Here is a 72,089-nt window from a genome sequence, read left to right as displayed (position 1 = left end):
GTCCTTGTCTGCTAAACAAACAAGAATAGGACGTGTTCTATTGTTTTGTGGACTTGCGGACGTACGGATGCGGAATGCACACGTGTGCATGAGCCCTAAGGGTATATTCGTCACATGACCGACCGACAGACAAGTCGAGCACCGAGTGATCAGCATGGTGCTCAAGGCAGACCTAGGAGCAGGGAGCCTCCCAGCTAGCAAAAGCCGCCCTGGGAACGAGGCCGAACACAGATCCTCGCTCCCGAAGCTAAGCAGCAGGTCTGCGGCTGATGGGAGACCGAGTGCTCCTTCAGCGCTCCGTTACAACACCCAAGCATTCTGCTAGCATTTCCTGCTGCTCTATGACATTGTCTGCCTACGTTTAAGTCTTCTGAAAAAATGACCCCTAAATCCCTTTCCTCAGATACTGAGGTTAGGACTGTATCACTGATTTTATATTCTACTCTTGGGTTTTTACACCCCAGGGCATTATCTTGCACTTATCAACATTACATTTTAGTTGCCAGATTTTTGACCATTCCTCTAGTTTTCCTAAATCCTTTTCCATTTGGTGTATCCCTCCAGGAACATCAACCCTGTTACAAATCTTTGTGTCATCAGCAAAAAGACACACCTTACCATTGAGACCTTCTGCAATTTCGCTAATAAAGATTTTAAACAATATGGGTCCCAGAACAGATCCCTGAGGTACCCCACTGGTAACAAGACCATGGTCTGAATATACTCCATTGACTACAACCCTCTGCTGACTGTCCCTCAGCCACTGCCTAATCCATTCAATAATATGGGAGTCCAAGTACAAAGACTGCAATTTATTGATAAGCCTTCTATGTGGGACAGTATCAAAAGCCTTACTAATGTCTAGATAAACGATGTCTACTGCACCTCCTCCATCTATTATTTTAGTCACCCAATCACTAAAAATCTATAAGATTAGTTTGACATGATCTCCCTGAAGTAAACCCATGCTGTTTTTCATCTTTCAATCTATGGGATTTGAGATGTTCCACAATCCTGTCCTTAAGTATGGTTTCCATTAATTTCCCCACTATTGATATCAGGCTTACTGGCCTATAGTTGCCCGATTCCTCCCTACTACCTTTTTTGTGAATGAGCACAACATTTGCTAATTTCCAATCTTCTAGGACGACTACTGTTACCTGTGATTGGTTAAATAAATCTGGTTTTGCTAGTTCACCGCTAAGCTCTTTTAATAGCTTTGGGTGTATCTCATCAGGCCCCTGTGACTTATTTGTATTAATTTTAGACAGCTGACTTAGAAACTCTTCCTCTGTAAAGACACATGCATCAAAAGATTTATTAGTCTTCCTTCCTAACTGAGGTCCTTAATGTTCCTTAGTAAAAACTGAACAGAAGTATTCATTGAGGCAGTTCAGCTAGTTTTCTATCTTCTTCTATATACTTTCCTTCTTTTGTTTTTAATTTGGTAATTCCTTGTTTTAGTTTCATTTTTTTCATTTATGTATCTGAAGAATGTCTTATCGCCTTTTTTTCACTAACTGAGCTAATTTCTCTTCTGCCTGTGCTTTAGAAGCTCTTATAACTTGTTTGGCCTCTCTCTGCCTAATCTTATAAATTTGCCTGTCATCCTCGTTTTTTTTTTTTTATAATTACTAAATGTTATCTTTTTGTTTTTAATGATTTTGGCCACTTCTGCTGAGTACCACAGTGGTCTCTTCCTTATTTTGCTTTTACTGACAAGCCTAATGCAATTATCTGTTGCCTTTAATAGTGCCATTTAAGTAGTCCCACTTCTCCTGGACTCCATTGAAACTGTTCCAATCTGATAGGGACTCGTATACCACTATACTAATTTTAGAAAAGTCAGTTTTTCTAAAATCTAAAACTTTTGTTTTTGTGTGGTGTTCTCCTGGCAGAAATAGCTATTTTGGTTTTCCAGTTTACATCAGGAAGATTAAAGTCTCCCATAATTATAACTTCCCCTTTCAATGTCATTTTAGCTATTTCCTCAACTAGTAGATAATCTAATTCTTTGACTTGGCTAGGTGGTCTATATATCACACCTACACGAGTTACCTTATGATTATCAAGCTGCAAGATAACCGAAACTGACTCTAAATTGGTCTCGCTAACTTGTAATAAATTAGATTTTATGCTATCTTTCACATACAGGGCCACTCCTCCCCCTTTCTTGCCTTCTCTGTCTTTCCTATATAGAGAGAACCCTGGTATTGTTATATCCCAGTCATTACTCCCATTGAACCATGTCTCAGTAACAGCCAGTAAATCTATATTCTCAGATGCCATTATAGACTCAAGTTCATTGATCTTATTCCCTAAACTGCGAGCATTTGTAGACAAGACCCTGAGCTTCTCATTTCTTAACCTATGTGCTACTGGCATCTTCTGGCATTGTTCCAGGGGGGCAGTCGGACTGCTGGATTATCACCCTTTTGCCCCCTTTCCTAGTTTAAATGCTCCTTAGTAAATACTTTGAACTGTTCACTGAGGACATTCGTTCCCTTGAACGAAAGATGCAAACCATCTTTCTTATACAGTTCTTTTCCATCCCAACGAGAGCTAACATGAGACACAAAGCCAAACCCTTGGTTCAGACACCATTCACCAAGCCATACATTAAATTCCTTAATGTGCATCTTCCTGTCATGCTGAAGGTTATGCATGGGTAAATTTGCAGAGAATGAAACAGTTGATGCAATCTCCCGTATATCATTTCCAAATGTGTGAAAAGCTTCCTTCACCTTTGAAACCTCATTGCAAGCCAGATTATTTGTCCCAAGATGGACAATAACAACTACCTCCCTTTCCTGCTTTGCTTGCCTAACAATATTAAGGATACGTTGTCTATCCCTGCTAGCGGTAGCACCAGGGAGACATCTCTCAACACCATTTTCCTCAAACCTCACACCTCTTATGATAGAATCGCCCACCAACAGCTGCTTACTATCAGTCATCACCTTATCCTTTTTGTCTTTGGCTGCAGTTTTGCATACTTTAGGCATGGGAGATGCTTGTTCCTCACCCACTATGCCTGAGTCATCCTCCATGTTGCTCTTGCACTCTGAAAGTGCTGCAAATGAATTATGGAGAGCCACAGAGTGTGGGAAATGTCTTCTATCAACAACTCTCAGTCTACCAGAACCTGCAGTAACCCATCTTCCATTTCTAGGGGGCATCTGTGGCAGTGGCATTGCAACATTCCCAGCCTGAGTTTGTTTAACAGTTAATTTACAAATCTCAGATTTCAAAAATGCTATTTTCCTGCTGCATTATGGAGAGCTGTCTACAGATCAGACAGCATCCAAACCTCCGAAGAGTGGAACCTGAAATAAAAGCACTGCAATTCCTGCACAGAACCAGGTCTGCCATTTTAAAGGGGAAAGATTTTAAACAAACAAATCTTACTTTTTTAGATTGTTTCCACCTCCAGATTACCTCCTGAGTATCCCCTATGCACTTATAAATGCAGCACTTGAGAATGCAGCAAGCTATAATTAGGCAAGCTAATACTATGTGGCTATATATACACACACTCCCACAAAAGCTCCTCCCCCAAAAACAAATTTGACACCTTAATCACCTATGCTCATTTGCAATCAAACAATAGTGAGAACCTGTCTAACAAATTCCTTACCTGTTTTGAAGCACAGTGTCTGAGTATCCACCAGAAACACAGCTGAAGTTCTGCTACAGTGGAAAAGCTCTAAGTTAGTCTAAGTTAGTCTCCTGAATATTTTAGATGCACTCATAAAATGCAGCACTTTGAGAATGCAGCAAGCATTGACCATTATACATGTAATGAACTTTATGTTGACCAATTGTTGCACTTGCACTTTATTATATGCCTATAAACCATGCACTACCAGTCCTATTTATTTTTAATCATGTTTTTATTTATTGTGCTATGTCAATCATGTGAACAATAAATTTGTTGATAATAAATTATTTGATTATTGTTTGATATATAGTGGCTCCATATATTTTTTTGTTGGTTGTGTGTTCTATAACATATATGGGTTGAGTACCGTTTCATGGGAAATATTTTTTGGGTTGCTGTATCACAGACCGCTCTGGAGCAGCCATAATACCTGCATATCTATCACCATTAAGGAGTTAGAACTGCCATTTAGCAGGTTCCGGTTCAGTGCCACACAAAGGTTTTTTCAGGCGATTTAAGGGGATTTGCATTTTTTGGTGTGTTTTTTTGCTTGCATTTTATGCCACCTTTGTTAGGCAAAAAAACACAATTTCCATCACCATTGGAAATATTAAACACAGCTCAGACAATTTTTGCCGTGCCATTTTTTCACTGGAAGACCTGAAGGTGAGCTTCACGGGGCCAGAGTGCTTCTGTCACCTTCAGTCAGTCAAGTGATGTTCTTACCAGCTCGATTGACTGACCGGGGGTGAGAGAGGCCGATGTCAGTCAGTTTGTGCCTACAGCATTGTGCTGCCTGAGTGTGGAGCCACTGAAAAAGAGGACACCCCAGTGTCTATCCAGGCCCTGTGCCGGACGTAGAACAGGGAGCCAGGAAACCGCACTGTCTGGCCAAAAGCCAAACGTCTGGCCACCCTAACCTCTTGGCTTTATCAGCTTGACCACTCTAATTGTGAAGAACCCTTTCCTGCATTAATATCTAAATTACCTTTCCTCCACATGAAATTAATGTCCCCAGTCCTTTGTAAAGTCCATGGAATGACTAATACCTGTGCCAGTTTTTTGTCTTGACTACACATGTATTTATACATGTAAATAAGATCATCTCAAAGGTCCCTTTATTCCAAGCTGAGGAAACTAATTCTTCAAGCTTCTCATTATACAGAGACCTTCCATCCCATTTAATAAGCTGGTCGCCCATATATAAACCCTTTCTAGCTCTGCTGTAGTCTTTATAGCATATGAAGCCAAAAACTGAATCCCATATTGAAGATGTGGCCTTTTATCAATTTAGTTTTTATATAAATGCTGGCTCTTGCTGTATTACTGTATATCTAGATGAAGAACATCTAATGATAGCTTTTGGAATTACATACATGAATTACATAAGATTATTGACCTGTTAAAGCAGACCTAAGCTTGTTCTGATGAGTAAAAATGCGGAAGGTGAAGCCACATGGTTTCTGCAGCCATGTGCATCAGCTACTGACATCATGTCAAAATGAAAATGATGTATGAACTGCACCACATTTGTTTCTTTTCTTCAAATTTTAACTAAACCACAGAAGTGATGTGGTGATTTGTGACAGTTTTGGACGTTCACAGCATACTATATTGCTTTTCTTGAAAACTTATTGACAAATGTTTTAAGCTTTCATTATATGCTCCATTAAGTCTTTCTTGTTGATTGGCATTTTGTTTGCTGGTAAAAAAGAGTACAGGAGTGGATCATAATTAGGAGTGGATCATAAAAGGGGATAAAGTATAAAGGACAGATATGACTTCTCCTCTTTTTCAAATTCACTATTGATTTTGGCTTCCAAATCTGCGTCAGGAAACCTGACAGTGCGGCCATATCCAAGGGTTCGGCTACACAGCTATCTTGGCTTGACAGCTGTCACACCCAATGGTCACAGTGGGATCGCAGTATAACGATGATGGCATAGAAATGAATGGGGCAACCGCGCATTGGATTTTTTGCGATTTTGAGATCGCAGCACATGTGCGATTCATGCTGCAACCTCATTCATCTCTACGCCAGCACCTTTACACTGTGATCCTACTGTGATTATTGGGTGCAACAACTGTCGTGCGATCACATTGCTTTTTTTATGGTACATGTGTTTTTTTATGGCTTTTTTGATTGTTGCAGATTCCATCAAATTTGTGGGACCAATAGCACAGCCTGCTGCACTATTTTGTCCAATAGGAAACCCAATAGGCACTATTCTAGTCAATGAGATCCGACTGGCACTGTTTGTCTCAGTTATGGTCCGTCATAATGGAGCAGAACAACAGACATCATTAGCACTGATCTGAACGGGCCCCAAACCAGAATCCCCCTATATTAGCTTTCTGAATGACCACAGGCACTAACTGCAAACAGTGAAACCAATCTATAAAATAGGCATTTTAATAAAACTTTTACCAGTCAGTGACACCAGTAGTGAGAGCCACCAATAGGCTCATAGAGACATAGAGCTAAAAATTCTCCACATTGGACAAGATGGTTAAACAATAGCTAAAGGGTCCAAAAATCACAGTAAATTCTATATCTTTCTATTTGTAAAATAAGTGAATTAATATAAGTGGAAGGTTAAATAAGCTACTAGTTGCATGTAATAATTATATATTATGAGTGATTAATTTACAAGAACCCTTTACTTGCTGCCATTACTGGCATTCTTTTCTTCACTAATGAATGTAAGGGCTCAGGCACATGCCCATATAATGGCTCTGTAATATGGCTCCGATATGCCATGTGCTTTCCATATGGTATTTCATAAGGAGACATACTGAGGTTATTTTTTCTCTTAGATTACATACAAATCCAACAGAAAAAATTGTGCCATTCTCCATTGAATTCCGTATGTACTGAGATATGTTCCCCTGGAAACACTGCTGTAGGGGAGGATATCTCTGTGGACACAGATTCCAGGGAATCCTACAGTATATGGCAGTGTGGATCTATAAAAAAGCAGCCAAACAGGCTCCGTGCCCGTGTGCATGAGCCCTTATGGTCTTTACTTTTAGGCCTCATGCACACAAACACGTGTGTCGGACGTTCCGTGCAATGGGGAGCGCAATTTGCGGTCCTCAATGCACGGGAACCATCCGTGCGGTTGCTGAAGATGGATGCAGACCCATTCCACTTGAATGGGTCCATGATTCATGAACATGTTTTTTTGGGGTATGCAAAGGCATGGAGTGAAACCATGGTTATGTGCCTCCACTCTGCACCGCTCCTTCTGGATTGTGGACCCATTCAAATCAATGGGTTCACATCCGTGATACAGTGTGCACACTAACAGTCCTATGCATGGCTTTGTGCATGAGGCCTAAGTATTAAGCCATTCATTTTTGCAAAAGTGCTTTCTGATGAATGTGCCAATACAACCTTCATGCTTTCAGTTACTTTTTGGTCACTTGTTGGTTTGCACATTCATAAATATGTTATATGTTACGGATTCAACCCCACAGCATGGCCAGGCCATGCCCACTTGCGGCAACCAATGCCCACACGAGTTTGGCCCAAACTGGAGCAGCCATTGTTTGCCTCATGCTGCAAGCTGTACGTGGGGTCGTACCCAAATTCGATCGACTAGCATTATATGTAAATGCCTATCAATGTGAAATAAGAAGTATTTTAGTGGTACCTGCAGTAGAAAAGACAGGGCTAGTCCTGTATTAATATGCTCTTGTGTTGGTCTGCTAAATATTGCATCATGGGCTCGTTCGTCATGCTCATTAACATTAGTAAATAATACATTATATTTACGAACACTGTCAATCAACCCATTTGTATGGCAGGAGAAAGGATTAATTAGCTGCCGCCGGCTAACAGTATGGTAGCCGTTACAGCAATCACTGCTTAACCAGATAATTTCTGGAGCTCAGGAACAGAGAGTGGGTTGTGTTCTTCAATTAACTCACATCAAATGGTCTGAACCAAATGCATTTGCTAATGATGATTATTGGGATAAGAGAACATCTGCTCTAATTAGCTGACAATGCCGGTTCCAGGCTGCGAGATCGGTCTTTAGGATCACCATGTAGCACTAATTAAAATGAAACACTTGCTAGAAGCATTCTTGAAGAGTGAGCACAATTATCACGTGCATCACAATACCATTTTATGTCTTTTTTATTTATTGAAAATCCTTTTACTTTCTCCTCTTTATCTCTCTCTCTCTCTCTCTCTCTAGATATATATATATATCTACATATATACTCATACACATACACTGAGCCTAAAATATAAATAGCCTTGCACTAAATATATGCTTATCAGTCTATAAAGGCCCAGAATTTGTCAGATCTTTACTTCAATATTTTATGATCTTGTGTCACCACTTAGATTCTGTATGTAGTTCACCGCAGGGTCCTCAATATAATTAGAGACATATGGGGGATTTATCAAGCTTCTGTGCAAGTTTTCTTGGTGTAAAGTTACTTTTTTGGCATAAGTCACAGACTGTTTTTTTGCAACAAAATGTGTGACACCCTTGTCACCTTTTCAAAAAGTGGAGGGGCATGGGTGGGAGGAGGCAGGCCATGAGCAGGACCTCCATTGCCCAACTCCAGCATGTGGCTGGAGTAAATTTTAGTTGGGCGATCCAACATGTGCCACAATTAAGAGGTGTGCGTCTCTTAATAATTGTGATACTTTTCATGCCAACGCAGGACAACTTACGGTAAGACCGGCGTACACAAGACTGGTCTTGATAAATCTCCCCCACAGAGTCTCAATACCACAGCCGTGTTCACGGTCTGAAATTTCTCCACTTGGTTCCTTTGGTTTCTCTGAATTAAATCAAGTAAAACGCACCAAAAACTCAGTAAGCGTCGACTTTATATTTCTTTATCCAAAATACTTTATAGTATAGCATTATAATGCATACATAATTGAATACTGTATCGTTAAGTATGGACTTTATTATCATATGTGCTTTTGACTATGAGTCATTTATGTATGCACTATAATGCTAAGTATTTTGGATAAAGAAATATAAAGAAGGAGCTTAGTGTATTATTATTATTTTTTACTTGAAGTCTGAACTGGAGTCAAGTTGGGATATCAAAGATTTTGTACCGTTGTGGTCCTGCAGTCCAACTAAGTATTGTTCTCCGATTTAAAAACCAGAAGAGCTTACCTAAGGCTTTATTCACATTAGGATTGGAGGCAATTAGAGGAAAGCAGGGAATTCTCCAATCCATTCCATCTCATTTTTGACACAAAATGATTAATGGTCTCAAACTGGCTATACATATTTCCATACATAAATCCTTAGGTCAGACCTGTTACATTTTGAGGTCTGGTATACTTGTAGCTGCAGCAACCAGACTCCTATCATTGGTAACCAAACTCATATCCCCAAAGCCCCTATGAGTCTGACATTGGCCTTTGTTTTTTTTTTTTATTGTATGGCCAAAGACACAAAACATGAATAAATCCCCTTAAATAATATAGATGCTAAAGTTTAAGCTACATCGGTCTTAGTGTAAATTAGGTTTAATACATATTATCAATTGTCTAAAATGCTAATGAAATTAATAAATAATTGTATTTTGGCATTTGGTTATCTCTACGTGTATGTTAGTGCTTGACCACTGCTCTGCTCATGGCTGGGCGGCAGCTTGCTGTATCAGAAACCTACTCCCCTCCATTAGGGTTCACATAAAGGGTGTATTGTGTAGGAGGAAGCCAAGAGAAAATGTTATTCTCCACAACCGCACTACCTTATTATCAGAATCACCCTGGGTGTGTAAAATAAGTGATTCTACTAAATTTGCCTTGCCTTTAAGTCTGAGAGAACCACCCTTCTGTTTTTTTTTAGTATTATTGAAGTTGGAAATGAATTTCTAGGGCTGAGGGTCATATGGACTGCTCATTGAATTACTTGATATCATTTTGTATTGGCTGGTTTGGAGGATACATTGAAATTGTATAAAATCTAATATTTTAATGAGTGAAAGAAGACTGGAAAATAAATTAAGACAGTTAAAAAATGCCATCTTTTTTCTGGTATTTTCTATATTAGATGCTCATAATTTCAAGTGTAGATAGTATTTCCAATGTTTAAATGTGAGATTGCGGTTGTGAATAGTTCTTTGGGAACATCTTCCATTGCATCCTTTACCTACTGTTGTTTTTATCATGTTTGTTTTGTGGACTCTCTCACCATTAGATCTGGTGCAGAGCTGTCTTCTTCTATAGCAGTAGCTGTAAGGTCTTTGGTTGCCTAATATCTGACCTCATATGTAATTTTATACGACACTTGTCTCAGTCTAGCATTTATTCTACCATGCAAAAAGCTCCAGATAACACACATGTTTTTTTTAGGGCACCTATGTTTTTATCTGTGGTATTTGGTAGGGCATTTTTTGTGTGTTTACCTACCAGTAAACATTTATGCGTGCATAATATGCCACCAAAAATCTGCGTACTACACGGTCAGGTTTTTGCATGCAATTTTAGAAGCCAAAATCAGGAGTTGATCATAACAGAAGAGACAATATAAATGACATATATGACTTCTGCGCTTTTGAAATCACTTCTGATTTTGGCTGCCACAACGACATTTTTTAATTAAAAACTGCACAGACTTTCAGGCATGCTGCTTTTTTTTAAATCTACCGCATTCCTTTATGTTGAGGCTCCCCCCCCCCCCCCAAAAAAAAAATGAGGGTATAAATGACTTCATATAGCATGTCGTCTGTGCTCTTTTTACTGTATTAACTCCAGTATCTGTACTGTAACCTTTGAGTACTAATGTATTATTATACTAGTGAATGCTGCTGGTAAATAATGTGATAATGAGGCGATTTGAAGACTTCTCCACTCCAGTATTATCATCTTGGGAGCTTAATATCAAGTGTTTAAGCAGTTGGATGAGATGAGAATTGCATTCTAAGCACGTAACTTGTAACTGTGCACAAATTCAAATTTGCTTAGAGAATTCCCAATTCACATTAAGTACCTGGAAGAAGACTCTGCTGCCTCATTTCATCATTGCAACCAACAGGATTTTATTATTTATGTAACCTTGAAGATCCGTGGGCTGATGCCTTGCCTTAGGAATCATAGATCACAGTAATGAGAGCTATGAAACACATAGATTGCTGTATACTTCTTTTTTATGTCCTTCATTGCTTGTCTAGGTGTTTGTAGATGATTCCAGTAAGGACAATAGAAGCTGTAATGGAAGAAAGAAGAGGATTATTTCATGCGAGCCTCACTAAGAACCTCTTTTGACTGAAAGTTTATATAGTTTTCACGACTTTAAAATGTTCTTCTGTACGGTTCTCCAAGATTTTAGCACAGGAACTGCTAAACTTAGGCTACATTTTAAAGGAGTCTTTAAAACCATGGCTGTGGAGTAATTCAGCATAGACATGCTGGAAAAAATCTCCTGATTAGAGATGAAAGAATCAATTCATAAGAATTGATTTGTCTCATCAGGCATAGTTCTGCACATCTGATGGGATGCTCCTGAGACAGAGGATGTCCCCCCTGCCGCTTGATTCACAGGAGCAGAGACTGTTCATGCTACACTTCCAGGTAGTAATGCATGCACAGTTGCTGCTCCAGTAATGGAAGCAGAGCCTCTGCGCTTGTGCTGAAGCAGCGGCACAGGCATGAGATTGTGAGTTTCGGCAATCATGTAACAAATACAGAACTTTGCTTAATGAGACAAAACCTTCAAAATAAATCTGCTTATCTCTGCTCCTGATGCCATGCCTATTGATTGACCTGGGTCAACAAATACTAAAAGGGTGTCCTACGTGATTTCAAAGTGGAATTGTAAACTTAATAGAAAAGCAGCATATTACAGATCCATACTCCTAGAAACCAAAATGGCAGAACAACATTGTTTGCGCTTTTTGGTGGGAGGAGTGGCGTGGAGAAGCTCAGCTCAAAGAGAAACAATGTTCCAATTTTAGTCTGTCATAGCCTTGTATAGAGTTTCAGTGCAAGTCTATGGGAATGATTAAACCATTTTTTTCCAGACATAAGCAAGTCTTTATAAATAACAGAGCTAAACCAGACAGTCAAAAGGTTAGTGTGTCTGTTTTTTCACTCCGAAACTTTGCATAGGTAGAAAGTCTTAAAGTCTCTCAGTATTAGCTGGAGGTGCATTAACCCTTTCCACAGTGTAGTGTGGCTAAAGTGTAATAACAATGCAAATAAACAGGACATATTACAAGAAACATATAAATGTAGGACTGCCAGAGATAGCTAAGTGATGTACTTGGATATCTCTAGTAGTCTCCTAGAGACTGAATGGAGCAGCAGCTTGAATTAATATGGGGGATGCATGACCCTTATACTTTATACCATAGATAGAGGATATGTTTTCATTTTTGTACATCCCCTTTAGGCCTACTTGCTATAGGTTTCCTGTGGAGTTTACTAGTGGGAGAAAACAAATTATTGATATATAAAAGCAATGCCATTTCTATAAAAACTTTGATGTAAACAAACTTGAATAAACTTGTATAAGAAAAGAATAAATAATTGCAGTCGATTCTGTATTATAAAAGTGCCAAATATAGATATGTTTCATTAAAACCAACTGACATGAAGCTAACATAAATACAGTATAGACCAGAATGGCACCCATACATGCTATTGGTCTGCTGTGGCTGACATTGGTATAGGGGCACTGTGACATGTTAGGATTAAATTGCCACAGCACTCTTCCAGCAGTACTGTACCTGGTGCATATTGCTGTAAAATAAAACCTTGGCTGCTACAGAGCCACTTTTTCTAAATGAAACAAACATTTCATGTCATTTAATGATTGACAGACAAGGTCTTCTACCCCTATATTTCCAAAGAGGTTATGCAACAGCTGTAGAGTGTATTATACAGTACAGTTCTCTAATTGCTGTAGAACATGCAATACCCATCTCACTCACTTTTTGAAGACAGAGAGGTTCTTGTATCAATGATCAATCAACAGGGCTGCCATCAGAAATTTTGGGGCCCCTTACACAACTCAAGGCCTGCCCCCCTCTCCTACCCTGCCCCATTTAGAATCTGTCCTGACTCCGCCTCCCAGCCCCCCTCCACCCCAAGGACCCACCCCCAATTTCATTATTTTATTACAACTACAGGTAACGAGTGACGTCATAGTGCAGCGGACGTACCTCCCGGCAGCCACTGTTGTTTTAAAGTGGCAGCGGCCGCCGGACCGAGAGGTATGGCCGGGTGCTGCATGAAAGTGTATGATGTCAGTGTGTGTGAGTGTGACTGATCGATTGACTGCACTGAGTACAAATTGCAATCAGTCAGTCAGGTCAGTAGCGACTCTAGGAACAATATATAGGGGGGGGCACATAAGATACCAACAGTCAAAAAGGTGGGGGGCACTAATAATTTTCACCACTTAATCATAATACTGAAAAAAAACTAAATAAGTATACAAACCGGATTCCCAAAAAGTTGGGACACTATACAAATTGTGAATAAAAACTGAATGCAATGATGTGGAGGTGCCAACTTCTAATATTTTATTCAGAATAGAACATAAATCACGGAACAAAAGTTTAAACTGAGAAAATGTACCATTTTAAGGGAAAAATATGTTGAATCAGAATTTCATGGTGTCAACAAATCCCCAAAAAGTTGGGACAAGGCCATTTTCACCACTGTGTGGCATCTCCCCTTCTTCTTACAACACTCAACAGACGTCTGGGGACCGAGGAGACCAGTTTCTCAAGTTTAGAAATAGGAATGCTCTCCCATTCTTGTCTAATACAGGCCTCTAACTGTTCAATCGTCTTGGGCCTTCTTTGTTGCACCTTCCTCTTTATGATGCGCCAAATGTTCTCTATAGGTGAAAGATCTGGACTGCAGACTGGCCATTTCAGTACCCGGATCCTTCTCCTACGCAGCCATGATGTTGTGATTGATGCAGAATGTGGTCTGGCATTATCTTGTTGAAAAATGCAGGGTCTTCCCTGAAAGAGATGACGTCTGGATGGGAGCATATGTTGAACCTGAATATATTTTTCTGCATTGATGGTGCCTTTCCAGACATGGAAGCTGCCCATGCCACATGCACTCATGCAACCCCATACCATCAGAGATGCAGGCTTCTGAACTGAGCGTTGATAACAACTTGGGTTGTCCTTGTCCTCTTTGGTCCGGATGACATGGCGTCCCAGATTTCCAAAAAGAACTTCGAATCGTGACTCGTCTTACCACCGAACAGTCTTCCATTTTGCCACACTCCATTTTAAATGATCCCTGGCCCAGTGAAAACGCCTGAGCTTGTGGATCTTGCTTAGAAATGGCTTCTTCTTTGCACTGTAGAGTTTCAGCTGGCAACGGCGGATGGCACGGTGGATTGTGTTCACTGACTATGGTTTCTGGAAGTATTCCTGAGCCCATTCTGTGATCTCCTTTACAGTAGCATTCCTGTTTATGGTGCAATGTCGTTTAAGGGCCCGGAGATCACGGGCATCCAGTATGGTTTTACGGCCTTGACCCTTACGCACAGAGATTGTTCCAGATTCTCTGAATCTTCGGATGTTATGACTAAGAACACTGCTGTTCGAAACGCGTAAATCTACTGGGAGTAAGTGGGAACCAGTGCCACTGTTTGCTGTATTTACTTGGAATATTTTGGTGAATAAAGACCGGGATTATTGAAACGTCTACGTCTGGTGCAGGAGCTTCTTTTCTGTTTATGTGGATCTACATCAGGACTGGCTTGGGTCCGCCCCGTGCATCGTCACACAGGATGCTATAGGTGAGCTGGCTGTAACTTCTTTTATCTGTGAATGACACACTGTTATGGGGAATCTGTGGATGACACACTGTTATGGGGAATATGTGGATGACACACTGTTTTGGGGAATCTGTGGATGAATAAACTGTTATGGGGAATCTGTGGATGACACACTGTTATGGGGGGTCTGTGGATGACACACTGTTATAGGGGATCTGTGTATGGATGACACACTGTTATGGGGGATCTGTGGATGACACACTGTTATGGGGGATCTGTGGATGACACACTGTTATGGGGGATCTGTGAATGACACACTTTTATGGGGGATCTGTGGATGACACACTTTTATGGGGAATCTGTGGATGACACACTTTTATGGGGGATCTGTGGATGACACACTGTTATGGGGGATCTGTGGATGACACACTTTTATGGGGGATCTGTGGATGACACACTTTTATGGGGGATCTGTGGATGGCATACTTTTATGTGGGTTAGTAGAACTACAGGTAACAGCACTCTGCTAGTCAATTGCACAAAGATATAAGCAAACACTGAAAGAATAAATACTTGGTGGTCATACTTACTGCAAATGCAGCTAGAAGCTCTTTGCGAATATAATTGATCAAAAATATTTCGGGCCCATCTACCAAATCAACAAGGTAGCTTATAATCAGATGGGTCCTACTCTAACATGCCTCCCCTGGGTTTACAGCCTACAATCTGGGCAAAGTAGTACCTAGCTGTATCCTACGCATGCCTCTCCCCTGCTTTGAGCCTGCAGTATGGGCTGAGTAGAATACAGCTGTACAAGCTATCTAATTAAAAGCACATGGTAAATGGGCTGGTGGTGCACGGTTCAATCTCACCACCAGGGGGAGCCACCCCCCTAGTGGCAGTGACAATGGGGAAAAAATAAACGAACCAGCACCTCCATAATAAACACTTTTATGGGGGATCTGTGGATGACACACTTTTATGGGGGATCTGTGGATGACCCACTGTTATGGGGGGATCTGTGGATGACACACTGTTATGGGGGATCTGTGGATGACACACTGTCATGGGGAATCTGTGGATGACACACTTTTATGGGGGATCTGTGGATGACACACTTTTATGGGGGATCTGTGGATGACACACTTTTATGGGGGATCTGTGGATGACACACTTTTATGGGAGATCTGTGGATGACACACTTTTATGGGGATCTGTGGATGACACATTTTTATGGGGGATCTGTGGATGACACATTTTTATGGGGGATCTCTGGATGACACACTTTTATGGGAGATCTGTGGATAACACTTTTATGGGGGATCTGTGGATGACACTTTTATGGGGGATCTGTGGATGACACTTTTATGGGGGATTTGTGGATGACACTTTTATGGGGGATCTGCGGATGACACTCAACCACTCTCAAACCAAACTGGTCAAACTTATTAAATGTATCCCAAACACAATATGCACAATAATAACACTCCCTCCAACACTTAATTAACCCCTTCATGGCCTAAATTGTTTTTTAAAAGCAGAACACAAAGCTAAATGGGGCTGGGTTGGCTGGCAAGGAAGGGGTTAATAACAATAAGTGATGGAGGATCATGGCCCTGTGGGATAATCCAGAAAGCAGCTTTGCATTTTACCCCCGAGCAAAGACCACACAACATAGAGCTGCCGAGCCAAGTGGACAACATTGGGATCAATATTAAAATAAATAATTTGGAGCCTTTGAAATAGCTCAGCTCAGTATGCGGCATGTATGTTGTGTGGTCTTTGCTCGGGGGTAAAATGCAAAGCTGTTTTCTGGATTATCCCACAGGCCCCATGATCCTCCATCACTTATTGAGTAGAGTTATTGTTTTTATTAACCCCTCCCTTGCCAGCCCACCCAGCCAGCCCCTTATGGAAACAAGTAACCTAATGGACCTTAATGAATCATTGGGGTCTGTCCAAGTGGTCCAACATCTGTGTGATGGAGCATGGAGTGGAGGCTGGAGCATGGAGCCAGGCCCGGCACTGACAACCTTCTGGGCTGGCTAAGTGGGGCAAGGGCACTGTCTAGGGCAGCTGGGCAGGCTTCCACAATTCTTTCCAGTCCCAGAACAGAAGTTCCCGCCGCTGCGCCTGGCTGCAAGCCTGCAAACCAGAATTGACTGTCTGGCGGTGGCAGGCGGCGGCCTGCTAATCTGATTCTGAAGGCGGAGTCACGGCGTGAGGCAGCAGGCATCGGCAGCGTCTGACGTCACCTGCGCAGCTGCGTTCCTCTGCGCAGCGTCTCAGAGAGTCAGAGCCAGGTATCTTATACCAGGTACAGTGGCGGAAATAATTATTTGACCCCTCACTGATTTTGTAAGTTTGTCCAATGACAAAGAAATGAAAAGTCTCAGAACAGTATCATTTCAATGGTAGGTTTGTTGTAACAGTGGCAGATAGCACATCAAAAGGAAAATCGAAAAAATAACTTTAAATAAAAGATAGCAACTGATTTGCATTTCATTGAGTGAAATAAGTATTTGAACCCCTACCAACCATTAAGAGTTCTGGCTCCCACAGAGTGGTTAGACACTTCTACTCAATCAGTCACCCTCATTAAGGACACCTGTCTTAACTAGTCACCTGTATAAAAGACACCTGTCCACAGAATCAATCAATCAAGCAGACTCCAAACTCTCCAACATGGGAAAGACCAAAGAGCTGTCCAAGGATGTCAGAGACAAAATTGTAGACCTGCACAAGGCTGGAATGGGCTACAAAACCATTAGCAAGAAGCTGGGAGAGAAGGTGACAACTGTTGGTGCGATTGTTCGAAAATGGAAGGAGCACAAAATGACCATCAATCGACCTCGCTCTGGGGCTCCACGCAAGATCTCACCTCGTGGGGTGTCAATGGTTCTGAGAAAGGTGAAAAAGCATCCTAGAACTACACGGGAGGAGTTAGTTAATGACCTCAAATTAGCAGGGACCACAGTCACCAAGAAAACCATTGGAAACACATTACACCGCAATGGATTAAAATCCTGCAGGGCTCGCAAGGTCCCCCTGCTCAGGAAGGCACATGTGCAGGCCCGTCTGAAGTTTGCCAATGAACACCTGAATGATTCAGAGAGTGACTGGGAGAAGGTGCTGTGGTCTGATGAGACCAAAATAGAGCTCTTTGGCATTAACTCAACTCGCTGTGTTTGGAGGAAGAAAAATGCTGCCTATGACCCCCAAAACACCGTCCCCACCGTCAAGCATGGGGGTGGAAACATTTTGCTTTGGGGGTGTTTTTCTGCTAAGGGCACAGGACAACTTATTCGCATAAACGGGAAAATGGACGGAGCCATGTATCGCGAAATCCTGAGCGACAACCTCCTTCCCTCTGCCAGGAAACTGAAAATGGGTCGTGGATGGGTGTTCCAGCACGACAATGACCCAAAACATACAGCAAAGGCAACAAAGGAGTGGCTCAAGAAGAAGCACATTAAGGTCATGGAGTGGCCTAGTCAGTCTCCGGACCTTAATCCAATCGAAAACCTATGGAGGGAGCTCAAGCTCAGAGTTGCACAGAGACAGCCTCGAAACCTTAGGGATTTAGAGATGATCTGCAAAGAGGAGTGGACCAACATTCCTCCTAAAATGTGCGCAAACTTGGTCATCAATTACAAGAAACGTTTGACCTCTGTGCTTGCAAACAAGGGTTTTTCCACCAAGTATTAAGTCTTTTTTTGTTAGAGGGTTCAAATACTTAATTCACTCAATGAAATGCAAATCAGTTGCTATCTTTTATTTAAAGTTATTTTTTCGATTTTCCTTTTGATGTGCTATCTGCCACTGTTACAATAAACCTACCATTGAAATGATACTGTTCTGAGACTTTTCATTTCTTTGTCATTGGACAAACTTACAAAATCAGTGAGGGGTCAAATAATTATTTCCGCCACTGTATGTGGGAATCGGGGAGGGGGGTCCGGCAAGGAATAATCAATTGCCCCCCTCTAGCGACGTAATAAAGTTCAAGAAGTCACTGACAAATAGGGGGGGGGGATTTAAATTGGAACTGGCCGGGCCCCCCGGGGTCCAGGCCCCTTACTGTGGTATCGGCTGTACCCCCTTGATGGCGGCCCTGTCAATCAACATTGGCAAAAAACACATCATGCCCATCGGCTGTATTAAGACCCACAATCAAGTTCCCAAAAAGTCCAAACCATACAGTACAATATAAAAATGCTTTGTGTATAGATTATTTGTTATGTAAAGAATGATGCCTGTACGTTGCTGAATAATTTGGGTCTCTCTGGATGTATTCATCCATTTCTCTTCACGATAAGCAGAACTGAGGCATATTTTCCAGTGATTACATAAGAATGAATGGAGGATGATTCCTTTGTGCAATCTAAGATGCAATTGCTGTACTATTCTGGTTATAATTTCTTTCCATTTTAAGAATTGCATATTAAATATTTAAGCATTCAGTTGTGCTTCTATAAAATGCAGGCGCTTCATGTTTGAAACGTTCTGGGTTTTTGGAAAGCTCACAAATAATGACTGTAAAGAGTTTTCAAACTCATAATGCAGATTGTGTTGTATAATCCATGTCACTCACAATCGGAAATCAAAGAAAAGTTATTGAGGGAAGGTATTAGAGAAAGTTGTTTTTTATTTTATTTTTTATTTTTATTTATATTTTGTAAATATACTTTGTGATACCTGGTGGTTATTTTATGTAACACACACAATACTGTACATCACAGCACCTATCATCTGGGGTATATGCCCCAAACTATTGGTCCTCTTCCTTGATCCCTGAGGGACCATCACATGCAGCTGTAACCGTGTCCTGAGGATGCAGATAAAGTTGAATACTATCCTGTGGCATCCAGTCTAATAAGCCACTGAAGAAGATGGGACGGCACTGCGGTTTGCATGTGGTGCACGAGTCATCAAGCTGCTTGTACAGAGTCCACTGCATATCATTTGAGCTGCTCCACTGGTACATAAGGGGGTGGCACCAAGGGAAAATTGGCATTGTGTAGGGCACTATTACTGTGGGGTACAAAAGGGGCATTTGAGGGCACAAAAGAGACACTATTATTTTCTGTAGGGAAATAATGGTGTATTATTACCGCACAAATTTGGCGGAGGGGGGGGGGGGTTAAGGGAGGTACTGTACAAAGAGGAAATGATTACTGTTTGGGGGGCATAAAGGAGGTAACTATTACTCTGTGGCAGAATGGTGGAGGATACTGTTACTATATCTTTGTGGTGGGCACAAACGTGGAATAATTACTATGTGGTGGCACAAACGGGGACAGCTATGATTTTGTGTGAGCATAATGGGGATCTTACAAACCCAGTGACATCTTCTTTGATTGTAGACATGATTGTAGATCTTTCCTCATCTTCTCTATCCAGCCCAAACCTTTATGATAACTTCTGATGACAGCAGAGTTTGCTGCTGAGATATCTTTGACTCCTCACTTCTGCAGCCCTCTAGTCTCCACAGCAACAAAAATAAATTCAGACCCAGAATAAATATAGACCCATTAATACAACCCCCCCCCCCCAGACAAATAAGATCTCCGGACCCGTACACTATTACAGTTCTCAGACCAGAGCCCACTAAACAAATAAAGAGCTCAGTACAGACACTCCAAATAAATCTGGCCCCAAACTAGACCCTGAATAAATTCACACTCCATATTGTGCACATAATACCACATAGAACAATGTATCTCCTCAGCAGTGCAAAACAAATACCACAATGCAGCACAATGAGTCATTGCTTCCTTTTTGAAACATCAACTCGCAACCAATAATATAATCCCCCAATCATGGAGGTCAGGGCCTGAATAGACAAGACATTACATGTGATTCACTGGACATAACTGCACTGTATTCTTGTTTCACTAAGTAGAATTGGTATCTGATGATTATATGGTGAATGCATAATGTAGAGTTAAAATACCAGACACAGAACTGAAAAAAGTTGCACACGACCGTATGTGTTTTGCGGTCAGCAAATTGAGTATTCACAAAAAACAAAAAAGGGATGACATCCGTATGCCTTCCATTTTTTTTTTTGCGGATCCATTGTAACAATGCCTAAAATGGACAAGAATAGGACATGTTCTTTTTTTTTTGCGGGGCTACGGAACGGGCATACTGAGGCGGACAGCACACGATGTGCTGTCCGCATTTTTTGCGGACTCATTGAAATGAATGAGTCGGCATCCTATCTGCAAAAAAAAACTGAAACGGAAACAAACAACGTTCGTGTGCATGTAGCCTTATAAATATGTTGTCATTATCTCTGTCTCTTGGATTATTTCACAAATATACCCATTGACAAAAAAGAACTCACCAAGAAGGGGTTGTTGAAATCAAATGAACTTAATATATGTGAATGTAATGATGTTATATGTGAGTACAATATTAGAGCGAAAGTATAAGTTTATTGAGGAAATCAATTACAATAAAGGAGGCTCTACTATCCTGTTGGGTGGCCTCTAGCCTGGATACAACATGAGATACATTGGGCATGGAGGTATACAGGTTCTGTATGGTATCCTGCAGCACATGTACTCACAGATGTTGCAGCTGGGCCTGTAGATCCTGCACACTTGTAGGTTCAAACTAAAACTTTCCTAGGTAAAACGTAACTTTTACCTAAGCCAAATAAAAAAAAAATCATGGCGTCCTCCGGCAACGTGTTTTGCGCATACAGCACTTTATCATAACCCAAAAGAGGACACACAGAGGATAACATTTAAAACCATGACCAGTCAATGATGAAGTACAAGTGAAAATAGCGTAAGCAAGGGACGCCCAGCCTCATCACCTCCATGTTTAATTACACCGGTGTATTGTGATGAAAAACCTTGATATGTGAAAATACAAAGTATTTTATGGTGGGGATCTGTAAGGCTATATAGATCCCCACCATAAATTCATTCCTTGCTTGCGCTCTTTCACTTGTACTGGTGGCAGAAGGTGGGTCACCCTGTTACAGCTCCAGGGTATATCAGTCAAGAAATCCGGCATAGTCTGTTTTGCATTATCCAATTGAAGTCAATGTGTGGAAATAAAGCCACAACAAAAAGTAAAGAACAGAGAGAGTGTGTATAAATAATCATATAACATATGCTCCAATCCGTGAAGCAATCTAGTACCAAGTTCTAGTAATGGTATGACCTTCCTGTTTCCACTGGTACACACAGGGCTGGTGCAAGGATTTTTGCCAACACAAGCGAAGCTACATTTTGGTGCCTGCCCCTCACAGCTCACCTGGCCCTGGTCCCGTCTGCAGAAGCTGGCTTCTCCTCTGTGTGGTCCTGGTATCTTCTCTCTGCTTCAGACAATCACTGGTTTGAGGACTGTATTTTTCGCAATATAACAAAATAATACCAAAGGCAGGTGCACTCTGCAGTCTTACTAAACCCTCAAACTGATTTTAAAATTGAGAGATTAGTCAACATGTCCTACGGTGTAGGACATGTCTGAGCCCGGGCACCACGCCAAGGTTTCTCAAGTAGCCCGGGACCTAACACTCTCCTACCTAAGCCGCATGGGCAATACCAGGAGCCAGTGGGCAAAGTACAGGAGCATGAGGCCGACTCACAAACAACTCACCAGTTACCTGTAACCATGCTTGCAATGGGAGGAGGGAGGAGTCCGCGAGTCCCACTCAAGACTGGCTGATATGGCCCAGCCCTCCGCCCTCCCCCAGGGTGCGCCCTAAGGCAGCTGCTTGGTCTGCCTTATGGTAGCACCGGCCCTCGGTACACAGTAGTTCCTAGAGAAAAGATCAGCAACCTTCGCCACTTCAACTGCTGTGAAACTACAACTCCCAGCTTGCACACTTACTTGGCCGTTCTTGTAACTCCCAAGTAACTTTTGTAACTGTTTGAGAACCAGTGCTCTAAAGCCATGTTCATAAATAGCGGAAAAAGCATCAAAAATATGCTTTGTGGCTGTTCGGCTAGGTCCACACTACGGATAGTTACACTAGTATTATAGATTATATTATATTATAGATACATATAGATTACACTAGTATTCACACTTATATACATCTGCATAACAGTCAAATGTCCAGAAGTATGTGACATATTTATAGTTTTTATGGACAAATGTATTATAATGCATCCATGATGGATACATGTGTTTTCTTTTTTGACCAATAAAATTCAATGACAGAAAAACTCCAATCTATGGGTATCCATTTAAAAAAAGCTATTGTGAGGCAGTAACATGCCTCATGGTTGTTAGGGGAGATATATGGCAGGATTTGCTGTGTCTTCCCCCAGAATCACCAGGTCTGAAGAAAGACCAGGTGCAGTAATCACCTGGGGATAAAGGAATCCTCAGAGTGAGAGTGGGTGGGGACTTGCACACAGAAGGCTGGAGTGGCTCTGTGTGGTCTGAGCCGGGAGGGCTGAGAGACCCCTATCCCCAAGGAGACATTGTTGTGGGAGCAGCCTGGAGGCTGCTGGAAGTTGGGCTGGGAAAGCCGCATCTCATCACGGGTGTGAACTGTGTTACGCTTTAGGTGAGTCAGGGAAACCTATGTGTTTAGATAGGGCCCTGACGGGCAAGGTATTTTATTTTGGCTTTGTGTGTTTTTCTTTATGCCGTGTGCCACAATAAAGCACAGTTTGGCCCCTAAATCCTGGTGTCTGTGAAGAAACGTGTGTTTGCAACCCCTGGAAAAGAGCTAATCCCCTACACTATCAACTGACATTTGTATTCAACTGTATATCTGGATTCATCAAAAAGTATACAGTGGTACCCATTTTGCTTGTAGTATAAATGAAAAATAAATTCAAAAACCTGTACATTAACTGTATGCCCAAAACTGAACATAGAGTGTATTCTGAATTGTTCCTACAACAATTTTTTTTATATTAATAATGCATATGTATGGAAGTGGGCCTATCGTAAGATTTGTCTCCTCTCCAGCCACGCCCATGCTGCTGACCGCAAATTGCAGTCTAGAATGTACGGGCACCGACCGTGTGCCCTCTATCTGTAGAAACTGACCCATTCACTTGAATGGTGTCTGCGATCCACATCTGACGGTCTGCACCGCAAAAAAGTAGTGCGTGCATGGACACAAACCTCCGTAGTGCTTCTGTGGGCTTCTGATCCGTGCCTCCGTTTCACACAGTATCATCGGGATTGCGGACCCATTCAAGTGAATAGGTCCGCATATGTGATATTGTGCGCCAACGGCCTGTGCCTGTATATTGCGGACACGCAATACAGGCACGGCCAGGCAACGGCTGTGTGCATGAGACCTTCTTCTGTATATGGCCTGGACCTTTATCCAGTTTCTTTCAGCTAGACCTCACTTGCCGCTACCCCAGTATTGTATCTGTAATTGTGCCTTCTCTGCTGCCATAAATGCTCTTTAAAATTATTTTCTGGGGTTCATATATAAATGACCTATCCTCAGGGTAGGTCATCAAGATCTGATTAGTGGAGGTCAGACTCCCAGCACCCTTGCCAATCAGCTATTTGTAGAGGCCATTGCCTGTTTTGAGCCATTTATTCTGTCTACTGCTTCTTTGTAAAATCTCTGAGTTCCTCCATAATGTTCAACTCATTAACTATTCTGCTCTATCAGAAATGTTAGCACTGTCCTGTTCCTGTAAGGTCTGGGGCCATGGCCGTATTATTCATTGTGTTGGCATTTTGTGTATAAGGGACATGCACTGTGGTTAAGGCAGCGTAGATGCACCACTTAATTTACCCTTTTTTTCCACTTGCAGAATGAAGTCTTTAGTAATACAACAGCCACAAACCTGTGTCTCAAATGACACATTTAACACATTAATTTAGTTTTTGGTGAATTTTTTTGTAGCCAAAGCTAAAAGTTGATCCAAAAGGGAAGAAGTATATGAAGGAAGGATTTAGGATTTTTTTTGTGTCTGTTCCATTTCTTTTGCAGCCCATATGTGGAACCATTCACTGCAGCAGGGCCGCAAAAAAATCTGTGCCGTATGTCCGCATGGCCGTTACGCAGAAAAATAGAGCATGTCCTGTTATTGTCCTAATTATGGACAAGGATAGGACTGTTCTATTAGGTGCTGGCCCTTCCGTTCTGCAAAATGTGGAATGCACACGGCCGGTATCTGTGTTTTGTGGATCTGCAATTTGTGAACGACAAAACATCCAACGGTCATGTACATGATCAAGCCCTTATGTGTATTTTCTTGCAACTGTGAATCCATCCTAAACGAAAAAAGATGGCTTCAAAATGTTTTCTATATTCTGCTAACGGCAACTGTGAGTCAGCTGCAGGGAATTACATCTTAGTTATATATCCACTCTCTTGTAAAGGAAATTAATGAATCCAGTCTGCAATCTAAATCCATTATTATAATAATCTTTATTTATATAGTGCCGACATATTCCACATCAATTTACTATTCAGAGGGTTCATGTACAAACAGAGCCATCAAGAAAGATAGAAGAGCCTGACGGCTGCATTCAGGATATATTGGAGAGGGGAGAGTTTAGTGACGGGAAGACCAATTAACAGTGAGCTACAGTAATCAAGACAAGAATGGATCAGGGCAACAGGTGTAGGTGGCATGAGCAGGCAAGAGATTGACTATAGGGGGTTAAAGAAGTTCTCCTGACTAGTGATGAGCGGGAGGTGGCATATTAGATTTCGTGATATTTCGCGAATATTCAAATGAATATTCGTGTTATATTCGTCAAAATCGAATATTCGTAATTATTCCAATTATCACGATTAATATGCGATTTAATTAATCGCGTATTGCTATTTTTCTTTTGATAGAATAAGGCAATGTTCCTATGACTAATTGACTATGGCTAGGCTAATATGTGTATTTTACGAATATTCTTAATATTGCTCTAACTTCGTCTTTTAGAATATTTGTAATATTGCTCTAACTTAATCTTTTAGAATATTACGAAATCGAATATTCTAAAAGACGAAGTTAGAGCAATATTAAGAATATACCTAAAAATTTGAAATCGCAATTCGATTATTATAACTTGAATTAATCGAATTGCGATTTCAACGTAATTCTCAAATCCGACAGTACATTCTAGTATATGGAGACGTTCCCATGGTGATGGGGACGCTCCATGAGCACGGAAGTCGGCAGAAGCGGCAACGGGCACTGACTGGAGCAGCCAGGAAGCCAGGAAGCCAGGAATCCAAAGGACAGGTAAGAACAACTTTAGGGAAGTGGGAAAGAAAAAAATATAACAATAAAAAAAAAACTAATATTCAATTTCGCGAATATATAGTACTATATTCTAAATATTCGTGAAATCTCGAACTTACGATATTCGAGAAAAATTTTTGCAATTCGAATATTCGCGCTCAACACTACTCCTGACCTGTTAAAAAGGTACTGTACATGAAATAAACTGTAATGAAGGTATTTTTCTTACCAGAGACTGTATATCTGAGTTTTAATCTCCATTCTGATCCTCAGCTGTGACCTCAAATCTGACTCTCCACAGCATCTTATGTGTGGATAGGAAGCCAGTTTCTCTATGTATTCCTATGGGAGCCTCAATGTCAGTCTTTTAGGAATGAATAGAGCGTTAACTGACTTCCTGACTGTGTCAGCTTAAGAGGCAGAGTGTTGGTCACATGACACAGCTGAGGATCAGAAGGGAGGTTATAACACACAAATACAGACACTGGTAAGATTACCTTCATTACAGTTTACATCATGTATCTTTCTAACAGGTCAGAGAATAAAAATTGTTGTGGGAGTTATTCTTTACGTAAAGTGTGGAACATGACACCGAGATAGTCGGCATGCTGCGTTATGGTAGTGAAACACACTAGGATGGAAATATCAGGTTAGTAGATGGAGAAAATGCAAGTAGTTCAGTTTTTAAAAGATTCAGTTTCAGGTAGAGAGAGACAATGATTAATGATGAGCGAACGTTTGATAACTTCGATTCAGCTGCTTTGGCAAATTTCGCAAAGAAATTAGCTTCGGGATGAATTAGTTTGTCATTAAGCACATTTCTTTGTAAGTAGTGGGCACAATGATGGGGAACGGCGATTGCACCATCTCCCATCATTGAACCCCGCAGATGCCGCTTTTATCACTGATCGCGGCATCTGATGTAAAAATGGAGGCCTTTCAGGGGTTAAAAATAAATAATACTCTCCTCGTCCATTTGCGCGTCGCCACAACCATCTTGATTATTGTGCGCTAAATCTCGCGTGGTGCATGATGAAGTGATCACGCTGGCTGGTGTGGTGACGTCATACATCACTGCACATGAGATTTTTGCACAGGATCTTCAATCAGGATGGCCACAGCAGTCTCTTCATGCTCAAAACAGATCAGGTAAGTATGTATTTATTTTATTGTTTTTAAGCCATTTCAGGGGAAAACGATTCATTACCACAAAGCATGAGAAAGTTTGGCTTAGCAGCCAACCTGAAATTCGTATCAAAGTCCACTTTGGGTACTTCAATTCGCTCAATCCTAACAATGATGTTAGATGGCAGCAAACAGACTGTTACTGGTGTTTTGGAGTAATGCAGGGGTGATGTGATGAAGTGTATGGCTGGGTGTCATCAGCATAGAGATGGTACTGAAAACCAAATCTACTGATAGTCTGTCCGATAGGGGCTGTGTAGAGAGAAAAGAGAAGAGAACCTAGGACTGAATCTTAAGGAAACCTAACAGCAAGAGGAGAAGAAGCAGAGCCAGCAATTGACACATTGAAAGCGGCCAGAGATATGGGACGAAAACCAGGATAGATCAGTGTCTTTATAACCAATAGATTGGAGAATGCCAAGTAGGAGTTCATGCTCTACAATGTCAAATGTGGCAGAAATCCAGGAGACTGATTAGAGAATAGTTACCATTTTATTTGGTTGTCAGCAGGTCATTTGTCTCTCTGGTAAGGCAGTTTATAGGGTGTGGAAACCAGATTATTAGGGGTCAAGGAGAGATTTAGCAGAGAGGTAGCGAATGAGCTGAGAGTAGACCAGGCTTTCCAGAAGTTTAGAAATAAATGGGAGAATAGAGACAGGTCTGTAGTTATATGTGTAGGACGGGCCAAGAGATAGCTATTTCAGTAACAGGGGTTTGACAGAATGAGAGAGGAGGAAAAGAAACCAAAAGGTAGAGTGAGTTTGAACATTTTAGTTAGGTGAGTAGTGACAGCTGGTGAGAGAGAGACTGGAGGAGGTATGAGGAAAATGGGTCAGTAGTGCAAGTAGTAGCAGAACAACAAAAAGGACAGGGGCACTGACTAAGGCACGCCGAAACACGCGTTGGGGTAGTGCCATCCTGGGCTGTTTCACTCCTGGTCTTTTTTGGTGAGTCTCTGCTGTAACTTCATTTTCTTGGGTCTCTCTGACGTGGATGTCCATACTCCGCCAGACTTTCTCCATTTTGGCATGTCTTCTATTAGTGACCCTTGTACATTTCTTTGGTCCATATACTTTGTTTCATGCCTATGTATGTATCATTGCAGCTGATGTTATACCCACCCTTCATCACCATCATTTTGCTATTACACCTGGTTTAGGGTTGGTCATTGTACCATACATCCCCTGTTAACCAGCATATAATCATGTAATTTTTTGACCGCTGTGTTTCCCCAGCGTGGCGCCGTTCTTTTCCTTCCCTGTTCCCTCCCCTCCTTTTTCCTGGCATCATTTTCATGTAATTTTATAATATGTCTTGTTCTATTTTAATAAAATTCAATATTTATTAATTGGCACCTTGAGCTCCATTTCCTTTTTTGTTGTTCTGCTATTGTACTCGGGAGCTTGTGCCGAGTTATCTCTCAGGGGTGACCTTGTGTGATTAAATTGGGTGGGCACTGTCCCCTCCCCTTTCCCGTTGGTACCCCCAGGGTCTTCTTTCTTTTCTTCAGTGCAAGTAGTAGGTTGAGAAGAAGAGAGGAGCCTTGAGAATTCAGTTATGGGTGTGTGCACTTTAGAACAAAGGAGGGAGTAAAAGGCGTCAAAGAGTTTTTTGGGATTATTGGATAGTGAAGAGATGAGAGAGGTGAAATAATTCTGTTTGTTGAAGTGGAGGGAAGAGTTATAGGTCTTTTGCATATAGGTATAATGGAGGAAATCTTCTAGTGTATGAGATTTTCTCCATAGGTGTTTAGCACTTCTGGGGCATCAGTAACGAAAGTGAGTTAGAGGTGTGAGCTAGGGTTGCATTCTTGTGTGTTGGGTGGGTGCTAGGGTGTGCTACTTCATCAAGGATGGTTCTGAGGGTATTATTGTAGTGTTTTGCAGAAAGATCAGGATGGTAAAGGAAAGAGATTAATACATAAGAAAATAGCATAAGAAAATAGCATGTTGTAACTGTGTTTGTTGGAGGATGTGAGATACTGTATGTTTCAATATATTATTCATATTTTAATGTGTGAGCTTTGGATCTGATGCTGTATATTCTGTAATCTAACCATATCCTTTCTGTGTATTTACAGATGCATCATATGAAACAAAATGAAACAGAGAATTCATTTGGTCTTTGATGGTGAAACTACTGCATACAATTGTTAATCTTTGTGTGAATTATCATTTTGATTAGCTAAAACAGATCTGTCCCTGGATTTATCTGTTTTATTGTAAATACTGGCACATTTACTATTATAACCTACCACAAAATGGAAGATGGCTACAAAAATAGCTCTAATTTTTATCAAGGAGCACGGGATATAGCACGAGAAGTGAAAAGACAAACAAGTAACCAAGCCATGGATTATTACCAAAATAATACATACGGGGGTTATTCATCCAATGATGGTTATTATACTAGTGGAGATCCTGGCAATCAGGATGACGATGCTCAGAGTGATGCCACAGAAGGACATGATGAAGATGATGAGATATATGAAGGAGAATATCAGGGTATACCACACCCTGATGATATCAGGGCTCAACATAAGGACACAGCCATGACAGATGAATTTAGAGACCATGCCGATATCATGGCAGAGAGGAAGGAGGATGAGGAGCAGTTGGCCTACCAGTATGAGAATATCATTCAGGAATGTGGCCATGGACGCTTCCAGTGGACTCTTTTCTTTGTTTTAGGGCTTGCCTTGATGGCTGATGGAGTAGAAGTCTTTGTTGTAGGATTTGTGCTCCCCAGTGCAGAAAAAGACATGTGTTTATCACGGTCGAACAAAGGCATGCTGGGTAAGTACTGCAGCTCCAAATCTTTTCTGTGGGTGGAATATCGCAGGTAATTCAGCACATTTCAGTCTGTTCACTTTTTAAAGTCAAATGGGTATTCCCATGTTATAAAGTGATGGCATATCATATACTGATCTTTATGGCTCACACTATACTTAGAATGAAGGGAACACAATACTGGTTTAAAGCCACGTCCTATTCTACCTCATACCTGTTATCCGCCACCTGGCTGTGAAGGGAACCGAATAGGGCTACGCCACATTTCCCTGAATAGCAGATTGCTGGGGTGACATTGTGCAGAGGAAAACCAGGGGGGTGCAGTGCTAAAGAAATGCTGCATCACATTGATTCTCTGGATCAGTGGGTGTGCTAGAGATTGGACCTCAATGATCATAAAGTGATGGCATAGCCTAGTGATGTTTTTCCATTAACATAGGAATACCCCTTAATATACTGTACAAAGAATAACTCTTAAATCTTAAATATACAGTATGTAAACCTAAAACTTTGGAGTTACTGTAGTTGCGCTAGATTGGTTCTTCCCATTAACAACCTTTATTAGAGGATAGCTGATATATATATGATCTCCTGTGGAGAGGTTTATAGCTGGGATCTTCACCAATTAGAAAGACCCTTATGTTAATGGAGTGGTAATGTGCGTGATGACCTTCATCAGTTCCATAAAAGTGAATGGACCAATGATCGCACATGTGCACCACTGCTCCATTCACAGAAGAAATTTGAGGAACCCACATTGAGTGAAACTGGGGTTTAAAATGAATGCCCACCTTTTTAAGTATTTCAGTTTCAGGTCCAACTGTTCTGATTTAGTTGTTAAACTATCTTTGGCAGAAAAATGGAGTTTTTATATAAAGAGCTCCGAATCTATATATACAATGTTTAAATCAAAATTTTCTGTTGGAAAAACCCACAGCAGAATCCACAGCAAAAATTAGCGGCTAAGGCTACTTTCACACTAGCGTTCGATCGGATCCGTTCTGAACGGATCCGATCATATTAATGCAGACGGAGGCTCCGTTCAGTACGGATCCGTCTGCATTAATAACTTAGAAAAAATTCGAAGTGTGAAAGTAGCCTGAGCGGATCCGTTCAGACTTTCAATGTAAAGTCAATGGGGGACGGATCCGCTTGAAGATTGAGCCATATGGTGACATCTTCAAGCGGATCCGTTCCCATTGACTTACATTGTAAGTCTGAACGGATCCGCTCGCCTCCGCAAGCAGCGTTCAGCTGTCCGCCTGTCCGTGCGGAGGCGAGCGGAGCGGAGGCTGAACGCCGCCAGACTGATGCAGTCTGAGCGGATCCGCTCCATTCAGACTGCATCAGGGCTGGACGGAGGCGTTCGGGTCAGCTCGTGAGCCCCTTCAAACGGAGCTCACGAACGGACCTATGAACGCTAGTGTGAAAGTAGCCTAACCCTTGGATTTTTGTTGTGGATTTGTAGTTGAATGTACTGCAAATTCACAAGCAAAAAACTTCAATTCCATACAAAAAACTACTTTCATGTAAATGGCAAAGTGTATTCTAATAGAAAACAAAAGGGGCCCAGAGTTCATGCTGAATGGAACTCCACTAAAATATAAAATCAATAATTGTCCACTACAACTCATTAGTCAGGAAGTAGGGAAAATCCGACAAATGGCAGTTTGCCCACCGTCATAAGAATTAAGTAATTACCACCTTGCTGATAAGTGAACATTGGTGCTTGTAATGTGATGGGGGAGGAAATACTGGCATGTAGATCAGTAGTCTTATATATTGTGTTAATGAATGATACACAATGATCAAAGTCTGACTTTAGATAAGTCATGAAGCAGCAATGGGTCTAGGACCCTTGGGTGACAGTAAAAGTGGGCTTTCTGTCCAACCTACTCTCAGTTTGCAAAGCCTGTCTTCCCAGATCAAACTGGTCCCATACGCTTAGTGGACCATGGACTTTGCCCTTTTTGCCAAGATAAATGCTTGTCTTGGTGTAAAGTGTTAAAAACACATTGTACATCCCTGTACACAAAAAAATAAAAAATAAGATTGCTAATGAACTTTCACTAATGCAGTACAATTGCCAACTTTTTACCCATAGAAGATGATAGTACATTATATAGGCCATGGAATGAACACTTATACAATATGCTTGCCATTTAATCTAGTATAGATCTGAAAAAGTAAGCCCTTATGTAAGATTGCTTTGTAAATTGCAAGATACCAGATAATAACATTGCCATCTGTCATGTCTGGCCTTGGAAAAAACTGTATCTGAATGAAGCTAGGGACCTCAAGGCCTTTTAATCATTTTATTGAACAGCTGAAAAAATAAATACATCGATAAAACCTTACACAAGATTGAAAACCTTGAAGGTCCTGCTAAGAAAAAAATATTTTCTCACTTTAAAATTTTTCATAAATGTGCATGGATTTCCAACTATGAGGAGATATTACGAACAGAGACGCTCAGATCTGGTGAAATGTTATTTTCATTGCCATTCAAAAAATAATATTTCATAAGGTGACAGTATTATAAGTTAAAGGGGTTGTCTGGGATTTTGATATTGGTGGCCTGTTCTCAGGATAGTTCATTGATATCTAATCCGTGAAGGTCTGACTTCTGACCCACCTGCCGATCAGCGTGAGCAGAGCTTCGGTACCAAGCACCAAGCAATATACAGTGCTATGCTTGGTAAACTGTGAAGAGGTTGCAGCCCTCACCAGAACATTGCGTCCTGCTGGCCTCTTCAACAAGCTGATTGGCGCAGCTGCCGAGAGACGAACCCCCACTGATTAGATATTGATGACCTATACAGAGGAATAGGCCGTCAATAGCAAAATCCAAAACAACCTTCTTAAAATAATAGTGCACATTTTAAAGATTTTCATCAGTTTTCATCTGGCTATGGAGCTTTTTGCTATGAAATCCAAGACTTAGCTGACCTGTCTAACTTTTAACGACAATAACCACCTTTATAAACATTCTTTTAATTGCTGTAATGCATATTCTTGCTTATATATCTCCTACTATTGTGTACTTAACCATAGTGCCTCTATACAGACCTATGTGTCTACATGGTTACAGACTTAAAACAAATCCTGTGTAGTCTGATCCTGCAGTTATAATGCCTTCCATCTGTCTCCTACTCCTCGTTAACCAACATGGCTGGTGAATACTTTCCTGTTTGCAAGGCATAAATTATGTCCAAAACATTGGATAGCTATGACTACTAATATTTTGATCCCTCGTTATAAAAGTACAATGAAGTATATTTTATCAGGGTTCTAACACCAGGTTGTTCACTGCTGCAAGCTATTAGAAGCATTTTGTGATCATAAGACTGGTGGACAACATAAGGCTTTTTCAGGATGAGGCTCCTATGCTCTTCCCAGTACATAAATTCTTCGCTGCATCAGTCACTACTAGAAGAAAATAAGCCCGCCAGTAAATGCACTACGAGCACTACCAGCAACCAATTTGTATTAATAACATCATAGCAGCATAGTTTCAGCTAGCTGTCCCAACAAGTAGCAATGTCCACATAGCAATGCTGGAACCAAAGGTCAGAGTCCACCTGGACTGAACCCTGGCCCTGTGATTCATTGGCTTTTTGGGTCAACATACTGGAGCAGTGGTCTGAACTGACATGTCTCACTGAAAATGTATTTTCTTAGAGTATCCCATAGTTTGATAGATGCAGTCCCATATAACTAACAATAATAATAATAATAATAATAATAATAATAATAATAATAATAATAATGTAGGTAATCTGTCTACCAGTGGCTTTATATGTAAGCTCTTTTCCAGAACTCTGTCTGAACCAACTGACCAGCACTCTGACTTGCCAAAATGTGCAGTGTCTTAGTGTGATTTGGAAGTCAGGTTCTCTATGCATTCCTGACTAAGTTCAAACATCTTAGGACTGGAACAAATCTCATAACTCCCCAATAAAGCCACCAGTAAGTAGATTACCTGCACTACTATTTAATCATGTACATTCTAACGGAACAAAAGATAACACATTTTGTTGGAGTGCTTCTTCCAAGTGGGGAGAATTGGGTAAGACACCAATGAATACAGATATGTATTGACTGCAGAAAGACTTCCCCAATTCACACTGACATCCACCAGAGATGGGCTCAAATGGGAACATAATGTAAAGAAGGACTAAGTAAAGTACTATGTATATTAATAGTAACCAGGATGATACTTGATACTAAGATAACATTTTATTTAACTTTTGATTCAATTGTTATATTATTTATTTTCAGTAGCTATTTCGGAGTGAAGGTGTATTATCTGTTCTCATAATTACACACATACACTATGTATTCAGTATTATGTACATATTCATAAATTATGTATAAAGAGTTATCCTTCTTTATATTTTCCCTTGACATGTGTCCTTCCTTTCCTTCCTCTTGGCTCAATATATCATATGAGGAGTGCTCTAAGACCAGCTTTGAAAAATGGAGGTTGTGAATATAAGTACAAATTTTTTTCCAAACCCTATCATCTTTTTGTCTCAGGATATATTCAGCCAAGAGGAAATGTAAGGATGGACATTTGGACACTGTACTTTCACATTTGATTTCATTTAATAGAGAATGGTGTAAATAGCTAATTTCTAAATCACTTCATTTAAAAAATATGCTTGCAATCCACCTGAAAAAAGCTGTAAAGTCATGTCCACTAGGGGGTCTCACTTAATCTAATTTAATGTCCACTGCCTGTTGACTGTCAAGATCAGTTCCTGGTAACAGAGACTGAAAAGATGGCTGAGAGGAAGTCGAGGCGTGTCAGAGTTAGCTGAGCTCATGAGCCTGATGGAAGCACTGTCTATACACTGTTTCTGAAGAGCAAAATGTGTCTGTAAATCTGATATCTCCCTCCTTATCATCTTTCTGAGTTCCCTAAAAGAAAACAAACATAGTAGGAAGTAAGTGAAGTGAGGTCACTGCACACAGTACTGGCAGATTCAACAAAAGAGAGACAACCACTGCTTCTGAGAGAAATTCATCTAGCTATGCAACTGAAACAGAGAATAATAAGGCTGATCAAGGATTTAGGGGACCCCAAAAAACATCAGTTCTTTCACAGTTATGATTGTACAAAGAAGCCATTATGAAACTTTTTTTTTTTGTAGCTCCCCCGACATGTTTCACCACTGCTGTGGCGTCTTCAGGGGCAATGGAGCTACTATCAACCTTGGACCTGTGGATATTGAAGCTTGATAGTAGCTCCATTGCCCCTGAAGACGCCACAGCAGTGGTGAAACATGTCGGGGGAGCTACAATTTAGGTTTTAAGCAAGTGCGGCTTGAACTCTGTGTCCGTGTCTTGGTGCGCTGCAGGCACTAAGCACGTCGACACAAACGGCAAGGGGTAGCTAATCCTAGCCCATTACCAGAAAGGAAGGATAGATTAAAGGTATCAGAGAAGCACACTCCCAGACTCTGATATATGGCTGATAGAGAGTAGAGATCTCGTCATATCAATAGACAAAAAACCAGAGCATGAAAATAGAGGAGTATCTGACCCCTAAGGATAGGAAAATAGAAAAATAACGGAAAAGTGACTGCAAATATAAGCAGCAACATTCAAAAGTAATCGTGTACCCCAGCGCCGCAGAGCACAAACGCACTTTATTTTTAAGACACTTCTTTTTCTCCTTTTGCCTTCCCGTATATTTTAAATTAAGAAGTAAACGTTACGTTTTAAATTAGACCTGAAACGGGAATCCATTAGCCGCTGGCTACCTGAACCTTAATGGTCAGCATCTTGCATCAGCATTTGTAAGTCAAAAAGAGGATTGTGTCAAACACATGGAAGAGGTGCAAATCTTTAATTTATACATTTTCTCTGTAGGTTCCACTCCTGTTTATGACTTACAAATACTGATGCAAAATCTGATTAAAAAACTACCTCTGAAAGGGTCCATTCACACGACGAAATTGGCTGGTGGAATTTTGAGAGCCAAAATTCCCCCAGTAGCCGAGTGGTGTCTGCCTCCCATCGTTTTCAGTGGAGTTTATGGGTTGGCAGTTTAAAGCAGCAACCACACCAAGAAGGGATATGTGCTTTCTTGGTGTAGTGTGCGGACAGTCATGGCTAATAATCCTGCCTCAGTCCTTTCAGAAATTTGTTTCACGTCTGATTCGTCAAATAAAAAAATTTAAAAAGATTTTGGTCTGAACTAATTCGACTCGGATCAAATATTCTGTAACTGCTCTGGAGAGGGAAGGAGGTGCAAGCCAGTTCTCCTTCTAGAAGGACTAGAGTACTGGTTATTGCACTTCTCTGAATGGAGATGGAGTACTCTTTTTTAAGCTCTTTCTCATTAGGAAGACCAACAAGTATGCACGAGGAGTACTGTAGTCTAGCCAATGCTGCTCTTACTTTCTGGGAAACATATATGCACATTTTAGTACCTTAAATCTACTGGCATCAAATAATCTTAGTGTTCTTTTCTTTTTAGAAGAAAAGCAAATTTAAATATCTTTATCAGAAAGCCAAATGCATGTAAATTAACCTTCCATCCAAAAAAGAACACTAATACTATTTGATGCCAGCAGATTTAGGGTACTACATCTGATGCCAGCAGATGTAGCTATACTAAAATTTGCATATAAGTGTCATGCTTCTGTGTGAGAGGGAAACACTACACCGAGCATAGGAAGGGGGGGGGGGGGGGACAGGGAATCAGGCCTGAGAACTAGGGAAGGAAGATGGACACCTCATAGTGAGAACTCTAACCAAAATCCTGACTACCAGTATGAACAGACCGCAAAGGTAGGTGAGTTCATATGCAGGAATACCTACAGTTCTATCTAGACCCTGGTACTAATGGCAGGGACGAGACTACCTGTTCCTCCAAAAGGAAGGACTCTCCCTCAGTCCTAATTCAAACAATAGGGAAATGCAACACACAGATAACCAAAACAAAATACAAAAGGGAAAGGAAAGACTAAACTTCAAAGGGGCTATAGAAGCACTAGGAACTCAGCCGAGATCCAACCACAAAATATCCACAGGTCCAACAGAAGCTATAAACCCCACAGCATTGTGGGAGAAGCAACAATAAATAAGGAAGGTAAAATTACCACAATAGCAACACCTGGAGGCAGGAGGTGTGGCCATTACCAGAAACAACACAGACGCCTATTAATCCACAATGAAATATGTCAGATCAAACCACGTGTTGCCCATCTCACAGATCTCCTGCCACTCACTGTCGCCGGGACGTCCGTGACAACAAGTTTGCCAGGAAGGCAGAGTTGTCTGGACTTCAATACTCCTTATCTACACTTGTTGGTCTCCATAAAGAGAAAGAGCACACATAAGAGTACCCAAGACCACTTAGCTCGCCAAGGCAATTTTCTCTTGTGGCACTCGCTACTCTTGTCATTTTGGAAGAAGAAGTGACTTTCATGCCTCCTTTACAGTAGAGTATTACTTGTGGGTCTCAGTGTTTCATCCAAAACCAATTACAAAACATTCAGGGTCATTAAAATCAAAATTTTGGGGAAATGTGGACAGAATTCTGAACCAGTAGAATTGATTTGCTCATCTCTATGCTGGATCCATTCTATGTGGTGAAGGAGAATTACACATACCCCCTTAGACCTTTCTTTTATTGTAAAGTAATGAAGCATCAGACTTAAGAGGTAAGCACAGGAATTGCATTTCTGTACTTCCTAAGCACTTGTTAAATGACCTCCACTGTTCCGTACCACTAATATAGTTATTAGCTCAGTGACTCGCAAAGTTGTTTAAATTTCTTAGTGAAAGATTAAAATAATAAGCCTACTCAATGTCACAAAATCCTTCTGCTGGGGAAAATTCTATCATCTTTCAGATGGCAATCGTTAAAGTTTTTGTTCAGGCAGGTACGCCCTGTCATAAGGCATTGCTGTAATTTAAGCCGCACGCTGGCAGAATTCCGCTAACAATGTGTCAGAGCTGAGATTACTCCACAGTCAGGCGCTGTGCGGGCTTAGTCAGAGCTCTCAGGAGACCTTCTCTAATGTCTTTTCAGACCACCTCAGCCTGGGTGTTTGCTTAACAGGGTTACATTCTAATGGAGATAGCTAAATTTAGCCTTGGCTCACACTGTAAAGGACTCATAGAGCATCACCTGCAGTTTGCACTTGGTGTGTCCTTCATGACATAGTGTCAAGTTTAACTGTCCCATTGATTGTCTTGTATTATTTTTGCCTGCCACAAATATTTTAACTACAGTGATACCTCCTTGAGACAAAAACGCAAATTAGAAGATATAATGAGAATAATTGCTGGAACTGAAATCTTTCACAAAAAATCTGGTCTAAGAGTAGGGGTGGCCATCTCAAATGGTCTGTTACAGCATATTAACAGATGGATAATGACAAAAGTGATCTGGGTCTGATCTTGTAGGTAATGTGAATGTGGTCAGCTATCTTAAAGGAGTTTTCCCGTAGTACAATATTGATGGGTCATCAATATGTGACTGGTGGAGGTCTGACTCGCAGCACCCCACTGATTAGCTGTTTGAAGAGAATATGGTATTCCGCAGAGTGCTGTGTCCTCCTCATTGCATACTAAACACAGCTCTATATATGGTATAGTGGCTGTTCTTGGTATTGCAGCCGTATACCATTCATGTAGATAGGAGATAGGACTGAGCTACACATAGGCCATGTGACTGATAAACGTGACATGATTCGGAGGGATGTAGCCTTTTTAAAAAGCTAATATACAGGGGTGCCAGGAGTTGGATCTCCACTGATCAAATACAGGGTTGTCAACTGTCCAGAAATTCCTGGACTGTCAATAAAAATAGATGGCTTGATGAGGGGAAGTTTTTTTGGTTTACTTTTTAAACTTTAATTTTTTCTTAACTTTTTTTATTTTTTTTTTACACTTTGTCCCCCATAAGGTCGCATAAGAGCTTTGGGAGACATTTAACATCACCTTCTTTTTTTATTATTGACATAATGAGCTGATTTGGGTCTGATGAGACCCAGCACCTCGTACAGACATCCAACCCCTGCAGTCACATAACCGATGCATCCAGAACAGGAAGTGGCATTGCACTTCCTGATCTTATATACAGAATGTATTGAGTGCTGTGTATTTATAGAGCTATAGGGAAAGGGTTTTAAATGTCCAGCCAGATATGTCCCAACTAACAATATAGTCTATGGGTTGTCGTGAAGTGGTTAATTAGTTTCACTGCAGATTTATCACTGTGACTTTTGCAAATAAAATCACAAAAAAGTCAAAAACTCACTTCAGTAGAGGGAAGGCATAAAATAAAAAACTGGAGAAGCATTGTAGACAGAAGTGTTAGGCTTAAAGATGCCCCAAAAATTTAACAAACATAAAATATATGACAAATTTGATGCAAACTACGCCAATAAAAACTGACTTCAAATATTACCCTCATGATAAATTTGCTCCTTGATGTTTGATTCTCCCTTCAATTTCTTTCCAGTTCCACATCCCTTAGTTTGCTAACAATGCAGTTCTGCTGTACAGGAGAGTTGTGCACAGGTACTAACCAAGTGCATACTTAACATGGAGGCACACCATGTTACTTCAATGGGGGCTGAAGGTGAGGGAGGGTCTGGCAGGACCTCTGTCCACTGTGTGGTGTAAGCAACATGTTCTTGCAAGTGAACTGAATGGGAGCAGTGCTGCAGTAAATATCTCCATCCACCACACAATGGACAGAGCGGTGTAATTCTTGCACCAACTTACGGCACCAAAGCGACTGTCAAACAGCTTATAGGCAGGCGTGTGGGGTGTCAGATCCCAACCATCCTCAGGATAGGCCATCAATAGTAAAATCCTGGACAACCTATTTAAGGTGGGCCCACCTTGACTCACTGTGAATTTCTAAGGACTCACATACCTCTGAGGCACCAGTTGATACTCCAAGTTTTTCCAGACACAAATAAATTCTGTGTGTAATTCTATCCTGCAGTAATACAGTACCATTTTGTCAAGGTCCCTATAACAAGGCAAATAGGAAAACATTTGTCAATCAAGCCAAGCCTTTGTGGGGGGAATCTAGAGGGATGATGACGAGCAGACACTTCTACCCATTCTCTAGTTCTTTTAAAACTATTTTTTTTCTTGTAGTACAGTTCTTTTTAAAGAGGGAGCTTGCTGGTGTCTCATGCGGTTCGTTTTAAATTTTATAGAGGAAAATTTCAAGAAAAAGAGTGCTAAAAAGTAAAAATACATTATGAATTCAGTTTATCCTCTATTCTACCTTTAGTTACAAATCTATTAATATAATTTCTTGAACTGAACATACTCACATGGTTAAAATTAGCATTGTACGTTTAAGGCCTTCATGTTATTTTTTCACATATCCAATTATAATGATTTACTAAGTGGGAATATGCTTACCTTTCTGGTAAGCATAATCCCACATGGTTTTGTTTTTATCACAATGTATGGGTTCCCAGCCTTTCATCTTTTGGGAAACATATACTTCAGGGACCCATACCCATGATGAGATGAGCGAATCAATTGTGTAGAGAAAACATTAGAATTGTATAGAATCAGAATTTCATGCAATTCGATTAGAGAGAGAGAGAGAAAGGGAGAACCTTTTTTCAGGCAAATGAAAGCACTTTTGGTTCAGATAGAATCCATTCAGAACTGAATCAAATCAGACGACTGACTTGGACAAATTGGACCCGAATCAAATTTTCTGAAATTTGTTTATCACGAATGATGACATTTCCAACCATAATATAGTATTGTTAATGGGCTCATTTAGCTAAGCCCAACCCCTAATGATAAACTTTTTTGAATTTGCACATTTTAAATGTGCTTAACATTGCAGATATTCCAGAAATAATATTCGGATGGTACCACCTTCTGTTTTATTGAATAGTCTTTTTGTGTCCACCTTGGTAAATGTGCTTGGGTGGACACACATGCTTAGTCTTTCTTTTGTTTCTGTTCCACCTTGTATGTGCAGGGATCCCTGCTGTGGTGAGCCAGTGGCTTCTAAAGCTTCTGCGTCCTCTCTGCTTTTCGCAGGTGAAGCTAAGCAACCACAGCCACAGTAATATTGTCGCCTATAGGTTCCTCAGCATCTCCTACTACTGTTGTTTGTGATGTTTGCTTTACATTTAATATCCTCTCATCCCCCTTTGCATTCCTTCTCATCCCCCTCACAGGATTAATAGTGTACCTTGGGATGATGCTTGGTGCATTTGTTTGGGGAGGTTTGGCAGACAAACTAGGGAGGAAGAAATGTCTCATCATATCGCTGGCCATCAATGCTGCCTTTTCATTCCTGTCCTCATTTGTTCAGGGATATGGGTTCTTCCTTTTCTGCCGCCTTATTTCTGGATTTGGGTAAGTACAGCTTTTATAATGCATTTGTGTATTATGACAAAGACATGTACTCACTATATTGTAGATGCTGCAGCAAAATATTTCAGCTCCCCCTTTGGCTGTTAGAATGTATTGCACTGTCAGTATCTGTTCAAACAATGATCCCTTCTATTTAGGGATCATTCACATGACTGTATGTATTTTGCAGTCCGCAAAACAGGAATCTAAAAAATATGGATGATGTCCATGTGATGTCCGTGTTGCATAAAGTTTTTTTGAGGACCCATTGAGTTCGAAAAGTCTTGGAACTGCATTTTGCGATCGAGTATAGGACATACGGAAAGCACATGGATGTCTTTCAAGTGATTTCCACATTCGCAAAATATAGAATATGTCCTATTCTTGGCCACAAATGCGGACCACAGACCCAATGAAAGTGAATGCAACATGGACGTCACATGGACATTATCCATATTTTTCAGATTCATGTTTTGCGGACTGCAAAATACATGCAGTCGTGTAAATGCCCCCTAAATCTAGTACTGTATTTTGTGGATCCGTATTTTGCAGACCTTAAAATACATACAGTCGTGTGAATGCACCCTTATACAGTATCTACAATATCTATCTATTTCTTGTATCTATTCTTGAATATATGAGGTTTTTAGTATGATTGATTAATTATTGCTTTTATTTGTAATTTTAGAATTGGGGGATCCCTTCCCATTGTGTTTGCCTACTTCTCTGAATTCCTAGCCCGTGAGAAGAGAGGGGAGCACTTGAGCTGGCTTTGTATGTTTTGGATGCTTGGAGCACTCTATGCCTCAGCAATGGCTTGGAGCATCATCCCTCACTATGGTGAGATGTTCCCAACCACAATGTTTTTCTATGAGCTGAACCATATTGCACTAGTTTATTGGAAGTGGAATGGGTTGAGTCATGTGCTGTAATGTCCATATTCACTGGCATTTCAAGAGATTCTCCAACTAAAATTGAAAATATGAAAGTATCTAATCAGAAATAACCCTCTCCAAATGCAGGTAATCACTTGCCATGTGATGCAGTATTACATGGTGGTCATTCAGGTAAAAGAGCACATGGAAAGAGGTCGCCCTTTCAAGATTGGGTCCTCAATGGTGCATCTCTGCGATTGTGGCCACTGGGACAGAAATCGTATTCTGCATCCAGCACAAACATGGATGAGGAATGTGTAAAGAATAACACACATGAATAACTCATCATCCATGTACAGTGCTGTCTGGGTAGTCCTAGAGCTTGATTCCTGTAGACCAAATTATCATCCATGTACAGTGCTGTCTGGGTAGTCCTAGAGCTTGATTCCTGTAGACCAAATTATTAGTTATATTACAAAGGATTAGCCTTGACACTCCACCACTGAATCATAGAAGCCTCATATACAAGTGATGTAAACCTTATAAGTGAAGACTCTGTTGTCAACAATGTATTGCCTTTCAGGATGGGGATTCAGTATGGGAAAACATTACCATTTCCACAGCTGGAGAGTGTTCGTGGTTGTATGTGTGCTCCCTTGCATAGCTTCAATCATTGCCCTAAAGTTTATGCCAGAAAGTCCTCGCTTCTTATTGGAGGTAAATATACTGCTCTTATTTCTGAACTGCCTGCTTTATGTCACCTGGTTTTCATGCATTTGGTGACTTACACAAATGAGATGGCACTCTACCATGGAAAAGTTTGGTTTTCTAAAGGTAGAATGGAGCAGAAAAATCATTAATGGGCTCCAAAACACTCCTCAAACTAGAGAAAGGGATGCTGAGTCCAGTTATGTAATTTTTATCTTCATACTCCCATTCTTACACTGTGCCCCCCCACAAACCAGCAGTAAAATGCATTCAGAGGTCTCCTTTTGAGTCTTCTCCATTATGTGTGTCAGCACTGGAGCCATCTCAATGCATTTTACTGCTGGTTTGTGGAACGCACGTGATAATGAAGATAAAAATACATAACTGAACTTGGCCTCTTTTACACCATACATGGCTTACTCAACTTTGGGGGTATTTCGGGGCTGACAGATACCCTTTAAATTAGTTGTACAACACATTGTTCAGTATAGCCATAATCAGTTTTAATTTTCTTTCCCGCAACACATCCCCACTCTCTATGTTGAGTGTGTTGGGTTTTGCACCTCAGCCATATTGAAAGGGGTTTTCTGGGACCCCAAAATTGTGGGGATAATTTAGAATGTTGTAAAGTGTCAATCACACGCTGTTCCAAGGCTTCTGCTCTGCTGCACTTGCAGATGTCAGCAATTGGCTTCCATGGTCCTATGGAATAGTCAGGCACACCATCATTGCAGCATCGGAAGCATAGACCAGAATAGAAAGACAAGGGATTGAGCGGGAGAGTAAAGTTTTTTTTTGGGGGGTCATTTAAACCCACGTTAGGTTGGAAACAACATAATTTGGTGAGGTAATGTGTGGTCTAAAAAACAGTGCAATGTAGAATGTTACCACATGGTATACACTACACATACTGTACAGGTGGAGAAGCATAGGAAAGAACCTTGAGGAACACTAACAAAGATGGAGTGAAAGGTAGAAGTGGTATATGAGTGGGGCCCACTAAACACTCAGAAGGATAGGTATGAAGAACTCCAGTATTGTCAAAGAAAAGTGAAAATATTGGGGTAATAATGGATACTCTACAGTGCCAAAATCTTAATAAGGTCTAAGAGGTGAGGTATGATGTAGTCTCTTAGTGGTGGGACCAAATTAAAAGTGATGGAGAATTGAAGCAGACATATGTATGCCCAGTTCACATTTTCCAGTTTTGATGCATTTTCTTTTGCAGAAGTGGATCCCATATTAAAGTGAATCTGTCACCACACTCTTGGAGTATTATCTGCAGTAATGCATTAGTAGTACTGCAGATATAGGGTGCAGATCGCCATTTTTTTATTTTCCTACTGCCCCCCATTACCCCATTGTCAACAAATAAAGCTACACTAAAATACACAATCCAAACATACATGATGGAGAAGACTCGTGTGCACATGCACAGCAGTCCTGACAATGTATTTCAACACAGCCCTACATGTAAGTGCTGACAGTGGGGGAAAGTAGGAAAATAGACAATAATGATCTAGACCGCATATATGCAATACTACTTGTGTATTACTGCAGATAATGGTCCAAGATTGTTGTGATAGATTACCTTTAAGGAGGCATACAATTGAAAGTTCCTCTTTTTTATATACATAGTTATATACATAGCTTGGACTACAAGAAATGCATCAAATTACAAAGTTGACACTGGACTTTAGAGGTTTCAAGTAAGACATGTTCTTCAAAGAGTTTGGAGTAGAATGAGAAGAGAAGTGTAGTAATAAGCAAGGTGTTTACACGTGTGTCCTTGAGATACAGTCCAATGAAAAAATGAAAGAACTGAAAAACATTCCAGTTGCTTTGTTAATAGTTCTGGGAATTTATGTCATTAGAGGGCATGTGTTGTAGTAAAATATCTCTTTGCTGATAAATGTGATTTGGGTTTTCTTGCAGACTGGTAAACATGATGAAGCCTGGATGATACTAAAGAAGGTTCATGACACTAACATGAGAGCCAAGGGGGAGCCAGAGAAGGTTTTTACAGTAAGAATTGACCTGTAGATAACAATTTCTAGTACCGTGTTTTCTGTATTTCACAAAAATATGACATTTTTTACCATCTTTTTTGTAAACTATTTTCAGAAATTCTGATTTAATGCTTATTACAAAACTGCTTTAGTGTGTGAACATGACTTTATCGGCTCATATTTATAGTCCAAAAGACTGGGCAAAGGGTAAAATAGAAAATGTAGTTTTCTATAGGTTGGTAATATGGTCAGCGAAACTGCCCCATGCCCATTAATAATAGGACTTTTGCTTCCCATTGGAAAATGGCTTGCTATGACAGTGCTATTGCGTCATGTATACTTGATTTCATGGCCTTGTTATCTGCAGTGAGTGAAAGGGTAGAAAAGACTAATTAGTGGAGGATCCATGTAGTTTTCATCATGTAATTTATACTTTTAAATAGGGTAGCCGAACTGTACATACCTTAAATGGGTTGTGTCACTTCAGCAAATGGCATTTATCATTTAGAGAAAGTTAATACAAGGCACTTACTACTGTACTGTGATTGTCCATATTGCTTCCTTTACTGGCTTAATTCATTTTTCCATCACATTATACACTGCCTGTATCCAGGGGTTATGGCCACCAAGCAATCCATCAGTGGTGGCCGTGCTTGCACACTATAGGGAAAAGGTGGTGGCCTTCCTAAAGGCACTTTTCCCTATATTGTGCAAGCACGGCCACCACTGATGGATTGCTTGGTGGCTGTAACCCCTGGATATGAGCAGTGTATAATGTGATAGAGAAATGAATCCAGCCAGCAAAGGAAGCAATATGGACACAATAAATTATTAAGTGACTTGTATTAACTTTCTCTACCTGACAAATGTCATTTGCTGAAATGAGACAACCCCTTTATGTATACTTGAGTGTTCCAGCAAAATATCATATTTTAAATAAAAAGCAAAGTAGCTTAAAAAATAGAGCACACCCCATGCTCACAATACCCATGTTAGCAGTCACGATGCTCCCTGAGTTCCCACACTCAGGATATGGCAGGAGATGCCCGCTCAGCCAGTCAGTGGCTGAAGTGTGTCACCGCTGTGACTAGTGATTGGCTGGGCAAGCATCTCCCACCATTTCCTTTTGATGGAGCCTGGACCAGGAGTAGGAGACCCAGTCAGCATTGGAAATGCAGGTGGCGGGGATTGGTGAGGGTGATACTAATAATACTAATTTTTATCCTATTCTGCCCCAATGAATCTAGCTGGAACATCATTCAATACCACTGAAGTTACTGGTTGCAACTTTTCATGGAGATGACAATACATGTAAATCCATGCCCCTCTTTTTGTCTTCCAGGTCTCTCATATTAAAACACCAAAACAAGTTGATGAATTTATTGAAATTCAAAGCTCCACTGGGACGTGGTTTCAGCGCTGGTTCGTTAGGCTCATGACAGTTGTCAAGCAGGTTTGTTGCAATATAAAAGTCACTTAAAGAAACTTGGTCTATTACATAATACATACATTTAGGACCTTAAATGGGGCTATCCAGGAAAATATATTTAATACTTATAATCTGGATAGGTCATCAGCATCAGATCTGCGGAGGCGCGACAACCAGGACCTCCACCAATCAGCTGTTAGAAGTGGCTTTGACCGCTGCAGCGTCTTCCTAGGCCATGTGATATCACTATACATTGGTCACATGGCCTATTTGCAGCTCAGCTCCATTCAAGTCAATGGGGCTGAGCTGCAGTACCAAGCACATCCATTATATGAGATATGGCGCTGTCCTTGGAAAGCTGCATCACTCAACAGAGTTCCGGTAAGCGCAGCGGCTCCCTGAAACATCTGATCGGCAGGGATGCCGGGAGTTGGACCCCCTCTGATGTGATAATGATGACCTATCCTGAGGATAAGTGAACACTGATTCCTGAATGAAATTAAGAACATAATTAATATCTGGATCAAGAAACATCATTATTATTTTAGACTAACATAATCATGAACAGTAAGCAATCAATTATTTGGATTAAGCAACATCACAAATTATTTTTTATGGACTGATAACATTACTAACCATCTAACATCTGGACTAAATAACATTATTGATCTTTTCAGGATATATATATATATATATTTTTTTTTTATATATTTTCTCAATCAGTGATATATAATTAATTCAATTTTATATAATAGGAATCATGTTTATATTTTTTGATCCTGTATTATTTATTATTCTACAATAGATAAAATGTATTTACGCATATAATTGATAGCTGTTTAATTACTTTATTTATGAACTTCTGCTGCTCGCATTATGAAATTTATAAAAAAAACTTTTATTTTTCACAATTTTTTTCTTATTTTTTCTTATCCTATATTGTTTTTATGTATGTGGTTTGATGTATCGGGTATATTAAAGCACAAATTCTTAATACCGTCCCAGGTGATTGAGTGCCTGTTAGTATTTTACAATCTAGTTGCAATGCGTTTTTCACTGATGGTTGCTTGAAGATATAGATTTTTATTCTTACATAGTTTACATAGTAACATAGTTTATAAGGCTGAAAAAAGACATTTGTCCATCCAGTTCGGCCTGTTATCCTGCAAGTTTATCCAGATGAAGGTAAAAACCCTGTGAGGTAGAAGCCAATTTTCCTCACTTTAGGGGGAAAAATAGCTTCCCGGCTCCAATATGGCAATCAGAATAACTCCTTGGATCAACGACCCCTCTCTAGTAGCTATAGCCTGTAATATTATTACGCTCCAGAAATACATCCAGCCCCTCTTGAATTCCTTTATTGTACTCACCATCACCACCTCCTCAGGCAGAGAGTTCCATAGTCTCACTGCTCTTACCGTAAAGAATCCTCTTCTATGTTTGTGTACAAACCTTCTTTCCTCCAGACGCAGAGGATGTCCCCTCGTCACAGTCACCGTCCTAGGAATGAATAGATGATGGGATAGATCTCTGTACTGACCCCCGATATATTTATACATAGTTATTAGATCTCCCCTCAGTCGTCTTTTTTTCTAAAGTGAATAACCCTAATTTTGATAATCTTTCAGGGTACTGTAGTTCCCCCTATTCCAGTTATAACTTTAGTTGCCCCCCTCTGAACCCTCTCCAGCTCTGCTATGTCTGCCTTGTTCACATGAGCCCAGAACTGTACACAGTACTCCATGTGTGGTCTGACTAATGATTTGTAAAGTGGTAGGACTATGTTCTCATCACGGGCATCTATGCCCCTTTTGATGCAACCCATTATTTTATTGGCCTTGGCAGCAGCTGCCTGACACTGGTCTCTACAGCTTAGTTTGCTGTTCACTAAAATTTCTAGGTCCTTTTCCATGTCAGTGTTACCCAGTGTTACCATTTAGTATGTACGGGTGACTTGCATTATTCCTTCCCATGTGCAAACCCCTAACATGTGTCAGTGTTAAACCTCATCTGCCACTTCTCTGCCCAAGCCTCCAATCTATCCAGATCGCTCTGTAGTAGTATGCTGTCCTCTTCCGTGTTAATTACTTTACACAGTTTAGTGTCATCTGCACAAATTGATATTTTACTGTGCAAGCCTTCTACAAGATCATCAATAAATATATTAAAGAAAATAGGGCCCAATACTGACCCCTGTGGTACCCCACTAGTACAGTGTTCATTTTAGGACAAGGTCAGATATCAAAGTCACATATCAGAATAATGTCAGTGTGAGGCAAAATACTCACCCTGATACCTGACCCCGACACCTGACTCTGACACCTGACCATGACTCCTGACTCCTGACGCTGACACCGGACTCTGACTCCTGACCCTGATATTTGACTCTGACATCTGATTTTGCCTTATGCTCTTCATAGGTCAGGGTCAAATTCAGAATGAGTTATAGATATACTGTGTATTTTTAAGCTAAATCACACAACCAAAGAAAGTCTACTTTGCATCTATTCACTACCCTGTCTCTCTTGTAGGTTTGGGACAGCATGCTGTTCTGCTTTGCTGGCCAGTACAGGAAGAACACAATATTTCTGGCAGTGGTTTGGTTTACAATGTCCTTAAGGTAACTTTATTTTCCTCCTCATTGTCATGAGAACCTTTTCTTACACCTTCAAGTTGCTGAATGTGTGCTCCACATGTCTGCTTTCCATCTCCTGCAGCTACTATGGTCTCACGGTCTGGTTCCCTGATACAATCCGCTACTTACAAGAAGAAGAGTATGCCAGTAGAGTGAAAAAGTTTGAGGATGAACATGTCAAGGATTTTGTATTCAATTTTACACTTGAAAACCAAATACACATTGATGGGACCTATTACAATGATAAGTAAGTTACAGGACATTTCATTCCTACAGCTCACAGCTTTATTTTATCGATCAAGATAACCTACATAAAATATATGATCAAGAGATGAACTGACCAGTAAACCGGTTCTCTGATGCATTGAAATAGGTGTGAGATCGTTCTAGTGCTATGGTAAATAATAAACGGTATATTTTGATATTTTGGCCCATTGCAAAATGTAATTGCTGCACTGACAGGTCAGGTCTGCCATATGTGTACACTACGCAAGATATTTAATGGAATCAGGGAAATTTCCCAGTGGGCCAATACCCAGGGGGCCGCCTAAGCCTTCTTCTCAGCCGCTAGTCGGGTACATAGTGATCTGATGCTCTAGTCTAGGCATTAATTAATGCTAGGAGCATTTAGTACTTGCGCACCTGGCTGGCACTGTGCTACACTGTGTATTTAGTTCTGCTGAGGCAGTATTACGAGCTGTACTGTGGTATTTGGTTCTGATGAGGCAGTATTTTGTGCGGCACTGTGTATTTAGTTCTGCACAGGCAGTATTACGTGCTGTACTGTGGTGTTTGGTTCTGCTGAGGCAGTATTTTGTGCTGCACTGTTTATTTAGTTCTGCCGAGGCAGTATTATGTGCTGTACTGTGGTATTTTGTTCTGCTGAGGCAGTATTTTGTGCTGCACTGTGTATTTAGCTCTGCTAAGGCAGTATTAACTGCTGCACTGTGGTATTTTATTCTGCTGAGGAAGTATTACGTGCTGCACTGTGGTATTTGGTTCTGCCGTGGCAGTATTTTGTGCTGCACTATGTATTTAGTTCTGCCAAGGCAGTATTACCTACTACACCTTGGTATTTGGTTCTGCCAAGGCAGTATTACGTACTGCACTGTGGTATTTTGTTCTGCTGATGCAGTATTTTGTGCTGCACTGCGTATTTAGTACTGCCGAGGCAGTATTACGAGCTATACTGTGGTATTTGGTTCTGATGAGGCAGTATTTTGTGCTGCACTGTGTATTCAGTTCTGCAGAGGCAGTATTTCGTGCTGCAATGTGGTATTTGGTTCTGCTGATGCAGTATTACGTGCTACACTGTGTATTTAGTTCTGCCGAGGCAGTATTATGTACTGCACTGTGGTATTTGGTTCTGGTGAGGCAGTATTTTGTGCTGCACTGTGTATTTAGTTCTGCCGAGGCAGTATTATGTACTGCACTGTGGTATTTGGTTCTGCTGAAGCAGTATTATGTGCTGCACTGTGTATAGAGTTCTGCTGAGGCAGTATTATGTGCTGCACTGTGTATAGAGTTCTGCTGAGGCAGTATTATGTGCTGCACTGTGTATAGAGTTCTGCTGAGGCAGTATTTTGTGCTGCACTGTGTATTTAGTTCTGTCGAGGCAGTATTATGTACTGCACTGTGGTATTTGGTTCTGCTGAGGCAGTATTTTGTGCTGCACTGTGTATTTAGTTCTGCCGAGGCAGTATATTGTGCTGCACTGTGGTATTTGGTTCTGCTGAGGCAGTATTTTGTGCTGCACTGTGTATTTAGTTCTGCTGAGGAAGTATTTTGTGCTGCACTGTGTATTTAGTTCTGCCGAGGCAGTATTTTGTGCTGCACTGTGGTATTTGGTTCTGCTGAGGCAGTATTTTGTGCTGCACTGTGTATTTAGTACTGCCGAGGCAGTATTTTGTGCTGCACTACAGTATTGCTGGCGCTGCCTTTGGTCAATATGGACCTGCCTACAGCATGGGGCCATTTATTTTATTTTTTTCCAGGGCCAATTTAAAGGGTTTGTCTGTGTTCAGAGCTGAACCTGGACATACCCTTATTTTCACCCAGGCAGCCCCCCTGAGGCTAGCATCTCATGCTCCGATGCGCTCTCTTGCCCTGTGCTAAATTGCGCAGGGCATGGGCTCTTTTGTTTATCATAACACACTGCCGGACGGAATCTGCCGCCCGGTAGTGTGTTTGGGGACGTCACCGCCTCTCATGGGCGGGCTTTAGTGCTGCCCTAGCCGTTTTACTGGCTAGGGCAGCGCTAAAGCCCGCCCATCAGTGCTGGTGACAACACCTGGCTTCCTGGCAGCCCCATGGAGAACCCTGTATGTCACCAGATCTTCAAAAAATGCCTTTGCCCTGCATGATTTAGAGCAGGGCAAAGGAGAGCATCGGAGCATAAACTGCTCCGATGCTCCAGTCAGGGGGGCTGCCTGGGTGAAGATGGAGGTATGTCCGGGTTCAGCTCTGAACCAGGACAACCCCTTTAAGCTCCAATTCTGCCCCTGAAACAGATATTCATGGAGAAGGTATTTGCAATGCTTAGTTGTACTGAACATTACTCATTTTTATTTTCCTGGCTTAGGCCTCTTTCACAAGTCATTGATTTGATCCGGGTTTAGTCCGTGGTTTCACAGATCATTGCTAGCAGATGCTCTGGAAGTAAATTCTCAGCCTAGCAGTGTCCATGGAATACAGATGACACACCGAGGGCAAAAAACACGGATTCTTGACAGAAATCTTCACGGATGAACCACTGACCAACTTGTCACAGATGTCATCATGGACATGGACGTGTGAAAGAGGCCTTAGAATGAAATTACTATTACTACCTAATTACGTTTCATCTGAATGAGCACCGGAGGCTTGTGCTGTCACTATTTTTGCCGACGCTAAGGGACTTGTCCACATTAAAAACGCCCTGACAAGCTTCTCATAGATTCCAATGGGAAAAATGTGAACATGGTTGTGTTTTTTACGCAATTGCATTTAAGCTGCATTCCCCTTCGAAGTCACTGAGCGATAGCCCAAATATCTGGTGGTATTTGGTACATATTTGGTAGCCTTCTACCAAAAAGATGATGGGCCTACTGATCTGCCACTGGTTTTGCGCACATGAATTTTAGCCGTGTCAACCTAGCCTAACAGTTCTCACTAAAATAGGTTTATTGTATGGAAAAAACCCTGAAGGTCCTCTTCACACATTTTATTTATTTTTTTGCCTGCAGAATTTGGTGCTGAATCCGCACCAAAAAGCCACTAGCAGTCACTCAGAATCTGAAGATAAGAAATCTAATTTATTATGTCAAAACTGCACCTAACTGAATCAGTATGCTCGTCTAATGCAAACATCTTTAAACCAACATACCGTACTGTACTCATTTCTAGGGTTTATTATACAGTAAGAACCGTCACCTCCTCCTGTTATATTACAACTGTAACCTTGTCATTGCCATTGCTTGAGCTACACTGCCATCTAGTGTCTTTAGAGCAGAATGTAATGTGTTCAAAATATCTAATCTAGAAAAAAAAATTAAAAAAACTTAAGTGCCTACAATTTTAAAATGTAAGGGTTTTTCCAGGACTGCAACTGTCATTTTTGTTTTTCTAACCCTTTCAGAACCTTCCGATTTTCTATTTTTGTTCTTTACGCCCTGCCTTCCTGGATCCATAGCTTTTCATTATTATTTTTTTGTTCACAAAGCTGTATTAGGGCTTATTTTTGCAGGCCAAGTTGTACCTTCTAATGTCACCATTTACTATTAAATCCAATGTAGGGGCAAAAAATTCTAAATGGGATGAAATTGGAAAAAAAATGCACCATAGATTTATGGGTTTCATTTTTATGGGTTTCCCTTTGTGGTAAAATTGACCTGTTACCATCATTCTCCAAGTCAGTATGATTATCGTGATACTACATTTATATCGTTTTTGTGTTTATGTTTTAATACTGTAAAATAAAACCTTTTGTATTAGCATTTGCTGACCCCCATAACTTTTTATAGTTATGTCTACACTCCATTTTGGAGTGTGTGACTTTTTTGTTTTCTTTTTTTTCATTATGACGGTGACCTTGTAGAATAAATACATTTATATTTAATAGTATGGGTGTTTTGAGATACGGTGGTGCAAATGATATTTATTGTTTTTGTTATTTATTTTTATTATGGGGAAGAGGGGTCATTAGAATTTTAATATTTTGTATTTTTTAAATATTTTTAAACAAACTTTCTTTACTTATTTATTTGAACCTTTATTAAGTCCCCTTAGAGAACTTGAATATGCGATCTTCAGAAATAACAGTGCAGTGTATTGAAGATATGCTATTTTGCTATGGAGCCCTGCCACTAGCAGGACTCCATAGGAACTACAACTACACTAAGCTTGATTTCCTTAGAGAGACTGAGGTGATACGAGAGAAGGAATGGCTTCCCGGATCTCTGCCCCACACTACACTCCCAGGGAAAGCTGACTCTAGCTCCTGCTGTGCTCATGTGCAGGCGCCATTTTTAAAGACTGGACTAACATTGTACATGTACAATGGAGGTCCAGAAAGGATGTTGTGTATGGACATGGCTGTTATACATCACGGAAATGTTATTTTTACTAGAGAACAAGGTGTAAAGAGTCTTCTTAGCAATACTCTGAGTGTTGTTAAGGAGAGTCTGTCTTCAGTGTTCTACTGCATGCTGAAAACGAATACAGTACCTTGAAAAAGAATTCATGCACTTTGAACGTTTTCATATTTTTTCACGTTATCCTCACAAACTTAAATGTATTTTATTGGGATTTTATGTGATAGACCATCACTAAGTAACAAGTATGTGTGAAGTGAAAAGAAAATGACACATAGTTTTAATTTTTTTTAAATAAATAAATAATAATCTGGAAAGTGTGGCATGCATTTGTATTCAGCCCCCCTGAGTCAGTACTTTGTAGGACCACATTTTGCTACATTTACAGCTGCAAGTCTTTTGGGGTATGTCTCTATCAGCTTTCCACAGCTAAAGGTTGACATTTTTTTCCATTCTTCTTTGCAAAATAGCTCAAACTCAGTCAGATTTGATGGAGAGTGTCTATCAACATCAATTTGGGGATCTTGCCACAGATTCTCAATGGGATTTAGGTCTGGACTTTGACTGGGCCATTCTAACACATGAATACGCTTTGATCTAAACCATTCCATTTTAGCTCTAGCTGAAAGGTGAACCTCCGCGCCAGTCTAAAGTCTTCTACAGCCTCTACCAGGTTTTCCTTCAGGGTTGCTCTGTTAGCTCCATCCATCTTCCTATCAACTCTGACCAGCTTCCTTGTCCCTGCTGAAGAAAAGCATCCTTACAGCATGAAACGGACACCATCATGTTTCACGGTGGGGATGGTGTGTTCAAAAGGATATGCAGTGTTAGTTTACTGCCACACATAGCATTTTGCATTTAGATCAAAAAGTTCAACCTTGGTTTCATCTGACCAGATCACCTTCTTCCACATATTTGTTGTGTCCCCTAAATGGCTTGTGGCAAACTGAACTTCTTACTTTCAAAAATGGCTTTCTTCTTGCCACTCTTCCATAAAGTCCAGATTTGTGGAGTACACGACTAAAAATTGTCCTGTGGACAGGTTCTCCTACCTGAACTGTGGATCTCTGCAGCTCCTTCAGAGTGACCATGGGCCTGAGATGCCAGTTTAGGTGGATGGCCATGTGTTGGCAGGTTTGCTATACTCCTTCCATTGTATGATGATAAATTCAACAGTGCTCCTTGAGATGTTCAGAGCTGGGGATATTTTTTTTTATAACCTAACCCTGCTTTATACTTCTCCACAACTATATCCATGACCTGTCTGGTGTGTTCTTTGGTTTTCATGATGCTGTTTGATCACTAATGTTCACTAACAAATCTCTGAGGCCTTCACTGAACAGCTGTAGTTATACTGAGAATAAATGACACACGGGTGGACTCTGTTTATTAATTAGGTGACTCCTGTGCAGTTTTTATTTGAAAATGTTGAAAACCATGTATCATTTTCTTTTCATTTCATCACATGTATATATACTGTATATATATGTATATATAAATATATATATATATATATATATACAGTCCTGATCAAAAGTTTAAGACCACTTGAAAAATGGCTAAAAAACATATTTTACATTGTTGGATCCTAACAAGGTTCCAAGTAGAGCTTCAACATGCAACAAGAAGAAATGAGAGTGAGACAAAACATTTTTAGAGCATTCAATGAATTGAAAATAACGATTAAACTGAAACAGGCTGTTTTTCAGTTGATCCAAATTTTAGGACCACATGCCTTTAAAAGGCCAAATATGTGCAAAGATGTGGATTCATTGTTATTTTCTGTCAGGTAGTCACACGTTGTGATGGCAAAGACAAAAAAAACTCTCCCTTTTTGAACGTGGTTGGGTTGTTGAAGTGCATAAGCAGTGTCTCTCACAGCGCGCCATCGCTGTTGAGGTAGGACGCAGTAAGACAGTCATTTGGAATTTCTTAAATGATCCTGAGGGTTATGGAACAAAAAAGTCAAGTGGAAGACCCCAAAAAATGTCATCAGCACTGAGCCGGAGGATCTAATTGGCTGTCCGTCAAGACACTGGACGATCATCGACCAAAATTAAGGCCCTTTCTGGTGCTGACTGCAGCCCCATAACCATCAGACGGCATCTGAGACTGAAGGGCTTCAAAAACAAAAAACGTCTTCAAAGACCTTCGTCTCCTTGAACGCCACAGAGCTGCTCATTTGCAAGAGAGCACCAAACATGGGACATTCAAAGGTGGAAGAAAGTTTTATTCTCTGATGAGATTTTTTTTACCTTGATGGTTTCCAACGTTACTGGCATGACAAGCAGATCCCACCTGACATGTTCTCTACACGCCACAGTGGAGGGGGCGCGATAATGGTCTGGGGTGCATTTTCCTTCAGTGGAACAATGGAGGTTCAGGAAGTGCAGGGGCGTCAAACGGCCGGTGGCTATGTCCAGATATTGCAGAGAGCATTCCTCATGACTGAGGGCCCTCGTCTTTGTGGTAACGACTGGGTTTTTCAACAGGACAACGCTACAGTACACAATGCCTGCAGAACAAGGGACTTCTTCCAGGAGAATAACATCACTCTTTTGGCCCATCCTGAGTGTTCCCCTGATCTAAATCCAATTGAGAACCTTTAGGGATGGGTGGCAAGGGAAGTTTAAAATGGACAACAGTTCCAGACAGTAGATGGCCTTCGTGCGGCAGTCTTCACCACTTGGAGAAATGTTCCCACTCACCTCATGGAAACGCTTGCATCAAGCATGCCGAAACGAATTTTGGAAGTGATAAACAATAACGGCAGAGCTACTCATTACTGAGTTCATGTTTGGAAGTTGGATTTCTGTTTTGGGGGGGGTTAGTTCTTTTTTTGGAGGTCCTAAACTTTTGATCAGCTGAAAAACAGCCTGTTTCAGTTTATTCATTGTTTTCATTAAATTGAATGCTCAAAAAATGTTTTGTCTCACTCATATTTCTTCTTGTTGCATGTTGAAGCTCTACTTGGAACCTTGTTAAGATCCAGCCATGCTAAATATGATTTTTTGCCATTTTTCAAGTGGTCTTAAACTTTTGATCAGGACTGTATATATATATATATATATATATATATATATATATTTTTTTTTATATACAAAACAAATGACACTCTTTATCTATTGATGACCTATCCTCAGCATAGATCATTAATGTCAGATCGGTGGGGGTCTGCCACCCCTGACAATCAGCTGGTTTCATTAGCTCAGCACCAGAGCCAGGCACTAGAACAGCGCACTGTGTAGCTACCAGACCTGGTTACTCCCTCTCACTTGTGCCTGTGACCTATTCAGCTAAACTTGCCAAGTAATATAAACAGAATAAAGAATTATGAGAACCTTAAAATGTAAAATATTGGAGAAAGGTCTAGTATTTTTGTGTACTGTAGTATACTGTATATATGTGTGCGGTTCTCTTGTACAAGGTATTTCATTTTATAGTTATGTAGAGTTAAATCAGGTTTTGCACATTATTGTTCCCTTCCACCAGCTAATGTGTTCATTTTTATTGTCTTTGAGGTTCTATAAGATGAAATTTAAATATGTCACTTTTGAGGACTGTGTCTTTGATGAATGCTACTTTGAAGATGTCACTTCAACGGGCACCATCTTTAAAAACTGCACCATAAAATCTTCATTTTTCCACAACACAGGTAAGATGAAGCGACTTCTTTAAACTCTGGCAGAGACATCACATTGCCTGACGTCTCCACCCCAGTTCCTCTCCATTAATGCTTACTTACACATCTTTGCTCAGTTGTAGCAGCGGCCATCTTACTCCCACTTGTCCACACAATACACTACATGTTTTCAAACCCCATCCACACATAGATTTGACACTACAGAGAAACACAAGAATTCTGCTGTATGCTATATGAATGTTTGAAAAAATTCCCTGTGGACCTCTGCTGTGATGCCAACCACTGTCTATATGTTTGCTCTACAGATCTTCGTGAGCACAGATTCATCGACTGCACTTTAATTAATAACACATTCTCCAATCATAAGGAGGACTGTGATATTGACTTTGATGAAGATAATGATTTCCTGATTTACCTGGTCAGTTTTCTTGGAAGTTTGTCCGTTTTACCTGGAAATATTATTTCTGCTCTACTTATGGACAAAATTGGAAGGATAAGAATGATTGGTGAGTAATGTGTCCAAAATCAGTCTTTCTTTTATCCGCAGCGCAGATTAAGTTACACCCATGCACAGAACCAGGGTCATACAGAGATGTCATTAAGTTACACCCATGCACACAGAGATGTCATAATGTGACATCTCTGTGTGCATAATTCTCTTATTAGGACATCACTGTGTGCAGGATTCCTATGCTGCGACATCACTGTGTGTATGATTCCCATACTGTGACATCACTGTTTGCATGATTCCAATACTGTGATATCACTTCATACATGATTCCTATACTGTGGACATCACTGTGTACAATACTCCTTTTCTCTGACTTCACAGTTATCACCAATAAACTGTGATGTCATTATGTTCTTATTTTTGGCATCAATGTGTCTGTTATCTTATTATAGAGATACACTGGTACCATGATCACTGTGTGCGCCAGCCTTGCACTCTGATATCACTGTGACTGTTCTTCCTGTACTGTTACAGTTACTTTTGCCTCTGTAGTCCCTGAGCAGAGATATCCTTGTCCTATCTCTGTACTGTGACATCACTGTTTGCATGATTCCAATACTGTGGTATTACTTCGTACATGATTCCTATACTGTGGACATCACTGTGTACAATACAATTATGTGCAGTGTCACCTCTGCCTCTGTAGTCCCTGAGCAGAGATATCATTGTCCTATCTCTGTAACATCACTGCATTTATTATCTTTGTATTGAAATATCACTATATGTACTATACCTGTACGGTGATGTCACTGGGCCAAATTTCTCATTACAAATACGCCACCATTTTTTTGCCCAAATGGCATTTCTCAGCCGGCCTCGTCTCATTCCCAAACAAGGGGGTGTGGCCGACGGCCCTGTCACATGTATCAGCTTCAACACCATTATAACATCCATTATAGTTACATCACTGTATTTCTTATGTGTGTGGTAGAATATTATTCTGTACATTATCCCATTTCTGTGACATAACTTGTGCAGTGGCATCACTGTGTCCATTTCCAGGAGTGTCGGTATGTGACATGCTGAGGTTACAGCTGCATCTGGTACATGAGATGACTCAATGTTACATCTGAGAACACCAGCACTATAAATTGAATGTACAGTAAAGTCGGGGCGTCCTGGTTCTTCTTACTGCTGCCCTCCTCTTTAGAAAAGAAATTGTAAATCCGCACCCAGTTTTCTCTACCGGACACATCCTCTGAAATATGGCGCTTCCAATGAATACATTTTTTAAACACAATTAGCCAGAAATAGTAAAATCTCTTTCCAGGTGACTTTTCCTCATTTACATAACTTTCCGTCTTGTATTCTCTTACAGCTGGGTCCATGCTGATCTCTGCAGTTTGTTGCTTCTTCCTCTTCTTTGGTAACAGTGAGTCTGCAATGATCGGCTGGCAGTGCCTATTCTGCGGGACCAGCATAGCGGCATGGAACGCTCTGGATGTTATCACTGTGGAGCTTTACCCTACAAATAAAAGGTACTATTATCTGTTTTCTGTGTTCATGCGTGTGGGCTGAATGATGTGTTTTACGCACAGAACATATATGTTATATGCAAAATGGTAGAAAGTAGGGCATGCAGAAATGACTGAAATCAATATCCTACATATAATACATGTTTTAGAAGTCTTAGGGCTCTTTCACACAAGCGGATGCTGTGCGGGTAATCCGCTGCGTGAAAGACAGCCAAGCCCCTTTCCGGACAGCAGAGACACGGAGCAGTAACATGATTGATAATGCTCCATGCCTCTCTGTGATCTTTTTACTACAAAATCACAGTGAGATAAAGTTGATTTTGTAGTAAAAAGATAGCAGAGAGGCACGAAGCATTATCAATCATGTTAATGCTCCGTGTCTCTGCTCTCTGGAGTGGGGCTTGGCCCTCTTTCACGCAGCGGATTACCCGCACGGCATCCGCTAGTGTGAAAAGAGCCCTTCGAAATTTAAAGGGGGGTTTTCCAGGAGCCATCTTAATTACAAGTATCTTGCCTGTAGAAGATAGTTTCTAATATGCTTACCATCTTGAAGCTGCGTTGATCAGCTGCTCAGGAACCTCGATCCTGCCTCTTATGAAAATTCTGCTTCCCATGACTTGACATCCTTTGCCAAGTTTCTGGTCTGGTCTATGGATGGGGACATTGCATCTGCAACCCAGGACAGGGAGGTGATGTGGACAGGGCCAGAACTATCTGTCTCCTTGGCGTATGCACAAACCTCTGAATCCACCTCATCTACGTATGTTCCAGGGAGACAAATAGCTTTGGACTCATCCACAGTACCTCTCCCACCCTGGGCTCCACATTGAAGTCCTATCCATAGACCAGACCGGAAAACTGGTAAAGTAAGTGACATTAGCAGAAGCAGGATTTTAGGAAGGGGAGGATTACTTGCGGACGATGAATGCAACTTCAAAATGGTAAGTATATTCCAAACTTTCTTCTTAAGGCAAGCTATAAGTAATTGAGATGGGTTCGGAGACCTACTGAGTCCTGGAAAACTTTTAAAAGTCTTCTAAATCTTCTCACAATTAAAAGAAATGAGTTGAGACAAACATAACAAGTAATAATAAGTACATTATGACTTATAACGTTATTGTCCCCTGTGATAAGGATTAGGAATTGCTGTGACAGACTGGGTAATGTTCCCATGAAGAAATCAGTTATCCATCAGGATTATAAGAATTCTTATAATTACCGTAACTTCAGGCAAGGGAACTGCAGAGGGACCCAGGGTAATGCTGGAAAAGCGGATCGCCCTTTTCAGGGCAAATAGTTTGCATTTTATAGGGTGAGGGAGTTGTTTGGGCCAGTCTAGGCTCTCCAGGGATGGTTTATAGTGGAGATGCTGTGCTATATCTGTGAATACAGGTATATAACTTTTTAATTAGACTAGCTTATATACCTGTTATTACCCAGATGTGCATTTATCTACATACTGTAAACCTAGAAATACTCATTGTTGTCTTTGGCCCAAAATCATTTATTCATGTTTTTTTTTCTTTAAAGGCCCCATACACATTAGTGCCTTGTTGGCCAACCCTCCATTCTCAGCAGGTTTGGCTAACAATGTAATGTGTATGGGAAGCTTCCTATTCTCCCCTGACAGATAATGACGGTGTAGAGAAGGATCGGGCGAAATGTATATTTTCTCCTCTCCCCCCATTAAATACACTTTTGGCTGAGCGGTTTTTGTTTTTTTCTATTTTGACCCCACAAGTAATGTTTCTATATACATTATATGGAACACTAAATAGTGCCAATTAAAATTCTGATTGTCCTACAAAAAAACTGTCAACAGAAAAATAAAGTTAAATCGGGGAGGAAAAAACTCAAACTACCTGCTAAGTCAAGGGGTTAAATAGTTATACAGTACATTAGGGAGATTAGATGATTTGCTTTTATTAAAGAGGTTTGCAATGTCTACATTTTTATTTACCTGGGAACCCTGGCTGAGTCTGTGAGTCTCTTCTATCTTAATACAACTCTCTAGACCCTGATAAATCCTTCTACTATCTGGCACCAACGATAAATGACAGGACACAGTTTGGTCAGACAAACTCTGCTCCCTGCTAACAAATTCATATATTATACAAAATGATCCAGAACAATTGTGTAGACATAACTGAACCCATATGATTGGATATCACTTGTGAGTAGGGATGAGCAAACCTGAACTGCAAAGTTCAGGTTTGTACAGAACTTTGCAAGTTTGGGTACCCGAACCTGGACTTTTTAACTGAAGTCCTGGTTCGGGGTTCTGGCAATTTATGAATTACTCAATTATTTTCCGTTATGACATGGTTATATCGGAAAATAATATAATACTTAAGACGGAATGCAAAAGGGAAACCTTTAAAGGAATTCCGTTTTGCATTTCGTCATAAAAGAAGTCTATGGGCAGCATAACGGATCCATCCTGGTTTACATTATGCAGGAGTCCTGTCCTGCATAACAAAATCAAGGATGGATCCCGAACACAAACTTTGACCTGAAATACTGCAGAACCCGGCGAACCCGAACTTCCACGAGTTCGCTCATCCCTACCTGTTGGGCTAGTTTCACATTTGCGGCACAGCTCTCCTGCAGGCTGTTCTAGCAGAGAACAGCCTGCTGGAGTTCTCCGGGTCCGGCATTGCCATATGATATTGGAGTGCCTGCCGGCCCCATTAACTATAATAGATCCAGCAGAGATCTGGCAGCTATCCGGCAAATATGCCTGGATTCGGCCAGAAAAGAGTTACATGCAACTAAATCCACCCCCTGACGAAGGCACGCCGAAACGCGCGTTGGGGTAGCGCCATCCTGGTTTTCTTGTCCACACTTGGTCCATTTTTGGTAAGTTTTAGGTCATAGTCTCCCCCCTACGGCTGTTTCCTGCCGATGCTGAGATTCCTCACTGGGCTTATCTCACTGTTCTGCTGGTCCTATACAACTTTTGTATTACTTTTTTGGTCAGCACACTATGCATCACAGCTGTAGTCGGTTCTCTCACTGACCTTTCACTTGCCTTATATCTCTTTTCATTTTTTTGTTACATCTGGTCTATGAGTTGATCATTGTACCCTGTATATCTTTCTCATGACCTTACCAATTTTGTACTATACACTGTGTGACCTGTGTGTTCATCCAGGGTGGCGCTTTTCTTCTTTCCCCTGCTCCCTCTACCCTGTCCATGGCATCATTTGTATGTGTGTTTTTAATCATGTTTCTGATACAATAAAATATTTATTTATTATTATCTTTTTGGTACTCTGAGCTCCTTTTCTTTCCTTCGTTATTATACTCAGAGCTTGTACCGAGTCACCTCTTTTCGGGTATCCCATTACAGTTATATTGTGTAGGCACTGTCCTCCATTTGCTTTTGAGATACCCGGGGTCTTCTCCTTTTCTTCTGTTCCAGCAGAGAACAGCCTGCTGGAGTTCTCCGGGTCCGGCATTGCCATATGATATTGGAGTGCCTGCCGGCCCCATTAACTATAATAGATCCAGCAGAGATCTGGCAGCTATCCGGCAAATATGCCTGGATTCGGCCGTAAAAAAGAGTTACATGCAACTGGAGGGCTATGCCACAATAGAAGCCTTAAAAGTCTGATCAAAAAATGTCCAAGGCAAGGTTTATAGAGAAGTGATAAAATGAGAGCTTAACATTTTCTGGAAGTTGTAGAGCTTCCAGATAACTGGGCTTATTGCTCTTTGTGCCATTCTGCTTTAAATAAGCAGCAACTAGACAAGGTTAGGTTAACATATGCAGTAAACTTTCCATTTTTCTGTTCCAGTATAGGAACAGAAAATGGAAAAGATGGGAGCAAAGGATCCAGCATATGTCAGATACCAATGGTGCCCAATGGGCACTATTAACTGTAATGGGGTCTGTTGTATTTCAGTTCTGGTTTTTATCATTCTGCCAGACAAAAATACCTCTATATCCAGTGGTCTAGAATGTGAACCTAGTCTAAATCAACAGTTTTTTTTTTTTTTTATAAAAATGACTGCAGATCCAGAAAATAGAATTAGGCCACTTGCACTCACAATTACCTGTTTTTTAGAATATTGAATATGCAGCTTTATTGGTCACCAACAAATCTGATTGTAAAGATGCTAATTAAACCTTTTCATTACCAGGGCAACTGCATTTGGGATCCTAAATGGCCTGTGCAAGTTGGCTGCCATTTTTGGAAACTCCATTTTTGCATCTTTCGTTGGAATAACAAAAGTGGTTCCAATTCTCATCGCATCCACTGCCCTCGTTGGCGGAGGCCTTATATCTTTTCGACTACCTGAAACCCGAGAACTTGTCCTCATGTAGGCATAAACTACTGAGACTCCCTAAAGAAGGACACGGTATATGAAGATGTTCTATTATTGAAGGACCTGTCTAAGACCCGATTCCATTGATTCACTCAGAAATACTCCATCACAGTCCTCACAGCTCAAGCAACTTTCAAAGTAAAAACTTAGCCAATTCAGTTCTGTATTACTTACCGTGTATTCTAACCTTAAATATTGTATAAGCGTTTTATCCAATGAAAAGTCATCTATAGTGGATTTAGAACTTGCAGGAGGTTACAGGTTTAAAATCAATTTTTTTGTACACACTAAGGTTCCTTTAGTAATGCTGGAGTTTACCAGTACATAGTTCATTCCCCATAAAACTGTTCTGTTCTGTGGTATGGGAAATGGGGGGGATAACGTGCATAACCGTTTTGAGATATAACACCCGTGATAGGAAATATATAAATGTTGCTCCAAGTTTAGGAGTCGGACCATTGAATTATAAGATAAGCAATCTCTACAAACCACCTATCTATAATTGCTGCTCGGTTGATCCATACAACTTGAGGCATATCAGATGACAATGAGGAATGGAGTTCATAAAGAATGAGGCTCTGTGCCCTAGCCAAACCTAGAGAAATACCGACTAGACCTGAGGGACTACACACTAAACCACTGCTCTTTGTATAGCAGTAGATGGTTTTCTTATGGTGCGGTATATACACACACGGCAGATTTGATGCAGACATTTCTACCACTGTTCCAGTCACTTTAATAAGACCTGCAGATTGTCTAGGTAGTGGAAACGTTTAGAATTATTTTCCAAAAGGCGTATCATAGGCAATGCATACATTAAAACGTTTTAGAACTCTTCACATTTTCACTTTTCTATTTAATACTATCCATTTTGTTAATTAAATCTACACACTACTGGAAATTTCCTAACAAATTATTTCCCAAACAGATCAATTTCCAATCTATTCTCAACCCTATAGTTTTTTTCTTTAGTTTTATTTACAGTCTCACTTATTTCTTGAGTAGATTATGTACATGATTGAAGTTTATACACTTTTAGTCACTAGGGGGTGCCAGATCTGTATGTAAAACAAACTAAGTCTACTTTCACACTGGTGTTTTGGCTTTCTGTTTGTGAGATCCGTTCAGGGCTCTCCCAAGCGGTCCAAAATGGATCAATTTGCATTCTAATGCATTCTGAATGGAAAAGGATCTGCTCAAAATGTATCAGTTCAGTCTCCATTCCGCTTTGGAGACGGACACCAAAATGCTGCTTGCAGTGTTTTGGTGTCCGTCTGATGAAACTGAGCCAAACAGATCGGTCCTGGCACACAATGTAAGTCAGTGGGGACGGATCCGTTTTCACTGACACAATCTGGCACAATAGAAAACAGATCCATCCTCCATTGACTTTCAATGGTGTTCAAGATGGATCTGTCTTGGCTATGTTAAAGATAATACAACCGGATCCATTTTGAATGGATGCATATGATTCTATTATCTGAACGGATCCGTCCAAGACGGATCAGCACAAAACGCGAGTGTAAAAGTAGCCTAATAAGCATTCCTTACGTAACAGCAATAGCTAAAGAAAATAATCTAGATGTTTCAATTCAGTATGATGCAATGTGACATGGCACCATTTCATAGCTAGAAAATACTGAATGAATATATGATGGTACCAGAACAAAAATAAAAATGAAGCACAAATATATAAGCACAATATAGTAATTTTTAGCACTGCCAATTGATGTCTCTGTTTTCTCATCGCCAAGGACCAAACATGCGTGTCATTAAATTGCTGGACTAGGAAAGGTTTATTGTATTTCTCTTTTTACTTTTAAACTTGGGTATGTACATTTTCACCTGTAGGTATTCATGTTTTATATGCCCTATTTGTCATTTTAGAGATTTATTGTAATCAGAAAATGAGTGATAAGGCAAAATATGCTATGTGGGTAAGTAACTGACTCAGTGATAGAAAACAGAGGGTGGTTATTAACGGTACACACTCAGATTGGGTCACTGTCACTAGTGGGGTACCTCAGGGGTCAGTATTGGGCCCAATTCTCTTCAATATATGTATTAATGATCTTGTAGAAGGCTTGCACAGTATATTATCAATTTTTGCAGATGACACTAAACTGTGTAAAGTAATTAACACTGAAGAGGACAGTATACTCCTACAGAGGGATCTGGATAGATTGGAGGCTTGGGCAGATAAGTGGCAGATGAGGTTTAACACTGACAAATGTAAGTTTATGCACATGGGAAGGAATAATGCAAGTCACCCGTACATACTAAATGGTAAAACACTGGGTAACACTGACATGGAAAAGGACCTAGGAATTTTGGTGAACAGAAAACTAAGCTGTAGAGACCAGTGTCAGACAGCTGCTTCCAAGGCCAATAAGATAATGTGCTGCATCAAAAGGGGCATAGATGCCCGTGATGAGAACATAGTCCTACCACTTTACAAATCACTAGTCAGACCACACATGGAGCACTGTGTACAGTTCTGGGCTCCTGTAAACAAGGCAGACATAGCAAAGCTGAAGAGGGTTCAGAGGAGGGCAACTAAAGTAATAGATGGAATGGGGCAACTACAGTACCCATAAAGATTATAAAAATTAGGGTTATTCATTTTAGAAAAAAGACGACTGAGGGGAGATCTAATAACTATGTATAAATATATCAGGGGTCAGTACAGAGATCTATCCCATCATCTATTTATCTCCAGGACTGTGACTGTGACGAGGGGACATCCTCTGCGTCTGGAGGAAAGAAGGTTTGTACACAAAAATAGAAGAAGATTCTTTACGGTAAGAGCAGTGAGACTATGGAACTCTCTGCCTGAGGAGGTGGTGATGGTGAGTACAATAACGGAATTAAAGAGGGACCTGGATGTAATTCTGGAGCGTAATAATATTACAGGCTATAGCTACTAGAGAGGGGTCGTTGGTCCAGGGAGTTATTCTGATTGCCTGATTGAAGTCGGGAAGGAATTTTTTTCCCCTTAAGTGGGGAAAATTGGCTCTCACCTCACAGTTTTGGACAAATGTATTTTTCGGCCTTATAAACTATGTTACTTATTAGAAGGCTGTACAAGTGTCACTCAAGACCATGTCTACCAGTGACCTGCTCACAGACATTTCAAGGTATTAGGCTTTGATGCACATTATTATGGCCATCTAATATCCAGAGTAACTTGTCTGTACAGCACAGACAGCAGCTAGACGGACTGGGAGTAACTCAGGTAGTTTGTCACAGGTATGTGGATCCATACTGACTGCAGTTCATCCCACAGTTGCTGGAGGGTAAGTGGGGAACAGTCTGATGAGGTGGTCCCACGGATGCTCAGTTGGGTTGAAGTGTGGGGAATTAAGGGCCAAGGTAGTATTCGGATGTCTTGTTCATGCTTTTCCAATCAATGTTGGACATGTCTAGCTGTGTGACATGTCACATTGTATTGCTTGAAGATCCTATCTTCCCTAAAGAAGACAATCAGCATGTATAGTGTATGTGATCTTCAAGGATGCATTCACACCCATATGGCTGAGTACGCCCAGAGAATGCTATGAAAACATTTCCCAGACCAAATGCAAAGTTCTTGTTCTCTGATGTTTCTCACCTGACACACCAACGTCCATCTATTCAATGAAGCAGAAAATGGTACTCAGCGCAGCCTTTTCTCCCAATGAAACTTCATTAGAAGAGGTGCAGCTACCTTCTATCTGGTTCAGAGCTCCATATGCAGTAGGTTTCTCAGAACTGTTGTTTTAGACACACATCTGGCAGCCCCTGGTTCATTTTGACAGTGAGCTACTCCACTGTAGAGTGTTGGTCAACCCTCGCGAACCTTCGTAGCTGATGTTCACCTCTCCCATCAGTGGCACATGGTGCGTTACAGTTTCTATCATGCTTATTCACTGTGGTCCCATTTGTCCACTCACGATACACTTTCACCAAAGCAGCATGCAAACTATTCCCAAACTGCACAGTTTCAGAAATACTGCCACCCTTGGCACAAAAGCCAATGATCATACTTTTTTGCAACACCTTATACACCTACCAAGCCGGCTTATGACATGTGACTTCCTTCATAAACTACGCACTGCTGACGTGGAAGATAGGGAGTAGTCATAATAATGTGATTCAACCTGTAGTATCCAATAATATAGGAATAAGGTAGCATCATAACTACTTCCAGAACAAAAGCAATGTAGCTATAAAATACCATAAACGTGGCCTATATTTACACTAGCATCATGGCTTCCATTCATAGTGGAGCCATGAGATCTATGATTTTTCCATTTTTAAGATAATAATGAGATCAGGTTTCCTTTGGGGTTGTCCAATCTTGGAAATTGAGGGCATATTGCTTGGATATGAACCTAATGTCTGATGGGCCTGGGTCCACCTCTTGGACCTGCACTTATCCTTAGAACGGAGCCCGAAAAGTGACGTAGGACACACCGCTCATACACAGCAGCCCTCTATTAATTTCCATGAAAGTGCCAAAAATAGTCAAGCGGTGCCTCAGCTATATCTGTAAGCCCCATAAAAGTGAATGGAGCAGTGGCCGCACTTGCATGGTGCGCTTCCTATTCATTTCTATGGGACTTCCGAAAATAGCCATGTTCGCTGCTTGTCTATTTTCGACACTCCCTTACAAATAAATGGAGGGTGGCAGCGTATGTGCAGTGCACTCTCTGTCACTTTGTGGGCTCCGTTCTAAGGATATCAGTCCTAGCAATATGCCCCCAATGTCTAAGATGGGACGACCCCTTTATGGGTCAGGTATTTTTGATGGCAAGGATACCAATACAGATTGTTCATTTGGTTGATGAGGTAAATCCTAGGGAGCTTATTTGGGCCATTTTGCAACGTCTTAATTAAACAACCTTTCTCCATAGATGCAAGATGCAGAACAAAAATGTATCTAAAAGGTAGTGGAAAATTCCCAAAAGGAAGCTATATAGGCGTTGATGTTTATGGAAAAGGTGTCATGTCTTTATATGACCTTTACAGTCATTCAGCACCTTCTGATATTTCTGAATTTGCTCTCATGTTCAAACTGAATGGCACCATCTGCAGGGTAATGGTGTCTCAGGCTCAACGTATGTAGTTCCGAGTAGCAACATTGGGAAATGAACATAACAATTTATTATATACATTACTTACTATATCAAAGAAAACAGAATTTAACAACACTCTCATAGCACTAAATACAAAGGTTATTTATAAACTGATACCCCATTTTGATATGATAAAGAACTCTGAGGTTCTTAGCAAATATATTTTGATCACAACACATCTGTGCTCACTTACCGTGGCACGGTGAACTCAGTCCAGGCAGGAGCCTACTGTACCCAATACCCATCTATATACCTGTGGGAGCAGTCCCTGCACATATAGGGCCAGATTTATCATTAGCTCAAGTCAGAATAATGGAGTAAAAAAGTCACTAAAACTGCACAAAAATTTGCGACTTTTTTCTGCTCTGCACTATGCTCGCCAGTTTTCTGAAAGTGGGCGTGTTTTCTTATGTAAATTAATCTCTAGACAGATTTACTATTGAGACTATTTAAAAAGTCGCAAAAAAGACGCAAAAAATTGCGCAATTTCACTCCAGTGAGGACCATGCTTATCTTATGAGACTTTTTAATAGAACATGTGACTTTTTCGTAAAGACATGCGACTTTTTCGTAAAGATGTGCGACTTTTGTAAAGCTGCTTACTAACGGATAAACTGCTACCGTCAAACCACATTTATTACAGTCTTAAAGGGCCGATCATAAATCTGACTTGGCTAAAACTGACTTTACCCATATGTGAAAGTGGAGTGAGATGTCAGAGTCATGATAAATCTGGTCCTTAGTGTGTTACTACTTGTTACCTCTGTGTTGCATTTAGGCTTGGAGGTGGCCACCTCTCTAAGTGTGTATTGCAAAGACAAAAAACACAAAAAAAAGGATAAAAACATCCTGCATGATATGATAAATAAATACGTGGATGTACATGGCCAGGACTAGAAAAGAAACAGAATATAATAGCACTAAATACAAAGGTTATATATAAACTAACACCTGATTTTGATATGATAAATAATTCTCAGTTTTTTGTCTTTATATTATTATATTGCTATAAATACTTTCATAATTTTAAATAAAGCTTTGAGTCAGTTAATAGGGTTGTCGAGCAGGACAACATTTTTTGAACAGGGCTTAGAGTAGGTAAAACAATCTAAAATAATCTATACTCATCATTACTGATCCCCTGTTCCCATTCTTACCGGGTTCCCACTGGTCTCTACTCCCTGGTCCCGTCCAGACACGTCCCGACAAGAAATGTTTGGAAATGCCCTCTAAGCCAATCACTGGCCACAGGGGTGATCCACCTCAGCCAGTGGCTTAGCAATCAATTCCTGGTGTTTCCTGTGTGTACAGATAGGACCAGGAAGTAGAAGCCAGTGAGGATTCTGGGTTCAATTATTTATTTTTGAAAGTCCCATAGAAATAAATGGAAAGTGCACCACGCAAGCACGGCCACCGTTTCATTCACTTCCATGCGCTGCTGCTCCCTGCTCACTTCAGGGGTCCCGTTCTGGCTGACAATTGGTGGCATATTCTAGTGATATACCACCAATGTCTAAGATGAGACAACCCCTTTAAGCCTTTCATTTGCATTAGGCCTCATGCACACAACCGTATTTTCGGTCTGCATCCAATCCGTATTTTTTGTGGATCGAATGCAGACCCATTCATTTCTACGGGGCTGCCAAAAATGCAGACAGAACACAGATGTAATTGTGTAATTATAGAACATGTCCTATTCTTGTTCATTTGGTGGGCAAGAGTAGGAATTTCTACAACGGGGGCCCGAAAAGTGTGGGATGCACACAGACCGCATTCGTATTCTGCGGATCCGTGATTTACAGATGGCAAAATGGATACAGTTGTCTGCAGGAGGCCCACAGGAAAGGTTGGCATTTTCTGTGCAATAATGTGCAACTAGTGAGAATTGCTCTTGAGAGTTACGCAGAACTGTAATAGGACACCCAAAGAAACCCATGGGCCTACTTTTTTAAGGATGCATAAGGTGTTTTTTTCTGAGAGAAAGAAAAAAAGTGCCATGTTCTATCTTATTATTACAGTCATATTACAGAGGTATTGTGCCCTAGAAGGAGGTACCTTACCATAAGGTGGCACAAGAATTGCTTATAGCTCAGTAATGAAGAGCAGGGGATATGTTTGCTGCTCTGCCGTAAAGGGGGTGTCCAGTATTAGACATACACAGCGGTTTTTCCAGAATCAGAACCCCACCTGCCCATGGTTGCCTCTAGCGTTACATTTCATCTTCACCGGACTGAATTAAGCTACGAAACAATGCCACATTCAACCTGGGCACAGGCCTAGTGCTGTGTTTGGATGAACATATCCGCAGTTCACCAATATTGGACAACCCCTTGACCGAACTTAAAGAATGTTTTTTGTTTATAGATAATCGCTGACATGACATACGGGTTAAACCTGACATGCTGAAATATGTATGCAAACTTGCCACCATGGGGGATTTTATTTTTCAGTAAAGTGGGGGCTGCACCACCTAATGGGGAACCCACACAATGCTCTGTTTTACCTTCAGTGCATGCAACTGACTTGTGGGGGGCTAACTAACCTTCTGATTATAGAAGTTACCGAGATACACCTCTGTGACAGATTCTTTTCAACAAAGCTACCCTTCGGCTGCTGCTTGACCACGTAAAAAGCATAATACAGTAGTCAGTTAGTCAGTAAGCTGCTTGTTCTGTGATTTCTCAAAATTTGCAATCAGTTTGACCAAAATACTGGATATTTATCAATATTTATCAACCTGCAATGTATGTTATTAGAAATGTATGTGACTCCAAATGTTTCATGTCATGCTGTAAATATAACTCCATCGAGTGCAGTAGCTCGCCTGCCTGGGGGGCACACACAGTTGAACATAGGTCTACCTACCATTTTTTATTTTTTTCATTCAGACCATACGGGTGAGGACTACTGTATTTATAGCTGTGTTTTATTTATTGATATCATTTAATTATTTGTGAAATAGATTATTCCATTTTTGATTGTTTTAATTAATTGTTTTGTCATCGCAAATTAAGCTTTTAATATGGATTCATGTTCATGTATGGACTGTGCTCATTAAAGTCTAAAATTATATATGCTACTGTCTTTGGTCATTTTCTTTATATCCTGCCATTTACATTGTGATATACAGACTGGTAGGGTCCATTGTAATAACCTGAAAAAAACAGTATTTCACATTGTTTTAGGCTAGGTCTACACGACGACATTTGTCGCACGACAAAAAGTTGCGCGACAGATAGGGAGCAACATTTGTCGCGCAACATTTTGTTGCATTAATTTCGCGCAACAATTTTTATAATGGCAGTCCATGGTGTCGCACTGCAACATGCGACATGCTGCGACTGCGACGCGACAGTCGCAGAAAAATCCATCTCGAATGGCAGTGCGACACCATGGACTGCCATTATAAAAATTGTCGCGCGACATTAGTGCAACAAAATGTCGCGCGACAAATGTCGTCGTGTAGACCTAGCCTTATCTGGCACAATCAGCCTTAAATAACTCATTGAAATGATTTGCAGCCTCCATATGTAGCAAATGCAGGTTTACTACTAATTGCAGCCACCCAATACCCTTGTTCCTCTCCAGTACAGGAGTGAACTACAGAGCTTACCACATCCACATAGCGAGGTGCCTTGGCCAATCGCAAAGGCAGAAAGTTGTCATTACATGGTATCTCCGAACTAGGCGATGAAAAAACAGGGCATTTGCTCATGGCCCCTAAAGAGGATGCTCCAGAAATCTTGACACCAGGAGCAGCATGAAATTTCAATTGACCCTTTCCCTACCTTGAACCACCTGGGAGTTTGAAATTACAAGAAACATTGGCTCCATTTCTTTGTTTGAAT

The 72,089-nt window shown here is 40.7% G+C and overlaps 1 protein-coding gene across 2 annotated transcripts; it reads left to right on the top strand.

Moving 5' to 3' along the window:
• Nucleotides 1–29,040: 29,040 nt before the first annotated feature.
• Nucleotides 29,041–63,193, top strand: SV2B (synaptic vesicle glycoprotein 2B). 2 transcript variants are annotated; one of them, XM_044283201.1, is made up of 12 exons: nucleotides 29,041–29,575; nucleotides 40,759–40,939; nucleotides 41,625–41,776; nucleotides 42,395–42,528; nucleotides 44,455–44,544; nucleotides 45,871–45,981; nucleotides 48,489–48,577; nucleotides 48,675–48,839; nucleotides 56,685–56,818; nucleotides 57,112–57,312; nucleotides 58,636–58,795; nucleotides 62,939–63,193. In XM_044283201.1, the coding sequence occupies exons 1-12, from the start codon at nucleotides 29,041–29,043 to the stop codon at nucleotides 63,120–63,122; spliced, it is 2,136 nt and encodes a 711-aa protein (XP_044139136.1). In that variant the 3' UTR covers nucleotides 63,123–63,193. The 2 variants fall into 2 exon arrangements, with proteins under 2 accessions (XP_044139136.1, XP_044139138.1); XM_044283203.1 differs by lacking the exon at nucleotides 57,112–57,312.
• The last annotated feature ends 8,896 nt before the right edge of the window (nucleotides 63,194–72,089 follow it).

This window comes from Bufo gargarizans, chromosome 2 (genome assembly GCF_014858855.1).
Source record: "Bufo gargarizans isolate SCDJY-AF-19 chromosome 2, ASM1485885v1, whole genome shotgun sequence".
In the NCBI taxonomy this organism is placed as follows: Eukaryota; Metazoa; Chordata; class Amphibia; order Anura; family Bufonidae; genus Bufo; species Bufo gargarizans.
Note: the sequence above shows the minus strand (reverse complement) of the source record. Positions and strands in the feature narration are given on the sequence as shown.

Excerpts from the sequence above, each read along its gene's own strand:
- SV2B (XM_044283201.1), top strand. The coding sequence starts at position 29,041 with ATGGAAGATGGCTACAAAAATAGCTCTAATTTTTATCAAGGAGCACGG. Across the intron at positions 44,545-45,870 it reads AGCCAGAGAAGGTTTTTACA|GTCTCTCATATTAAAACACC; the intron begins GTAAGAATTGAC and ends TTTGTCTTCCAG. Across the intron at positions 56,819-57,111 it reads TTCATTTTTCCACAACACAG|ATCTTCGTGAGCACAGATTC; the intron begins GTAAGATGAAGC and ends TTTGCTCTACAG.